The 70,204-nt window shown below is 45.5% G+C and overlaps 4 protein-coding genes across 9 annotated transcripts in view; all 4 read right to left on the reverse strand.

Annotated features, from left to right (window-relative positions):
• LOC107561281 (hyaluronan mediated motility receptor-like) overlaps positions 1-21,958 on the reverse strand; it is a 34,767-nt gene extending 12,809 nt beyond the window's left edge. For 2 of the 4 annotated variants that reach the window (XM_016245692.1, XM_016245693.1), the window contains exons 1-3: positions 21,777-21,958; positions 21,299-21,397; positions 21,132-21,205 (exon numbers count right to left, since the gene is read on the reverse strand). In XM_016245692.1, the coding sequence (XP_016101178.1) occupies positions 21,132-21,205; positions 21,299-21,397; positions 21,777-21,822 (219 nt within the window). In that variant the 5' untranslated portion in view covers positions 21,823-21,958. Of the gene's footprint in view, positions 1-21,131; positions 21,209-21,298; positions 21,398-21,776 lie in introns of all 4 variants that reach the window. The other 2 variants (XM_016245694.1, XM_016245691.1) reach the window with 1 other exon arrangement.
• A 1,927-nt stretch (positions 21,959-23,885) lies between these two features.
• LOC107561283 (cohesin subunit SA-2-like) lies at positions 23,886-51,691 on the reverse strand. Of its 2 annotated transcripts, XM_016245696.1 has the most exons (34): positions 51,469-51,691; positions 42,731-42,863; positions 42,549-42,627; positions 40,543-40,686; positions 40,285-40,381; positions 39,466-39,542; positions 39,140-39,344; positions 38,909-39,060; positions 36,735-36,808; positions 36,472-36,595; positions 36,248-36,346; positions 35,997-36,076; positions 35,418-35,525; positions 35,089-35,200; positions 33,437-33,554; positions 33,236-33,339; positions 33,037-33,129; positions 32,853-32,942; positions 32,537-32,740; positions 31,956-32,026; positions 31,752-31,839; positions 31,172-31,252; positions 30,987-31,079; positions 30,737-30,911; positions 30,221-30,360; positions 30,028-30,129; positions 29,791-29,939; positions 29,575-29,703; positions 29,255-29,460; positions 27,859-28,087; positions 27,504-27,617; positions 27,261-27,387; positions 25,263-25,340; positions 23,886-24,985 (listed from the first exon to the last, which is right to left on the reverse strand). In XM_016245696.1, exons 2-34 carry the CDS (start codon positions 42,772-42,774, stop codon positions 24,962-24,964), a joined length of 3,810 nt encoding a protein of 1,269 aa, XP_016101182.1. In that variant the 5' UTR covers positions 42,775-42,863; positions 51,469-51,691; the 3' UTR covers positions 23,886-24,961. The 2 variants fall into 2 exon arrangements, with proteins under 2 accessions (XP_016101182.1, XP_016101181.1); XM_016245695.1 differs by having other exon boundaries at positions 23,886-25,340.
• Positions 51,692-52,316: 625 nt separating this feature from the next.
• On the reverse strand, positions 52,317-59,665 carry LOC107561284 (E3 ubiquitin-protein ligase XIAP-like). Of its 2 annotated transcripts, none has more exons than XM_016245698.1 (7): positions 59,543-59,665; positions 56,581-57,351; positions 56,039-56,138; positions 54,966-55,044; positions 53,776-53,812; positions 53,459-53,641; positions 52,317-53,037 (listed from the first exon to the last, which is right to left on the reverse strand). In XM_016245698.1, the coding sequence occupies exons 2-7, from the start codon at positions 57,344-57,346 to the stop codon at positions 52,847-52,849; spliced, it is 1,356 nt and encodes a 451-aa protein (XP_016101184.1). In that variant the 5' UTR covers positions 57,347-57,351; positions 59,543-59,665; the 3' UTR covers positions 52,317-52,846. The 2 variants fall into 2 exon arrangements, with proteins under 2 accessions (XP_016101184.1, XP_016101183.1); XM_016245697.1 differs by having other exon boundaries at positions 53,459-53,644.
• Positions 59,666-64,313: 4,648 nt separating this feature from the next.
• LOC107561286 (26S proteasome non-ATPase regulatory subunit 10) overlaps positions 64,314-70,204 on the reverse strand; it is an 8,109-nt gene continuing 2,218 nt past the window's right edge. The window contains exons 4-5 of the mRNA XM_016245700.1: positions 64,988-65,154; positions 64,314-64,888 (exon numbers count right to left, since the gene is read on the reverse strand). Of these exons, the coding sequence (XP_016101186.1) occupies positions 64,735-64,888; positions 64,988-65,154 (321 nt within the window). The 3' untranslated portion in view covers positions 64,314-64,734. The remainder of the gene's footprint in view (positions 64,889-64,987; positions 65,155-70,204) is intronic.

Below are 70,204 nucleotides of genomic sequence, written 5' to 3' on the forward strand. Positions count from 1 at the left end.
TTTCACATATTTTCCATTACAACACCTCTCGCTTATGCAGGCCCACCTTCTGTAATACGAAATGTGCTGTGATTGGTCAGCTGGGCCAGTGTGTGCTGCGATCGGTCAGCTGGGCCAGTGTGTGCTGCGATCGGTCAGCTGGGCCAGTGTGTGCTGCGATCGGTCAGCTGGGCCAGTGTGTGCTGCGATCGGTCAGCTGGGCCAGTGTGTGCTGCGATCGGTCAGCTGGGCCAGTGTGTGCTGCGATCGGTCAGCTGGGCCAGTGTGTGCTGCGATCGGTCAGCTGGGCCAGTGTGTGCTGCGATCGGTCAGCTGGGCCAGTGTGTGCTGCGATCGGTCAGCTGGGCCAGTGTGTGCTGCGATCGGTCAGCTGGGCCAGTGTGTGCTGCGATCGGTCAGCTGGGCCAGTGTGTGCTGCGATCGGTCAGCTGGGCCAGTGTGTGCTGCGATCGGTCAGCTGGGCCAGTGTGTGCTGCGATCGGTCAGCTGGGCCAGTGTGTGCTGCGATCGGTCAGCTGGGCCAGTGTGTGCTGCGATCGGTCAGCTGGGCCAGTGTGTGCTGCGATCGGTCAGCTGGGCCAGTGTGTGCTGCGATCGGTCAGCTGGGCCAGTGTGTGCTGCGATCGGTCAGCTGGGCCAGTGTGTGCTGCGATCGGTCAGCTGGGCCAGTGTGTGCTGCGATCGGTCAGCTGGGCCAGTGTGTGCTGCGATCGGTCAGCTGGGCCAGTGTGTGCTGCGATCGGTCAGCTGGGCCAGTGTGTGCTGCGATCGGTCAGCTGGGCCAGTGTGTGCTGCGATCGGTCAGCTGGGCCAGTGTGTGCTGCGATCGGTCAGCTGGGCCAGTGTGTGCTGCGATCGGTCAGCTGGGCCAGTGTGTGCTGCGATCGGTCAGCTGGGCCAGTGTGTGCTGCGATCGGTCAGCTGGGCCAGTGTGTGCTGCGATCGGTCAGCTGGGCCAGTGTGTGCTGCGATCGGTCAGCTGGGCCAGTGTGTGCTGCGATCGGTCAGCTGGGCCAGTGTGTGCTGCGATCGGTCAGCTGGGCCAGTGTGTGCTGCGATCGGTCAGCTGGGCCAGTGTGTGCTGCGATCGGTCAGCTGGGCCAGTGTGTGCTGCGATCGGTCAGCTGGGCCAGTGTGTGCTGCGATCGGTCAGCTGGGCCAGTGTGTGCTGCGATCGGTCAGCTGGGCCAGTGTGTGCTGCGATCGGTCAGCTGGGCCAGTGTGTGCTGCGATCGGTCAGCTGGGCCAGTGTGTGCTGCGATCGGTCAGCTGGGCCAGTGTGTGCTGCGATCGGTCAGCTGGGCCAGTGTGTGCTGCGATCGGTCAGCTGGGCCAGTGTGTGCTGCGATCGGTCAGCTGGGCCAGTGTGTGCTGCGATCGGTCAGCTGGGCCAGTGTGTGCTGCGATCGGTCAGCTGGGCCAGTGTGTGCTGCGATCGGTCAGCTGGGCCAGTGTGTGCTGCGATCGGTCAGCTGGGCCAGTGTGTGCTGCGATCGGTCAGCTGGGCCAGTGTGTGCTGCGATCGGTCAGCTGGGCCAGTGTGTGCTGCGATCGGTCAGCTGGGCCAGTGTGTGCTGCGATCGGTCAGCTGGGCCAGTGTGTGCTGCGATCGGTCAGCTGGGCCAGTGTGTGCTGCGATCGGTCAGCTGGGCCAGTGTGTGCTGCGATCGGTCAGCTGGGCCAGTGTGTGCTGCGATCGGTCAGCTGGGCCAGTGTGTGCTGCGATCGGTCAGCTGGGCCAGTGTGTGCTGCGATCGGTCAGCTGGGCCAGTGTGTGCTGCGATCGGTCAGCTGGGCCAGTGTGTGCTGCGATCGGTCAGCTGGGCCAGTGTGTGCTGCGATCGGTCAGCTGGGCCAGTGTGTGCTGCGATCGGTCAGCTGGGCCAGTGTGTGCTGCGATCGGTCAGCTGGGCCAGTGTGTGCTGCGATCGGTCAGCTGGGCCAGTGTGTGCTGCGATCGGTCAGCTGGGCCAGTGTGTGCTGCGATCGGTCAGCTGGGCCAGTGTGTGCTGCGATCGGTCAGCTGGGCCAGTGTGTGCTGCGATCGGTCAGCTGGGCCAGTGTGTGCTGCGATCGGTCAGCTGGGCCAGTGTGTGCTGCGATCGGTCAGCTGGGCCAGTGTGTGCTGCGATCGGTCAGCTGGGCCAGTGTGTGCTGCGATCGGTCAGCTGGGCCAGTGTGTGCTGCGATCGGTCAGCTGGGCCAGTGTGTGCTGCGATCGGTCAGCTGGGCCAGTGTGTGCTGCGATCGGTCAGCTGGGCCAGTGTGTGCTGCGATCGGTCAGCTGGGCCAGTGTGTGCTGCGATCGGTCAGCTGGGCCAGTGTGTGCTGCGATCGGTCAGCTGGGCCAGTGTGTGCTGCGATCGGTCAGCTGGGCCAGTGTGTGCTGCGATCGGTCAGCTGGGCCAGTGTGTGCTGCGATCGGTCAGCTGGGCCAGTGTGTGCTGCGATCGGTCAGCTGGGCCAGTGTGTGCTGCGATCGGTCAGCTGGGCCAGTGTGTGCTGCGATCGGTCAGCTGGGCCAGTGTGTGCTGCGATCGGTCAGCTGGGCCAGTGTGTGCTGCGATCGGTCAGCTGGGCCAGTGTGTGCTGCGATCGGTCAGCTGGGCCAGTGTGTGCTGCGATCGGTCAGCTGGGCCAGTGTGTGCTGCGATCGGTCAGCTGGGCCAGTGTGTGCTGCGATCGGTCAGCTGGGCCAGTGTGTGCTGCGATCGGTCAGCTGGGCCAGTGTGTGCTGCGATCGGTCAGCTGGGCCAGTGTGTGCTGCGATCGGTCAGCTGGGCCAGTGTGTGCTGCGATCGGTCAGCTGGGCCAGTGTGTGCTGCGATCGGTCAGCTGGGCCAGTGTGTGCTGCGATCGGTCAGCTGGGCCAGTGTGTGCTGCGATCGGTCAGCTGGGCCAGTGTGTGCTGCGATCGGTCAGCTGGGCCAGTGTGTGCTGCGATCGGTCAGCTGGGCCAGTGTGTGCTGCGATCGGTCAGCTGGGCCAGTGTGTGCTGCGATCGGTCAGCTGGGCCAGTGTGTGCTGCGATCGGTCAGCTGGGCCAGTGTGTGCTGCGATCGGTCAGCTGGGCCAGTGTGTGCTGCGATCGGTCAGCTGGGCCAGTGTGTGCTGCGATCGGTCAGCTGGGCCAGTGTGTGCTGCGATCGGTCAGCTGGGCCAGTGTGTGCTGCGATCGGTCAGCTGGGCCAGTGTGTGCTGCGATCGGTCAGCTGGGCCAGTGTGTGCTGCGATCGGTCAGCTGGGCCAGTGTGTGCTGCGATCGGTCAGCTGGGCCAGTGTGTGCTGCGATCGGTCAGCTGGGCCAGTGTGTGCTGCGATCGGTCAGCTGGGCCAGTGTGTGCTGCGATCGGTCAGCTGGGCCAGTGTGTGCTGCGATCGGTCAGCTGGGCCAGTGTGTGCTGCGATCGGTCAGCTGGGCCAGTGTGTGCTGCGATCGGTCAGCTGGGCCAGTGTGTGCTGCGATCGGTCAGCTGGGCCAGTGTGTGCTGCGATCGGTCAGCTGGGCCAGTGTGTGCTGCGATCGGTCAGCTGGGCCAGTGTGTGCTGCGATCGGTCAGCTGGGCCAGTGTGTGCTGCGATCGGTCAGCTGGGCCAGTGTGTGCTGCGATCGGTCAGCTGGGCCAGTGTGTGCTGCGATCGGTCAGCTGGGCCAGTGTGTGCTGCGATCGGTCAGCTGGGCCAGTGTGTGCTGCGATCGGTCAGCTGGGCCAGTGTGTGCTGCGATCGGTCAGCTGGGCCAGTGTGTGCTGCGATCGGTCAGCTGGGCCAGTGTGTGCTGCGATCGGTCAGCTGGGCCAGTGTGTGCTGCGATCGGTCAGCTGGGCCAGTGTGTGCTGCGATCGGTCAGCTGGGCCAGTGTGTGCTGCGATCGGTCAGCTGGGCCAGTGTGTGCTGCGATCGGTCAGCTGGGCCAGTGTGTGCTGCGATCGGTCAGCTGGGCCAGTGTGTGCTGCGATCGGTCAGCTGGGCCAGTGTGTGCTGCGATCGGTCAGCTGGGCCAGTGTGTGCTGCGATCGGTCAGCTGGGCCAGTGTGTGCTGCGATCGGTCAGCTGGGCCAGTGTGTGCTGCGATCGGTCAGCTGGGCCAGTGTGTGCTGCGATCGGTCAGCTGGGCCAGTGTGTGCTGCGATCGGTCAGCTGGGCCAGTGTGTGCTGCGATCGGTCAGCTGGGCCAGTGTGTGCTGCGATCGGTCAGCTGGGCCAGTGTGTGCTGCGATCGGTCAGCTGGGCCAGTGTGTGCTGCGATCGGTCAGCTGGGCCAGTGTGTGCTGCGATCGGTCAGCTGGGCCAGTGTGTGCTGCGATCGGTCAGCTGGGCCAGTGTGTGCTGCGATCGGTCAGCTGGGCCAGTGTGTGCTGCGATCGGTCAGCTGGGCCAGTGTGTGCTGCGATCGGTCAGCTGGGCCAGTGTGTGCTGCGATCGGTCAGCTGGGCCAGTGTGTGCTGCGATCGGTCAGCTGGGCCAGTGTGTGCTGCGATCGGTCAGCTGGGCCAGTGTGTGCTGCGATCGGTCAGCTGGGCCAGTGTGTGCTGCGATCGGTCAGCTGGGCCAGTGTGTGCTGCGATCGGTCAGCTGGGCCAGTGTGTGCTGCGATCGGTCAGCTGGGCCAGTGTGTGCTGCGATCGGTCAGCTGGGCCAGTGTGTGCTGCGATCGGTCAGCTGGGCCAGTGTGTGCTGCGATCGGTCAGCTGGGCCAGTGTGTGCTGCGATCGGTCAGCTGGGCCAGTGTGTGCTGCGATCGGTCAGCTGGGCCAGTGTGTGCTGCGATCGGTCAGCTGGGCCAGTGTGTGCTGCGATCGGTCAGCTGGGCCAGTGTGTGCTGCGATCGGTCAGCTGGGCCAGTGTGTGCTGCGATCGGTCAGCTGGGCCAGTGTGTGCTGCGATCGGTCAGCTGGGCCAGTGTGTGCTGCGATCGGTCAGCTGGGCCAGTGTGTGCTGCGATCGGTCAGCTGGGCCAGTGTGTGCTGCGATCGGTCAGCTGGGCCAGTGTGTGCTGCGATCGGTCAGCTGGGCCAGTGTGTGCTGCGATCGGTCAGCTGGGCCAGTGTGTGCTGCGATCGGTCAGCTGGGCCAGTGTGTGCTGCGATCGGTCAGCTGGGCCAGTGTGTGCTGCGATCGGTCAGCTGGGCCAGTGTGTGCTGCGATCGGTCAGCTGGGCCAGTGTGTGCTGCGATCGGTCAGCTGGGCCAGTGTGTGCTGCGATCGGTCAGCTGGGCCAGTGTGTGCTGCGATCGGTCAGCTGGGCCAGTGTGTGCTGCGATCGGTCAGCTGGGCCAGTGTGTGCTGCGATCGGTCAGCTGGGCCAGTGTGTGCTGCGATCGGTCAGCTGGGCCAGTGTGTGCTGCGATCGGTCAGCTGGGCCAGTGTGTGCTGCGATCGGTCAGCTGGGCCAGTGTGTGCTGCGATCGGTCAGCTGGGCCAGTGTGTGCTGCGATCGGTCAGCTGGGCCAGTGTGTGCTGCGATCGGTCAGCTGGGCCAGTGTGTGCTGCGATCGGTCAGCTGGGCCAGTGTGTGCTGCGATCGGTCAGCTGGGCCAGTGTGTGCTGCGATCGGTCAGCTGGGCCAGTGTGTGCTGCGATCGGTCAGCTGGGCCAGTGTGTGCTGCGATCGGTCAGCTGGGCCAGTGTGTGCTGCGATCGGTCAGCTGGGCCAGTGTGTGCTGCGATCGGTCAGCTGGGCCAGTGTGTGCTGCGATCGGTCAGCTGGGCCAGTGTGTGCTGCGATCGGTCAGCTGGGCCAGTGTGTGCTGCGATCGGTCAGCTGGGCCAGTGTGTGCTGCGATCGGTCAGCTGGGCCAGTGTGTGCTGCGATCGGTCAGCTGGGCCAGTGTGTGCTGCGATCGGTCAGCTGGGCCAGTGTGTGCTGCGATCGGTCAGCTGGGCCAGTGTGTGCTGCGATCGGTCAGCTGGGCCAGTGTGTGCTGCGATCGGTCAGCTGGGCCAGTGTGTGCTGCGATCGGTCAGCTGGGCCAGTGTGTGCTGCGATCGGTCAGCTGGGCCAGTGTGTGCTGCGATCGGTCAGCTGGGCCAGTGTGTGCTGCGATCGGTCAGCTGGGCCAGTGTGTGCTGCGATCGGTCAGCTGGGCCAGTGTGTGCTGCGATCGGTCAGCTGGGCCAGTGTGTGCTGCGATCGGTCAGCTGGGCCAGTGTGTGCTGCGATCGGTCAGCTGGGCCAGTGTGTGCTGCGATCGGTCAGCTGGGCCAGTGTGTGCTGCGATCGGTCAGCTGGGCCAGTGTGTGCTGCGATCGGTCAGCTGGGCCAGTGTGTGCTGCGATCGGTCAGCTGGGCCAGTGTGTGCTGCGATCGGTCAGCTGGGCCAGTGTGTGCTGCGATCGGTCAGCTGGGCCAGTGTGTGCTGCGATCGGTCAGCTGGGCCAGTGTGTGCTGCGATCGGTCAGCTGGGCCAGTGTGTGCTGCGATCGGTCAGCTGGGCCAGTGTGTGCTGCGATCGGTCAGCTGGGCCAGTGTGTGCTGCGATCGGTCAGCTGGGCCAGTGTGTGCTGCGATCGGTCAGCTGGGCCAGTGTGTGCTGCGATCGGTCAGCTGGGCCAGTGTGTGCTGCGATCGGTCAGCTGGGCCAGTGTGTGCTGCGATCGGTCAGCTGGGCCAGTGTGTGCTGCGATCGGTCAGCTGGGCCAGTGTGTGCTGCGATCGGTCAGCTGGGCCAGTGTGTGCTGCGATCGGTCAGCTGGGCCAGTGTGTGCTGCGATCGGTCAGCTGGGCCAGTGTGTGCTGCGATCGGTCAGCTGGGCCAGTGTGTGCTGCGATCGGTCAGCTGGGCCAGTGTGTGCTGCGATCGGTCAGCTGGGCCAGTGTGTGCTGCGATCGGTCAGCTGGGCCAGTGTGTGCTGCGATCGGTCAGCTGGGCCAGTGTGTGCTGCGATCGGTCAGCTGGGCCAGTGTGTGCTGCGATCGGTCAGCTGGGCCAGTGTGTGCTGCGATCGGTCAGCTGGGCCAGTGTGTGCTGCGATCGGTCAGCTGGGCCAGTGTGTGCTGCGATCGGTCAGCTGGGCCAGTGTGTGCTGCGATCGGTCAGCTGGGCCAGTGTGTGCTGCGATCGGTCAGCTGGGCCAGTGTGTGCTGCGATCGGTCAGCTGGGCCAGTGTGTGCTGCGATCGGTCAGCTGGGCCAGTGTGTGCTGCGATCGGTCAGCTGGGCCAGTGTGTGCTGCGATCGGTCAGCTGGGCCAGTGTGTGCTGCGATCGGTCAGCTGGGCCAGTGTGTGCTGCGATCGGTCAGCTGGGCCAGTGTGTGCTGCGATCGGTCAGCTGGGCCAGTGTGTGCTGCGATCGGTCAGCTGGGCCAGTGTGTGCTGCGATCGGTCAGCTGGGCCAGTGTGTGCTGCGATCGGTCAGCTGGGCCAGTGTGTGCTGCGATCGGTCAGCTGGGCCAGTGTGTGCTGCGATCGGTCAGCTGGGCCAGTGTGTGCTGCGATCGGTCAGCTGGGCCAGTGTGTGCTGCGATCGGTCAGCTGGGCCAGTGTGTGCTGCGATCGGTCAGCTGGGCCAGTGTGTGCTGCGATCGGTCAGCTGGGCCAGTGTGTGCTGCGATCGGTCAGCTGGGCCAGTGTGTGCTGCGATCGGTCAGCTGGGCCAGTGTGTGCTGCGATCGGTCAGCTGGGCCAGTGTGTGCTGCGATCGGTCAGCTGGGCCAGTGTGTGCTGCGATCGGTCAGCTGGGCCAGTGTGTGCTGCGATCGGTCAGCTGGGCCAGTGTGTGCTGCGATCGGTCAGCTGGGCCAGTGTGTGCTGCGATCGGTCAGCTGGGCCAGTGTGTGCTGCGATCGGTCAGCTGGGCCAGTGTGTGCTGCGATCGGTCAGCTGGGCCAGTGTGTGCTGCGATCGGTCAGCTGGGCCAGTGTGTGCTGCGATCGGTCAGCTGGGCCAGTGTGTGCTGCGATCGGTCAGCTGGGCCAGTGTGTGCTGCGATCGGTCAGCTGGGCCAGTGTGTGCTGCGATCGGTCAGCTGGGCCAGTGTGTGCTGCGATCGGTCAGCTGGGCCAGTGTGTGCTGCGATCGGTCAGCTGGGCCAGTGTGTGCTGCGATCGGTCAGCTGGGCCAGTGTGTGCTGCGATCGGTCAGCTGGGCCAGTGTGTGCTGCGATCGGTCAGCTGGGCCAGTGTGTGCTGCGATCGGTCAGCTGGGCCAGTGTGTGCTGCGATCGGTCAGCTGGGCCAGTGTGTGCTGCGATCGGTCAGCTGGGCCAGTGTGTGCTGCGATCGGTCAGCTGGGCCAGTGTGTGCTGCGATCGGTCAGCTGGGCCAGTGTGTGCTGCGATCGGTCAGCTGGGCCAGTGTGTGCTGCGATCGGTCAGCTGGGCCAGTGTGTGCTGCGATCGGTCAGCTGGGCCAGTGTGTGCTGCGATCGGTCAGCTGGGCCAGTGTGTGCTGCGATCGGTCAGCTGGGCCAGTGTGTGCTGCGATCGGTCAGCTGGGCCAGTGTGTGCTGCGATCGGTCAGCTGGGCCAGTGTGTGCTGCGATCGGTCAGCTGGGCCAGTGTGTGCTGCGATCGGTCAGCTGGGCCAGTGTGTGCTGCGATCGGTCAGCTGGGCCAGTGTGTGCTGCGATCGGTCAGCTGGGCCAGTGTGTGCTGCGATCGGTCAGCTGGGCCAGTGTGTGCTGCGATCGGTCAGCTGGGCCAGTGTGTGCTGCGATCGGTCAGCTGGGCCAGTGTGTGCTGCGATCGGTCAGCTGGGCCAGTGTGTGCTGCGATCGGTCAGCTGGGCCAGTGTGTGCTGCGATCGGTCAGCTGGGCCAGTGTGTGCTGCGATCGGTCAGCTGGGCCAGTGTGTGCTGCGATCGGTCAGCTGGGCCAGTGTGTGCTGCGATCGGTCAGCTGGGCCAGTGTGTGCTGCGATCGGTCAGCTGGGCCAGTGTGTGCTGCGATCGGTCAGCTGGGCCAGTGTGTGCTGCGATCGGTCAGCTGGGCCAGTGTGTGCTGCGATCGGTCAGCTGGGCCAGTGTGTGCTGCGATCGGTCAGCTGGGCCAGTGTGTGCTGCGATCGGTCAGCTGGGCCAGTGTGTGCTGCGATCGGTCAGCTGGGCCAGTGTGTGCTGCGATCGGTCAGCTGGGCCAGTGTGTGCTGCGATCGGTCAGCTGGGCCAGTGTGTGCTGCGATCGGTCAGCTGGGCCAGTGTGTGCTGCGATCGGTCAGCTGGGCCAGTGTGTGCTGCGATCGGTCAGCTGGGCCAGTGTGTGCTGCGATCGGTCAGCTGGGCCAGTGTGTGCTGCGATCGGTCAGCTGGGCCAGTGTGTGCTGCGATCGGTCAGCTGGGCCAGTGTGTGCTGCGATCGGTCAGCTGGGCCAGTGTGTGCTGCGATCGGTCAGCTGGGCCAGTGTGTGCTGCGATCGGTCAGCTGGGCCAGTGTGTGCTGCGATCGGTCAGCTGGGCCAGTGTGTGCTGCGATCGGTCAGCTGGGCCAGTGTGTGCTGCGATCGGTCAGCTGGGCCAGTGTGTGCTGCGATCGGTCAGCTGGGCCAGTGTGTGCTGCGATCGGTCAGCTGGGCCAGTGTGTGCTGCGATCGGTCAGCTGGGCCAGTGTGTGCTGCGATCGGTCAGCTGGGCCAGTGTGTGCTGCGATCGGTCAGCTGGGCCAGTGTGTGCTGCGATCGGTCAGCTGGGCCAGTGTGTGCTGCGATCGGTCAGCTGGGCCAGTGTGTGCTGCGATCGGTCAGCTGGGCCAGTGTGTGCTGCGATCGGTCAGCTGGGCCAGTGTGTGCTGCGATCGGTCAGCTGGGCCAGTGTGTGCTGCGATCGGTCAGCTGGGCCAGTGTGTGCTGCGATCGGTCAGCTGGGCCAGTGTGTGCTGCGATCGGTCAGCTGGGCCAGTGTGTGCTGCGATCGGTCAGCTGGGCCAGTGTGTGCTGCGATCGGTCAGCTGGGCCAGTGTGTGCTGCGATCGGTCAGCTGGGCCAGTGTGTGCTGCGATCGGTCAGCTGGGCCAGTGTGTGCTGCGATCGGTCAGCTGGGCCAGTGTGTGCTGCGATCGGTCAGCTGGGCCAGTGTGTGCTGCGATCGGTCAGCTGGGCCAGTGTGTGCTGCGATCGGTCAGCTGGGCCAGTGTGTGCTGCGATCGGTCAGCTGGGCCAGTGTGTGCTGCGATCGGTCAGCTGGGCCAGTGTGTGCTGCGATCGGTCAGCTGGGCCAGTGTGTGCTGCGATCGGTCAGCTGGGCCAGTGTGTGCTGCGATCGGTCAGCTGGGCCAGTGTGTGCTGCGATCGGTCAGCTGGGCCAGTGTGTGCTGCGATCGGTCAGCTGGGCCAGTGTGTGCTGCGATCGGTCAGCTGGGCCAGTGTGTGCTGCGATCGGTCAGCTGGGCCAGTGTGTGCTGCGATCGGTCAGCTGGGCCAGTGTGTGCTGCGATCGGTCAGCTGGGCCAGTGTGTGCTGCGATCGGTCAGCTGGGCCAGTGTGTGCTGCGATCGGTCAGCTGGGCCAGTGTGTGCTGCGATCGGTCAGCTGGGCCAGTGTGTGCTGCGATCGGTCAGCTGGGCCAGTGTGTGCTGCGATCGGTCAGCTGGGCCAGTGTGTGCTGCGATCGGTCAGCTGGGCCAGTGTGTGCTGCGATCGGTCAGCTGGGCCAGTGTGTGCTGCGATCGGTCAGCTGGGCCAGTGTGTGCTGCGATCGGTCAGCTGGGCCAGTGTGTGCTGCGATCGGTCAGCTGGGCCAGTGTGTGCTGCGATCGGTCAGCTGGGCCAGTGTGTGCTGCGATCGGTCAGCTGGGCCAGTGTGTGCTGCGATCGGTCAGCTGGGCCAGTGTGTGCTGCGATCGGTCAGCTGGGCCAGTGTGTGCTGCGATCGGTCAGCTGGGCCAGTGTGTGCTGCGATCGGTCAGCTGGGCCAGTGTGTGCTGCGATCGGTCAGCTGGGCCAGTGTGTGCTGCGATCGGTCAGCTGGGCCAGTGTGTGCTGCGATCGGTCAGCTGGGCCAGTGTGTGCTGCGATCGGTCAGCTGGGCCAGTGTGTGCTGCGATCGGTCAGCTGGGCCAGTGTGTGCTGCGATCGGTCAGCTGGGCCAGTGTGTGCTGCGATCGGTCAGCTGGGCCAGTGTGTGCTGCGATCGGTCAGCTGGGCCAGTGTGTGCTGCGATCGGTCAGCTGGGCCAGTGTGTGCTGCGATCGGTCAGCTGGGCCAGTGTGTGCTGCGATCGGTCAGCTGGGCCAGTGTGTGCTGCGATCGGTCAGCTGGGCCAGTGTGTGCTGCGATCGGTCAGCTGGGCCAGTGTGTGCTGCGATCGGTCAGCTGGGCCAGTGTGTGCTGCGATCGGTCAGCTGGGCCAGTGTGTGCTGCGATCGGTCAGCTGGGCCAGTGTGTGCTGCGATCGGTCAGCTGGGCCAGTGTGTGCTGCGATCGGTCAGCTGGGCCAGTGTGTGCTGCGATCGGTCAGCTGGGCCAGTGTGTGCTGCGATCGGTCAGCTGGGCCAGTGTGTGCTGCGATCGGTCAGCTGGGCCAGTGTGTGCTGCGATCGGTCAGCTGGGCCAGTGTGTGCTGCGATCGGTCAGCTGGGCCAGTGTGTGCTGCGATCGGTCAGCTGGGCCAGTGTGTGCTGCGATCGGTCAGCTGGGCCAGTGTGTGCTGCGATCGGTCAGCTGGGCCAGTGTGTGCTGCGATCGGTCAGCTGGGCCAGTGTGTGCTGCGATCGGTCAGCTGGGCCAGTGTGTGCTGCGATCGGTCAGCTGGGCCAGTGTGTGCTGCGATCGGTCAGCTGGGCCAGTGTGTGCTGCGATCGGTCAGCTGGGCCAGTGTGTGCTGCGATCGGTCAGCTGGGCCAGTGTGTGCTGCGATCGGTCAGCTGGGCCAGTGTGTGCTGCGATCGGTCAGCTGGGCCAGTGTGTGCTGCGATCGGTCAGCTGGGCCAGTGTGTGCTGCGATCGGTCAGCTGGGCCAGTGTGTGCTGCGATCGGTCAGCTGGGCCAGTGTGTGCTGCGATCGGTCAGCTGGGCCAGTGTGTGCTGCGATCGGTCAGCTGGGCCAGTGTGTGCTGCGATCGGTCAGCTGGGCCAGTGTGTGCTGCGATCGGTCAGCTGGGCCAGTGTGTGCTGCGATCGGTCAGCTGGGCCAGTGTGTGCTGCGATCGGTCAGCTGGGCCAGTGTGTGCTGCGATCGGTCAGCTGGGCCAGTGTGTGCTGCGATCGGTCAGCTGGGCCAGTGTGTGCTGCGATCGGTCAGCTGGGCCAGTGTGTGCTGCGATCGGTCAGCTGGGCCAGTGTGTGCTGCGATCGGTCAGCTGGGCCAGTGTGTGCTGCGATCGGTCAGCTGGGCCAGTGTGTGCTGCGATCGGTCAGCTGGGCCAGTGTGTGCTGCGATCGGTCAGCTGGGCCAGTGTGTGCTGCGATCGGTCAGCTGGGCCAGTGTGTGCTGCGATCGGTCAGCTGGGCCAGTGTGTGCTGCGATCGGTCAGCTGGGCCAGTGTGTGCTGCGATCGGTCAGCTGGGCCAGTGTGTGCTGCGATCGGTCAGCTGGGCCAGTGTGTGCTGCGATCGGTCAGCTGGGCCAGTGTGTGCTGCGATCGGTCAGCTGGGCCAGTGTGTGCTGCGATCGGTCAGCTGGGCCAGTGTGTGCTGCGATCGGTCAGCTGGGCCAGTGTGTGCTGCGATCGGTCAGCTGGGCCAGTGTGTGCTGCGATCGGTCAGCTGGGCCAGTGTGTGCTGCGATCGGTCAGCTGGGCCAGTGTGTGCTGCGATCGGTCAGCTGGGCCAGTGTGTGCTGCGATCGGTCAGCTGGGCCAGTGTGTGCTGCGATCGGTCAGCTGGGCCAGTGTGTGCTGCGATCGGTCAGCTGGGCCAGTGTGTGCTGCGATCGGTCAGCTGGGCCAGTGTGTGCTGCGATCGGTCAGCTGGGCCAGTGTGTGCTGCGATCGGTCAGCTGGGCCAGTGTGTGCTGCGATCGGTCAGCTGGGCCAGTGTGTGCTGCGATCGGTCAGCTGGGCCAGTGTGTGCTGCGATCGGTCAGCTGGGCCAGTGTGTGCTGCGATCGGTCAGCTGGGCCAGTGTGTGCTGCGATCGGTCAGCTGGGCCAGTGTGTGCTGCGATCGGTCAGCTGGGCCAGTGTGTGCTGCGATCGGTCAGCTGGGCCAGTGTGTGCTGCGATCGGTCAGCTGGGCCAGTGTGTGCTGCGATCGGTCAGCTGGGCCAGTGTGTGCTGCGATCGGTCAGCTGGGCCAGTGTGTGCTGCGATCGGTCAGCTGGGCCAGTGTGTGCTGCGATCGGTCAGCTGGGCCAGTGTGTGCTGCGATCGGTCAGCTGGGCCAGTGTGTGCTGCGATCGGTCAGCTGGGCCAGTGTGTGCTGCGATCGGTCAGCTGGGCCAGTGTGTGCTGCGATCGGTCAGCTGGGCCAGTGTGTGCTGCGATCGGTCAGCTGGGCCAGTGTGTGCTGCGATCGGTCAGCTGGGCCAGTGTGTGCTGCGATCGGTCAGCTGGGCCAGTGTGTGCTGCGATCGGTCAGCTGGGCCAGTGTGTGCTGCGATCGGTCAGCTGGGCCAGTGTGTGCTGCGATCGGTCAGCTGGGCCAGTGTGTGCTGCGATCGGTCAGCTGGGCCAGTGTGTGCTGCGATCGGTCAGCTGGGCCAGTGTGTGCTGCGATCGGTCAGCTGGGCCAGTGTGTGCTGCGATCGGTCAGCTGGGCCAGTGTGTGCTGCGATCGGTCAGCTGGGCCAGTGTGTGCTGCGATCGGTCAGCTGGGCCAGTGTGTGCTGCGATCGGTCAGCTGGGCCAGTGTGTGCTGCGATCGGTCAGCTGGGCCAGTGTGTGCTGCGATCGGTCAGCTGGGCCAGTGTGTGCTGCGATCGGTCAGCTGGGCCAGTGTGTGCTGCGATCGGTCAGCTGGGCCAGTGTGTGCTGCGATCGGTCAGCTGGGCCAGTGTGTGCTGCGATCGGTCAGCTGGGCCAGTGTGTGCTGCGATCGGTCAGCTGGGCCAGTGTGTGCTGCGATCGGTCAGCTGGGCCAGTGTGTGCTGCGATCGGTCAGCTGGGCCAGTGTGTGCTGCGATCGGTCAGCTGGGCCAGTGTGTGCTGCGATCGGTCAGCTGGGCCAGTGTGTGCTGCGATCGGTCAGCTGGGCCAGTGTGTGCTGCGATCGGTCAGCTGGGCCAGTGTGTGCTGCGATCGGTCAGCTGGGCCAGTGTGTGCTGCGATCGGTCAGCTGGGCCAGTGTGTGCTGCGATCGGTCAGCTGGGCCAGTGTGTGCTGCGATCGGTCAGCTGGGCCAGTGTGTGCTGCGATCGGTCAGCTGGGCCAGTGTGTGCTGCGATCGGTCAGCTGGGCCAGTGTGTGCTGCGATCGGTCAGCTGGGCCAGTGTGTGCTGCGATCGGTCAGCTGGGCCAGTGTGTGCTGCGATCGGTCAGCTGGGCCAGTGTGTGCTGCGATCGGTCAGCTGGGCCAGTGTGTGCTGCGATCGGTCAGCTGGGCCAGTGTGTGCTGCGATCGGTCAGCTGGGCCAGTGTGTGCTGCGATCGGTCAGCTGGGCCAGTGTGTGCTGCGATCGGTCAGCTGGGCCAGTGTGTGCTGCGATCGGTCAGCTGGGCCAGTGTGTGCTGCGATCGGTCAGCTGGGCCAGTGTGTGCTGCGATCGGTCAGCTGGGCCAGTGTGTGCTGCGATCGGTCAGCTGGGCCAGTGTGTGCTGCGATCGGTCAGCTGGGCCAGTGTGTGCTGCGATCGGTCAGCTGGGCCAGTGTGTGCTGCGATCGGTCAGCTGGGCCAGTGTGTGCTGCGATCGGTCAGCTGGGCCAGTGTGTGCTGCGATCGGTCAGCTGGGCCAGTGTGTGCTGCGATCGGTCAGCTGGGCCAGTGTGTGCTGCGATCGGTCAGCTGGGCCAGTGTGTGCTGCGATCGGTCAGCTGGGCCAGTGTGTGCTGCGATCGGTCAGCTGGGCCAGTGTGTGCTGCGATCGGTCAGCTGGGCCAGTGTGTGCTGCGATCGGTCAGCTGGGCCAGTGTGTGCTGCGATCGGTCAGCTGGGCCAGTGTGTGCTGCGATCGGTCAGCTGGGCCAGTGTGTGCTGCGATCGGTCAGCTGGGCCAGTGTGTGCTGCGATCGGTCAGCTGGGCCAGTGTGTGCTGCGATCGGTCAGCTGGGCCAGTGTGTGCTGCGATCGGTCAGCTGGGCCAGTGTGTGCTGCGATCGGTCAGCTGGGCCAGTGTGTGCTGCGATCGGTCAGCTGGGCCAGTGTGTGCTGCGATCGGTCAGCTGGGCCAGTGTGTGCTGCGATCGGTCAGCTGGGCCAGTGTGTGCTGCGATCGGTCAGCTGGGCCAGTGTGTGCTGCGATCGGTCAGCTGGGCCAGTGTGTGCTGCGATCGGTCAGCTGGGCCAGTGTGTGCTGCGATCGGTCAGCTGGGCCAGTGTGTGCTGCGATCGGTCAGCTGGGCCAGTGTGTGCTGCGATCGGTCAGCTGGGCCAGTGTGTGCTGCGATCGGTCAGCTGGGCCAGTGTGTGCTGCGATCGGTCAGCTGGGCCAGTGTGTGCTGCGATCGGTCAGCTGGGCCAGTGTGTGCTGCGATCGGTCAGCTGGGCCAGTGTGTGCTGCGATCGGTCAGCTGGGCCAGTGTGTGCTGCGATCGGTCAGCTGGGCCAGTGTGTGCTGCGATCGGTCAGCTGGGCCAGTGTGTGCTGCGATCGGTCAGCTGGGCCAGTGTGTGCTGCGATCGGTCAGCTGGGCCAGTGTGTGCTGCGATCGGTCAGCTGGGCCAGTGTGTGCTGCGATCGGTCAGCTGGGCCAGTGTGTGCTGCGATCGGTCAGCTGGGCCAGTGTGTGCTGCGATCGGTCAGCTGGGCCAGTGTGTGCTGCGATCGGTCAGCTGGGCCAGTGTGTGCTGCGATCGGTCAGCTGGGCCAGTGTGTGCTGCGATCGGTCAGCTGGGCCAGTGTGTGCTGCGATCGGTCAGCTGGGCCAGTGTGTGCTGCGATCGGTCAGCTGGGCCAGTGTGTGCTGCGATCGGTCAGCTGGGCCAGTGTGTGCTGCGATCGGTCAGCTGGGCCAGTGTGTGCTGCGATCGGTCAGCTGGGCCAGTGTGTGCTGCGATCGGTCAGCTGGGCCAGTGTGTGCTGCGATCGGTCAGCTGGGCCAGTGTGTGCTGCGATCGGTCAGCTGGGCCAGTGTGTGCTGCGATCGGTCAGCTGGGCCAGTGTGTGCTGCGATCGGTCAGCTGGGCCAGTGTGTGCTGCGATCGGTCAGCTGGGCCAGTGTGTGCTGCGATCGGTCAGCTGGGCCAGTGTGTGCTGCGATCGGTCAGCTGGGCCAGTGTGTGCTGCGATCGGTCAGCTGGGCCAGTGTGTGCTGCGATCGGTCAGCTGGGCCAGTGTGTGCTGCGATCGGTCAGCTGGGCCAGTGTGTGCTGCGATCGGTCAGCTGGGCCAGTGTGTGCTGCGATCGGTCAGCTGGGCCAGTGTGTGCTGCGATCGGTCAGCTGGGCCAGTGTGTGCTGCGATCGGTCAGCTGGGCCAGTGTGTGCTGCGATCGGTCAGCTGGGCCAGTGTGTGCTGCGATCGGTCAGCTGGGCCAGTGTGTGCTGCGATCGGTCAGCTGGGCCAGTGTGTGCTGCGATCGGTCAGCTGGGCCAGTGTGTGCTGCGATCGGTCAGCTGGGCCAGTGTGTGCTGCGATCGGTCAGCTGGGCCAGTGTGTGCTGCGATCGGTCAGCTGGGCCAGTGTGTGCTGCGATCGGTCAGCTGGGCCAGTGTGTGCTGCGATCGGTCAGCTGGGCCAGTGTGTGCTGCGATCGGTCAGCTGGGCCAGTGTGTGCTGCGATCGGTCAGCTGGGCCAGTGTGTGCTGCGATCGGTCAGCTGGGCCAGTGTGTGCTGCGATCGGTCAGCTGGGCCAGTGTGTGCTGCGATCGGTCAGCTGGGCCAGTGTGTGCTGCGATCGGTCAGCTGGGCCAGTGTGTGCTGCGATCGGTCAGCTGGGCCAGTGTGTGCTGCGATCGGTCAGCTGGGCCAGTGTGTGCTGCGATCGGTCAGCTGGGCCAGTGTGTGCTGCGATCGGTCAGCTGGGCCAGTGTGTGCTGCGATCGGTCAGCTGGGCCAGTGTGTGCTGCGATCGGTCAGCTGGGCCAGTGTGTGCTGCGATCGGTCAGCTGGGCCAGTGTGTGCTGCGATCGGTCAGCTGGGCCAGTGTGTGCTGCGATCGGTCAGCTGGGCCAGTGTGTGCTGCGATCGGTCAGCTGGGCCAGTGTGTGCTGCGATCGGTCAGCTGGGCCAGTGTGTGCTGCGATCGGTCAGCTGGGCCAGTGTGTGCTGCGATCGGTCAGCTGGGCCAGTGTGTGCTGCGATCGGTCAGCTGGGCCAGTGTGTGCTGCGATCGGTCAGCTGGGCCAGTGTGTGCTGCGATCGGTCAGCTGGGCCAGTGTGTGCTGCGATCGGTCAGCTGGGCCAGTGTGTGCTGCGATCGGTCAGCTGGGCCAGTGTGTGCTGCGATCGGTCAGCTGGGCCAGTGTGTGCTGCGATCGGTCAGCTGGGCCAGTGTGTGCTGCGATCGGTCAGCTGGGCCAGTGTGTGCTGCGATCGGTCAGCTGGGCCAGTGTGTGCTGCGATCGGTCAGCTGGGCCAGTGTGTGCTGCGATCGGTCAGCTGGGCCAGTGTGTGCTGCGATCGGTCAGCTGGGCCAGTGTGTGCTGCGATCGGTCAGCTGGGCCAGTGTGTGCTGCGATCGGTCAGCTGGGCCAGTGTGTGCTGCGATCGGTCAGCTGGGCCAGTGTGTGCTGCGATCGGTCAGCTGGGCCAGTGTGTGCTGCGATCGGTCAGCTGGGCCAGTGTGTGCTGCGATCGGTCAGCTGGGCCAGTGTGTGCTGCGATCGGTCAGCTGGGCCAGTGTGTGCTGCGATCGGTCAGCTGGGCCAGTGTGTGCTGCGATCGGTCAGCTGGGCCAGTGTGTGCTGCGATCGGTCAGCTGGGCCAGTGTGTGCTGCGATCGGTCAGCTGGGCCAGTGTGTGCTGCGATCGGTCAGCTGGGCCAGTGTGTGCTGCGATCGGTCAGCTGGGCCAGTGTGTGCTGCGATCGGTCAGCTGGGCCAGTGTGTGCTGCGATCGGTCAGCTGGGCCAGTGTGTGCTGCGATCGGTCAGCTGGGCCAGTGTGTGCTGCGATCGGTCAGCTGGGCCAGTGTGTGCTGCGATCGGTCAGCTGGGCCAGTGTGTGCTGCGATCGGTCAGCTGGGCCAGTGTGTGCTGCGATCGGTCAGCTGGGCCAGTGTGTGCTGCGATCGGTCAGCTGGGCCAGTGTGTGCTGCGATCGGTCAGCTGGGCCAGTGTGTGCTGCGATCGGTCAGCTGGGCCAGTGTGTGCTGCGATCGGTCAGCTGGGCCAGTGTGTGCTGCGATCGGTCAGCTGGGCCAGTGTGTGCTGCGATCGGTCAGCTGGGCCAGTGTGTGCTGCGATCGGTCAGCTGGGCCAGTGTGTGCTGCGATCGGTCAGCTGGGCCAGTGTGTGCTGCGATCGGTCAGCTGGGCCAGTGTGTGCTGCGATCGGTCAGCTGGGCCAGTGTGTGCTGCGATCGGTCAGCTGGGCCAGTGTGTGCTGCGATCGGTCAGCTGGGCCAGTGTGTGCTGCGATCGGTCAGCTGGGCCAGTGTGTGCTGCGATCGGTCAGCTGGGCCAGTGTGTGCTGCGATCGGTCAGCTGGGCCAGTGTGTGCTGCGATCGGTCAGCTGGGCCAGTGTGTGCTGCGATCGGTCAGCTGGGCCAGTGTGTGCTGCGATCGGTCAGCTGGGCCAGTGTGTGCTGCGATCGGTCAGCTGGGCCAGTGTGTGCTGCGATCGGTCAGCTGGGCCAGTGTGTGCTGCGATCGGTCAGCTGGGCCAGTGTGTGCTGCGATCGGTCAGCTGGGCCAGTGTGTGCTGCGATCGGTCAGCTGGGCCAGTGTGTGCTGCGATCGGTCAGCTGGGCCAGTGTGTGCTGCGATCGGTCAGCTGGGCCAGTGTGTGCTGCGATCGGTCAGCTGGGCCAGTGTGTGCTGCGATCGGTCAGCTGGGCCAGTGTGTGCTGCGATCGGTCAGCTGGGCCAGTGTGTGCTGCGATCGGTCAGCTGGGCCAGTGTGTGCTGCGATCGGTCAGCTGGGCCAGTGTGTGCTGCGATCGGTCAGCTGGGCCAGTGTGTGCTGCGATCGGTCAGCTGGGCCAGTGTGTGCTGCGATCGGTCAGCTGGGCCAGTGTGTGCTGCGATCGGTCAGCTGGGCCAGTGTGTGCTGCGATCGGTCAGCTGGGCCAGTGTGTGCTGCGATCGGTCAGCTGGGCCAGTGTGTGCTGCGATCGGTCAGCTGGGCCAGTGTGTGCTGCGATCGGTCAGCTGGGCCAGTGTGTGCTGCGATCGGTCAGCTGGGCCAGTGTGTGCTGCGATCGGTCAGCTGGGCCAGTGTGTGCTGCGATCGGTCAGCTGGGCCAGTGTGTGCTGCGATCGGTCAGCTGGGCCAGTGTGTGCTGCGATCGGTCAGCTGGGCCAGTGTGTGCTGCGATCGGTCAGCTGGGCCAGTGTGTGCTGCGATCGGTCAGCTGGGCCAGTGTGTGCTGCGATCGGTCAGCTGGGCCAGTGTGTGCTGCGATCGGTCAGCTGGGCCAGTGTGTGCTGCGATCGGTCAGCTGGGCCAGTGTGTGCTGCGATCGGTCAGCTGGGCCAGTGTGTGCTGCGATCGGTCAGCTGGGCCAGTGTGTGCTGCGATCGGTCAGCTGGGCCAGTGTGACAGGCTCTCTTGTTGATACTCGGTTGTTCGAAAAACACATTTTTCACATATTTTACATTACAACACCTCTCGCTTATGAAGGCCCACCTTCTGTAATACGAAATGTGCTGTGATTGGTCAGCTGGGCCAGTGTGTGCTGCGATTGGTCAGCTGGGCCAGTGTGTGCTGCGATCGGTCAGCTGGGCCAGTGTGTGCTGCGATCGGTCAGCTGGGCCAGAGTGTGCTGTGATTGGCAGCACTTGGCGCCTGGTCGGGAAATGTCATTCCCCTCACCATAGCCGCCAGCCAGCTTCAGTGTAAACATTGTGTCAATAGCAAATCAATTTGAGCGTGATTTAAACCCGGATGATTGTAACCACTAAGTTCGTCTGCCTTGGGAAAGCTAGCCTGTCTCAGACATAGTGATAACACTCGTTGCCTTCTCTAGTGCCGCTCAACCAGGTCTCGTCGATATTTGTGATATCACAAATCCCGGAAAATATGCGTTGTAGTCCAAACGAGCCGTTCGTTGTAGTTTTTGAAAAGTGATTTCTGTTAAATAAAATATCTCCCTTTGGAGTGGACTTTGAGCTTTGTGACTTTGCAGATCTTTTTTTATTCACAAACAGCAACACTACAGACTAACTAAAGTCGAAAAAGTGAAAGAGCATAATAGCACCCCTTTAACGCTACGATCAACACCGGCGAGAACTTCCAGTGCGTCACGTCATCAACCGCTGAATTTAAATCTGCTCTCGCGCTTTGACCGGCTCGAGCCAGCTCGGACGCGCTTGTCATTATCACAACTATTCAGTGTTTTCAACCATATAATGCTTATTTTAGGTTTCAGACACTTACACACAAGTACTAGCAAAACCATACATTTACAGTTTGTAAAATACACGCTGATGTCTAAGGAAACGGCAATAATGATCCTCACAAATATAATCTGACGATATGTTTTTATTGATGTCATATACAGATTGTGCAGGTAACTATAAAGTTTACTCTGCTCTTCTCCCAGTTTACCGGAGACCTTCTTTAACGTGTTTCGGGAGGAGAGGATGAATTTGCGTGCTCGGAGTCAGCGCGAACTAACATGGCGGCGCCCATCACCCGGTATAGATCAACTAACACGGTCGATATAAAAAGCGTTTAAACCACCAAATAGATTTACTTGCACATATTTCAGAATCGGAATATCAGACATCTCATAATATAGTGAGCATGTTTGTGAATATTTGGACTAAAACAGGAAAAACGAAATTCCGTGTTCCGTACAGATCTATTGTGGCTGCGTTGTGTCACATGACAAGCATGACGCGTCACCATGGAAACAATAAGGCGATACATTCTAAAATAACGGTCGCCTAAAAAAAAAAAACTCACGCTGCGGGCGCCGCTAGAATATTTTAAACGCACGTGCGAAAGGGTTAACGTTAAGGTCTGGTCGACCACAAGCAAATAATTATACAGCTCTCACCAAACCATCAACAGACATGGTCCTCCGGACTGGAGACATGGCTACTTCTTTTGAGGGGGACGGCAGGGGTACCTCTGCTGATCAGCACAAGGAAGTAGATATCAGCATTAATAACCTACAGATGACATTTTGAACTCAAATGGCAGTCAAAACAAATATGCTCTCACGTTTTGGAGCTGTTCTGAAGCGCTCTGCTTTATGAAATGATGCAGCTCCTTTCAGCTCGCCAGACTTCACCTCATATGTACCAGGTGGAGGAGCACAGCCTAAAGATATAAATAAATATCAAAAACAAAGACTATGAATATGAACCTCTCATTAATCAGGAAACAGCTGACATGTCTTCGCATTTCTGCTCAACTTCATGAATGTTCATGTCTTTCAGTCTCCATTGTGTCAACTACGGATGTGTATTTGATAACTTAGATGTTTTGATAGCTGCAAGAAAACAGCCGTTTATGAGGAAACTATGAAATTATGAAGTCGAGCATGAAATAGGTTCCGACGGTGAGAACTAAGCAGATACCCTCAGTAACATCACTTTAATAATTTGTCTTTTATAACTCAACTGTTTAAAGCGCATTCAAACAGGTCCTCTCAGATTCATTCACATCGCAGAACAGCGAACAAACGACTGAAACTTACCGACATGCTCGTTAAATCTCTTTAAAGGAGCTCTTGAGAAAGACATGACCGACAAAAGAGGTCAATACCACAAAGACTGTGAAAAAAATAAATATTAAAAGAGCTAAAATGATTAAATTTGAGTGTTTAAAATCTTCAATACGCTCGAGCGTCACACCCCGTGAAAACACCCGCTGAAATTTTGAAATAGTAAGCCCGCCCAAAAGCACCGACGCAACGGCTTTAGCCAATGATATTGAAGAATATGTGACGAGCAGAAATGTAAACCAATCAGAAACGAAATCTTGCTGTGCGTCACAGCAGGTTTCGCAGCGTTCGTTCTCCCCGAATTCAAACTGCACTGCATGCAGTGCGGTCAGACATACTTGAATACAGCTACATTAATGAGTTAACAAGTGGTGCCAACTTAGCAATTTTGTTGCAAAATTTAGCAACTTTTTCTTCCAATGTTTAACATTTGGCAACGTTTGATTAGTGACGGAGTTAGCTGCTATTTGCAATGGTTCGGTTTAATAATAATAATTGAATAATTGTTCATTTATGATACACTTTGTTAGTAGCCTGTACCTTTGATTGTTGATCAGTTAGTACACTGTAAGAAAAATGGAAAAGATACTAGTAATTTTCCAGGACATTATCCAATATAATCCTGTAACCCAAAAACACCTGATAGATAATAGATAATAAGCTGATAGATGTTTTTTTTAATTGCATTAAGAGTAGTAACTATGTGAAATATTCACGCATGCAATTAGTCAAGTTACTTCATAATAGAAAAGTGTATCATTTGAACAATGCAGCCAAGTTTATTTTTAAAGTTTGATTTAAAAAACACTAAATTACTAACAGTATATTTGCCTGACTTCTCATTTATGACTGAATAAAAGCGTCTGCATTAAATTAACGTTAATCAATTATAATTCTGACTTCAGATTAACAAAAGCAAAAAAGACCTCCAACACTAGCTTGCTCTATTCTTTTCTGTTTTCTTTTTATCATATGATTTAAAAAAACAACAACGTGGTACGTGTACTGCATTAAGCTAACTGAGACTTGTTATAGCACTTGCATCATTGCTCTTTTGTTGATTTTGATTGCTTCCATTGTCCTCATTTGGAAGTCGCTTTGGATAAAAGCGTCTGTTCGTAATGTAAACGTAATCATGTAAAATCACACAAGAAAGATTTGTTTACTTTTATTCAAAAAAACTTACTGTCTCCAGACAGATACAAATCAGAAACATTACAGTGGATAACAGAGGACAGGTAACAGTTATGTATGAGTTTATATCTCTCTCTGAACAGGGAAACGTGATAATATGTTTGAAAAGTTAACAGAAAAAAGCACTAGAAAATTAAGCTTTACGTTTAAATGCATGTATATTTACACAATCTATTCAGCAGTTTAATTACTGTAGTGGTGAGGAACAGAAGACAGTTGAAGCCGAAGGGCATTTACTTTCATAAATTCATCTGTCTGCACACCTTCTTTTAAATAATTACACTCGTGCCATTTTAGAAATCCACTGTTCCTTTTCTGATGTGAAAGGAATCCAATGTACCTCACATAAAAGTTTCAACATGGAAGATTTATGTTTGACAACCACCTTCTTTCCCTTTTTAAAACAAGGATGTTATAAGGCCAAGGCATGGAATGATTAAAAAGTATACCCCAGACAAAATGCACACGTCTGCAATATAAGTTAATGTATTAGTCAAGCTTCATAGAACTGCCGAATGCAATGCTGTAACATTAAAGGATCTCATAGGATGTTACTGTTACACTATTTCATATCGGGAAAAACAAACTTAGAGCTGAATGAAACAGTTCTGTCCATGATTTGCAACCAAACTAATTTACAATTAGGACAAAGGTGAAACCTAAAAACCTCTTAAGACGGAGCAAAAAAAAAAAAAGAAGAAGATCCAAACAATACTCACACAAACAAAAACAAAAAATATATATAAAAAATCTCAAAACTTGACTTGCTGCATGGCTACACACTTTCATGTTTAGACATGTTCGTATACATTTCAAAACCTTTTAACTCCAAGTTGGAGTTTTAAAAATAAAAGAGAAAAAAAAAACTAAAGCACAATTATAAAATCAGCACCAATTTATATATTTATATATATATATATACCTTTATTTAAATGTAGACGTCTACATAGCTCTAATCAGGGAGAAGAAAATCTCCACCAGACATACTACACTAAGTTTTGTTTTATTAGAGACAACACAATGGCACTACTGGAGAGATTTCCTCTTCTTTGCTTGATCTTAGATTTTAGAGGGACAAGCGAGCAGATCTGATCTTTGGATAAGCCTTGTGACTCGGCGGAAGAAATACAGTCCTTTCTGTGCATCTCCACGGACCGACTGGGATTCTACGCGCCTGATTTACTAGAGCAGTTGGCACATGAAAACAGTTCTGTTGGTGCAAAGACAGCAACAGGCCCACTGAATGGTTGAGGTATTTAACATACACACCATCACTGATCGTGTCAATGAAATTGCCCCAAACCTAAAAAATGCACCAAAGGCAGTAATAAATCGGGGTGCTCAGAGTGTTTTGATTTAGGTTTCGTGTTGTATGTCATGAGTTTTAAGGGTGGAATAAAAGGAAACTAAATACTAGATATAAAGACCTGGAGATTTTCCTCCATTTCACATATTAGATAAGAAGAATAAAATATATCAATACTCACACTATGATGAGCAAAAACCTGCTTATAAATTACTACTTTACACCAGATTACTCACTATTACAAAAGGGCTATACATAACAAAGTTGTCTTTTAAGTTAAAAAAAGATGCATTCACCCCCGGTCTCAAGAAATACCACAACTCTAAGAGATCTCACATATGTTTCTTCAAACATGATGACGTTCAACTGTGAAATATTTATATATATATATTTTATCAGAAACTCATTTATGGCTAAGGACAGTCTGAGATTCCATGGCGTTCAGTATCTACTCTCACTGTTTTGCACGATCAGGGAAAGCCCACACAATGATTGCAAAGACTTTGAATTGCTCCTTTATCCTTCCTGCGTTTTAGTAAGTGTCAATGGTACGAGCTGATTTGGATGCCAATCACTCCATTGAATTTAATTCTCTTTAGAGAAACAATGTGAATTCACGCAAAACGTCTCTTCTCTTCACACGCCTCCAATTATAATCTTAAAACATGGGCACTCCCAGGACCTACAAGAGAAAATGTTCAAATTCAGTTCAGTGTTTAGAGTTACCAAACAAATGTTTCATTCAATCATCAGTCCAGATGGGTCTGGTTAGTATTTATAATAGTGAGATGCTCTCCTCCCTCTCTGTCTTTTTGCACAAGGGCAATTCAAACTATCTGAAATCACTCCTGCTAGTGCCATCTAGTGATGATCTCTCTTTCACGTCCTTAGTGTCGGAGTGAACGAGTCCCCCATTACCGCTGAAAAGCATCATAACCCAGGAAATGAGTGCTTCTTACAGACTCATCCATGATAGAGGCAGGGTCGAAAAAGTCGGGCTTCAGTTCCGATCTCTCTCGTCGATTCTTCGATGGGGGCTACAAGATAGGAAAGAGCAGGCAGTAAAGATGAGATGTATTAATTTACAAAATGCGACACTAAATTGCGTTACATTGAAATATACATACTAGTGTTGTAGGTCTTAAGACCATTTTTGGAAGGTCTTGGTCTGGACCACATTTGTACTTGGTCTCGTCTTGGTGTCAGACTAAAAGGACTTGGGATTTTGTTTCAAGACCACAACTGCGGGGATATCACTAAATTGCCAGTGCATTGTCTGATTTATTTGTTAACATCATTAATGTGACTGGATATAAAATGTCCTGCTTTAAATGCAATCAATAACTAAATAACAATAATAGTTTGATTTATACAAGTGGATCTCAATTTTTGACTTCAAGATCCCCTATTGTCCACAACAATATTTAAAGGACTCCTCCACTCACCCAAAATATTTTAGAGCTTAGCATGACTAGAAAGATGTATATTCATAAAAACAAACAACAACCAAATACTGAGAAATATCTTGAATTTTTAGCTGTTTTAGTTTATTTTAAAGCTAGTTTTGTCTTATTTTAAAGACATCTTGAGGCTCCCTTGGAAGTTCGTTGGGGCCCCCTGGCTGAGAACCACTGATTTATACTGTAATGCTGGGTCAGAAATTAATGAGGGGTTGTGTCAAAAATGTCACCCAAATGAATACAAATACCCACAAAATTCAATATATTGATGCAAAAAAGTACTTGTATGAGATCTGTATTTTTATATTATAACACATGATATAATTAAAGGTCCCCTGAAATGCTTAGAAACACGCAGCTTTACTCTATGATTCTAGAGAGCATTTGATTGGACAGAAAGTTTGATGAGAAGCTGAAGTACGATGTGACGTCAAAAAAAACGTTGAGCCGTTTTGGCGGAAGTGACGAACTGCAAGCTTTGAATGCTTATATCTTCTAAATGCGAATTTTGTCACTGTTTTGGAGCACACTGCCTTATAGATGACCTTAAGACTAACATATTGATACTAACACCCAAAAAACACCCTTTAATTTTGATTTCATGGGGACTTTAAGCAATATCAAAAGAGCAAGAGCAATTCTCAACATTATTTATGCAATTCAGATGCAGTTTCTGTGCCACCACTGCAGAGACAAAGATGAATTTTGTTGTTAGTGATTTAATTTGATTGGAAACAGCTCTATATAGCGTCTAACTATTCTAATAGTATTTAATGATTTAAAATAAGACATTTCTCGGGCAGTAAATGTGGATCTTTCAGAAGAATTTGAGTAGTGGTGGTCTGGTCTTGATCTTGTCTTGGTCTCAACACACACTGGTCTTGTCTCGGATTAGGTGGTCTTGGCTACAACACTAATACATACACAGAACTGTTCAAAAGCAGGGGTAAGAACGAATTTAATACTTTATTAACCTTCATTCAGCAATGATGCCATAAATTGATCACAAGTGACAGTAAAGATTGTTTCATTTTTTTTTTTTTCATAAAGATGCTGAAAATAATCCTTTTTTCACCAAAAAATATTTAGCAGCCCAACTGCTTTCAACATTAATAAGATAATAAAAATGAATGTTTCTTGAGCAGCAAATCAGCATATTAGACTGGTATCTGAAGGAGCATGCGACACTGAAGACTGGAGTAATGATGCTTTAAATCACAGAAATAAATTACATTTTGAAATATATCAAAATAGAAAACAGCTATTTTAAATTGCAATAATATTTCACAATATTACTGTTTTTACTATATTTTTGATAAAACCAACACAGTCTTGGTGATCATTACAGACTTCTTCCAAAAATTACAGACTTCTTAAAAAAAAAAAATCGTGCATACCCCAAACTTTTGAACAGTAATATAAATGGTCATTTACACAAAAGTCTACTCCTAGAGACCAAAATCATAAAGACATTTGGTATTAGCATAAGCTTATTACCAGATCGATATCCATGGTGTCAAAGTCCATGCCTTCATTGAGATCCTCAATTCGGCCTTCTGATGACATCATCACATCTTCCACAATGGGTTCCTCATCATCCTCCATAAGGCCTGTTCCTCGACGACTGCAAGCATTGAAAGACCAAAGGCACCATATTTGTAAAAAAAACAAACATGTTTTTGTGTGCATTCAAACTGCATTTACCCACTGAACATGAAGTGCACTGTAAAGTTCCCTTACATGGCATGCTGAAGGTTGCTCCTTAATTTGGCGTAGTTCATAGCTCTCTCCTGCTGCTGTCTGGCCACCTCCTCTTGCTGCTGTCTCTGTGCTAGCATCCAGGTGACTTGTGTGCTGTTAAACAATAACATCACACCTCACTATATTTCTTCAGTCCCAAACTGCACTAAGCAGCACACATGCTTTGACTAGAACGGAAACGGTGGTGTAGAATAAAGGTAAAATGTGCGAAAATAATGTTGTTTTTTAAAAACTAAGCATGAACACATGCTACTCTGCACCCCATATATACAATCAAGCCTTTCGAAAAAAGCTGATCAGCCACCCCTTTAAGTTTGAGTATCAGTGCTCTTACTTGTAGTCCATGGGTGTTTGGTGGTGTTGTGGCTGAGGGGTCTGAGGGTGTGTGTGCTGCTGTTGCTGATCGGGGGTCATGGTGTACACCCCCATGTAGCTCTCCTCAGGACGCAGGCGTTTGGGCTCTCTCATGATGGTGGAGGTGAGGTGGGGTGAAGGCATCATGATGGGCGTCTGCATGCTCTGCTCACGGTTCATCCATACTTCACTGCTGCTGCTGCTCTCCTCTGGACACGCAACAGAGAGCAGGACAAGCATTAAAGTCACAATAAATTGGAAACAGTGGCAGATCTCTTCTTATGTATTGTGATGTACATTTGATTGTAATGGATTATAGAGAAAGAAAAAACGCAAGGCAGGGACTTTGTTCGGTGCATCAACTGTTGATTGGATTTTTGTGACGTGTCCACTATTAAAAATGCAGATGGACATGAGTTTGCAGGGGTGGGATTAAAGCGATAGTTCACCCAAAAATTTGTATTCTGTCATTTACAGTTTCTGGTCCCTATTTTTCTGGTATCTTTGTCTATACTAGTGCCGTGTTCGATACATCGATACGACGATGTATCGTCACAGAGATTTGACGATACGAGTATCGATACAGCTGTCCCTGTATCAATATTGTGGCACGTGTGCAGCAGTGGACCGCGCTTAATTTAAATACAAGAACAACGTTTAAAACGGAGTAGAAAAGTACAAGGTTTCTAAAAAATAATGAATGGAGCATAATATATAAGCTACAACAAGTTTTAATCTGGCCGCAGAGGAACACAACCGGGGTTGCCTGATATAAAGAGCCGTAATCCTCAAAACAGAGCTTCCCACTTGCGCAATACGGAAATATCTGCTAAGTGTGCTAATTATCTTTGTCAACCTGGCAACCTTGTACACGCGCGCGCTCTCTCCACTGGATAAACGCGCTTGCCTTCTGAAAACACTGGTTAGCTTGCAGTTTAGCTATCTCCACTTCAATATTCTATTATCAGAAAAGTGTAATTCATCAAGTGTTCATTTATGAGAGAGAGAGGCTGTGCATGTATGAATTACCACCGTTTTGCCGCGTTTCTCTATTAACAGTGAAGCTGTGGCTTTAATTCCTTTAGAAACAATGTTTCCAGCTCCTTGTTGAGAAAGATAATGTAGCTCTTGAGCGATTAAGCTATTTAGTTGATAAAATTGCGGGGCAGCGCTAAAAAGTTTGTTCTTGAATGTCTGAGTGATCACGTGATCTGTGAGAGTGACTGAGCGTGTGTGTGAGTTAGATACAGAAGACTAGCATTAGTTTAGAACTCTTCAAATTTGTAGTTTTTTTTAAATGTAGAGAGTGTGTTAAAACACATTACATTACATTAAACACATTATTTATCTGATTTCTTGAATTCAAACTGTTTTACCTTCTGGTAATTTCCTCTTGCCAGTGGCAGGCTTAGCTTTTTTACTCCTGACGGAGGAGCCTCGGCTACTGATGCCACTGACCACAGACATAGTGTCATCGTCACCCCCTGCCTGCAATGAGTTCCTGTAAGAGATGAGTGGCAGCCAGCAGTCTTCTCTCTGCAGGGCCATCTGAAATGTCATGAAGCGCTCCAAATACATGTGCCTTTGGGAAAAGAGAGAGAGGACCAACATTAGATCCAACCGCTAATGAATGATCCACAAAGTGCCCTTACACAACTATAAACACCCATGCTGAGATCAATAAATGGTTGCTTACACAGTCCGCTTGTCCTGACGCATGAGTTTGGATGAGAACTCGCTGAGAATGTCAAGAAAAGCCAGGTTGAGAGGAGGATGTCCCTCCCCCTGAGGATTGGGCTCTTTGAAGGCAAACTCAATACCGTCCCTTTAAAGAGAAAGCAACATGGGGTGTAAACATGCAACTCCACACACAACTGGTTTTTCTGCAAAGAAGAAATGAATGGAAGCTTACTTGTGTAACATAGCGATGGCCTCTCTGGTTTTGAGCTGATCCAGACCAAAAGTCAGAGAGAAGCGTCGAGCGAGCTCTTTAATGCCGCAGAAAGCTGAGGATGAGCGGTCAAAGCTGGGTCCCAGATCTGACAGCATCTCATTGAATAGCTGCTCTCAGCACAGGAAGAAAGACATATCAAGGACCTGAGAGTAAAACCCATTTTGATGGCAGATATAAAACCTTATAGTCACTGACCTGCTGTAAGCTCAGAATGAGTGTCTTTGCACACTGGATTTTGTCGATCTGTCTTGTCTTGCTCATAGTTTCCTTGATGATGTCACCGTAGTCATTGTAATACTGGACAGGAAACAGAAAAACTTGCATTTAAGTGCATAATAAAGTGAAGTAATGATCTGAAAATGCATATTCAAAGAATAAACAGACTCACCCTCATGTATTGCTTGAAAATATCTGCACCAGTGTTTATCTCAACAACATTGTAGATAATGAGTTTGCAGTATGCGGCCAGCAGGTTTCGCCTCTTGTGCAAAGCTTCGATTTTACCGGCTTCATCATCCTGCTGCCCATCTGTTTGAAAATAAAGGAAAACAGACGTTCAAATACTGCTCATGAATCAGCTTGCACTAGAAGGAAAACTGCTGCCCTCTAGTGGTCACCTTTTAAACGCTGCTTCTTGACAACAAATGAATCAAGGCAAGTTGATATTTGTCCAACAACTCTCCTTTTAAACTAGTCAGTCTACTTCAGCTAAAGCTCTGTGCACAACAGGATTAAGTGTTGCTAGAGTCTCTAATCTCTAAATCAATTAAACGCTTCTAAAGCCAATTTCCTTTGTGTTGTCTTAGTGTTAGCATTCAACATTAAACAGCCAGGGGCACTAAATCCATTCAGCAAAGCCTGTTAGCTCCAACTGAAAGTCATTATGCCATTAGCAGTGAAAGACCTGTGCTGTTGCTGTCTTCATCCTGGTCAATGAAGACGTGGTCGAGGATGAAATTGAGAAGATCGGACTGCAGGGACGCCTCAGGTGTGTATACTAGGGGCTCGAGAGCCTCCCTCCCACCTGAGATGATCTGATGGCTGAAGATCAGCAGCAGGTCACAGAGGATGGTGAAGGCCTGAGGGAGAACATACAGTCAGGTACAGGCTTGTGGCATGAGGGATAGTGACATATTGCGACCATTGATACAAACCTGCTCTTTGACGGCGGTGTTGACGCTGGTTAGGTAACGCTGGCACATTAGACAAAACGCCCTCATCTGCTTCCTCAGAATCAACATGTCCTCCTACAGAGACCAAACGCGTTGTTGACATCCAACAAACCACAGCAAATAAGGGGAGAGGATGAATGCATACAAATCATATGAATGGGAGCTACCTTTTTAGAAGTGCCCTCAGAGACCTTGGCTAAACTCCAAAGAATGACGTAATGTGTGCACTGCAGTGCGTGAATGACAATCTGAAACGTCCAGAGAGACAGTAATGTTACCCAACAATCATGAGGCAAAAGCAAAGTTTCAGCTGATTTCGAGGGGTTATATCTATAAATGCCTGGTTTTGTCTCAGAGTAAAAAGAAAAGAAAAACAGGTAATTGTGAGATAAAGTTTAAAATAAGAAACAAAATCAATTGTGAGACTTCAAGATGCAATTCTGAGAAATATAGTTCTAAAAAAGCCATAATCATATAAATTAGTCACAATTATATAAATTGATCACAATTATGAGAATGGTGAATCTTAAGTTGCAACTATGAGAAATAATCACAATTGTGAAAGATGAAGCCTCACAATTGTGAGATATGAAGTCACAATTAAGAAGAAAAAAAAGTGGCAATTGCGAAAGATAAAGTCACTATTAAATGAAAAAAGTCATAATTAATATAAAGTAACAATTGTGAAAATTGTCATTAAGTCTGGCCCAGTCAAACCTCAACAATTCTTCATATGCACATGAATACCTGCTCAGGCATGTCTCCATTTTCAATACCAGTGTTCAGTAACTTGTAATTGCTGGTGAAGAGGTCCCATTTGGAAAGGTCATGAGCACTAAACACAAAAAAAGGTGTGGAATACGTGTTAGAAAAGTAAATTACAGCCTTCACCTAAAGTGATAAAGAGAAACACTTGATAATACTCAGGGAGGTGAGACAGGGAAGCCTTACTTGTGGAAAGCTGTGATCCTCTTCAGTGTGGACAGAACTTGATAAGCATCATCTTCATCTGGGTCTTCACCCTGTGGAAGAAACAAGCTATAAATGACAACTGCAACTTTCTGAGCTTCTGATACATGGTGGCAGCATTCAGAAAGGAATAGTTTGAATTGAGTACAAGGGATGAGTCAAATTTACTAATTCCTTAACTCACTAGTAAGACTAGTCTACTGGCCTGTCTTAAGGATGCTCTGAATAATAAAGGCTATATTAGAGTCTATATTATATATTAGTCTTGTGTTTAAAAACAGCTGGATGTAGATTTTTTTTTTTTTAAACTGAATCTGAAATATTTTAACATTGCCTATACATATACACACACACACATACACATATATATATATATATATATAGAGAGAGAGAGAGAGAGAGAGAGAGAGGGAGAGAGAGCTAATCAGACTCATCCATACAGAGAAACCTCCAAAACAAAAAGACACAGTGTGTCACGCACAAATACTCTCGCCAAACTGCTGTTCCTATGCAAACATCAAAGTGCTCCTGATGCTCCACCCTGAGCCGCCCGCTGTCCTCACCTCCTGCAAGAAGTCCTCTAGTAGCCTGTTAAATTTGTCCACTTGCTCATCCAAGAGCTGGCTACGGGCGATATCCACCCGGTTAAAGATAGTGAACTCCTCGTTGCACAGGGAGTGGTAGGTTTTAGAGCAAGCCTCGAGCACATCTGTGTCTGTGTGCTTCTCCACAATCTCTCTGATTTGTCTTAACAATGAATCCAGGTGCTGTGAGAGAAAAAAAAATAGCTTTCATTCATATGCTGCACAATCAGCCTATTGTGAATAATCTGTGTTCATTCAGCGCATTTATTCTGTTTAAACGATATGCAATTCAGACCTTTTCCAAACGCCCTGTGGTATAGATCTCCAGATCAAAAAACTGGGGCACCTGCAGCAGATTTGTCACTTTCTCTGCATCCACAGAGTACTGTAAGAAAGAAAGAAAAAATAAAACATATCGATCAGTTTCAATGGTCTGTAAATACCATTTCATGTTGCCTTAGATTTCAATAGGCTTTAACCTTTGCAAGTAAAGCTGGCAGTGATATAGCAAAGAGCTCCGTCATTCTCGTCCGGTCATCAAGCTGAGTCTTCTTCTCCTTCGCTGTCAGAACCTGAAACAAGATCAAGTGAGAATTGAGAACAGCATGTAACAGGTAATGTGTGAAAGCAGGGATCCGTCTTCAAGGGCTGGTCGATGCGTGTGGCATCAGGTCTTACCCTCTTGCCTGTGCCTCTGCCCACAGGAGGATGGCACTCTGCAGCCTGACGGATGGTGCACAGCATGATCTCTATCAGAGCAGTCTCCTGTCTGTCCGTCAGAGCTGGAAAACACACACAAAAGGTAATTAATCTCTCACTCCCTTTGGAGCAAGTAAAAGTCAACCCTGTATGATCCGGTGGTGTGTCACTGGGTCGGACCTTCCTCTCCAGGCAGTGGCTCATCTAATAGTAGGCTGATCATGCACTCCCAGTCCTTCAGGATCTCTCCTGCACAGTCCCACATGCTGTCCACTAGGTAGGCTGCATGCTCGTGAAGCTGAGGATCAAAACATAACACCTTATAACATCTTAGAATTATTATTCAAATTATATATAGGTAGGTAGTAAAAAATGTTTATGACATGTCAGTAGCTGAAGCTATTTTCATGGCAAAATCAGTTTGTTTAAAGGGGTCATATGATGCGATTTCAATTTTTCCTTTCTCTTTGGAGTGTTACAAGATCTTGGTGCATAAAGAAGATCTGTAAAGTTGCAAAGACTAAAGTCTCAAATCCAAAGAGATATTCTTTATAAAAGTTAAGAGTTAACCACGCCTACCTAAAACGACTCGTTCTAACACGCCCCCACATATCTATGTCACGATCTGGGAAGGTTTGCATAACGCCGCCCAAATGTGCACGCAAAGAAAGGCGGCGTAACTTTTAGTCTCACTGTAGTTTTGTTGTCGCTGCAGCCATGTCCTGAAGACGCTGTGTGCTTGGTTGTGAAAGCGAAACTACTTTGTTTGGTCTTCCAAAAGAGGACGATATCCGCCTCGTCATGCCTGGAGCTTATCCGTGCTGGTCGCTGAGGGAATACTTCAAATTTCACCGTGGACAAAACGGAGTCCAGCCCGCCTCAGCTCACTCTATCCTGGCCTCAGCACACGCTAAGCCGGGGCTTCCCCTCACGCTAGGCCGCTGTGTTTTTCATTGCCACTGATGATTCAAACGTGAGTTTTGGGCAGTGAAGAGTAGCACTTGTTGTTTGTCATTTCTCCGATCACAAATGCAGACAGAGTTTTATGTTTACGCGGCGCGATGCAATGCAACGCAACACGTAAAAAGACAGTATAAGTCATTATAATCAGTAATTGTGTCCCCACTGGATGCAACAAATGCCTCGTTTGTAATGGGTTTTAATGTTTATGTCTCGTCGCTCTGGCCGGACACGGCATCAACAGTATGTGAGGGGCGTAACATTTCCATCTCACGCTTGAGGTATTCGGCCAATCACAACGCATTGGATAGCTGGCCAATCACAGCACACCTCGCTTTTTCAGACCGATGAGCTTTGTAAAAATCGACGCGTTTCAGAAAGGCAGGGCATAGAGGAGAAACAATAATGTACAGTATGTGGAAAATAATGTGGTTTTTTTTACTTTAAACCGCACAAACATTTCATTACACCACATACACAAAATAATGTTCTTTTTAGCAGCATCATATGATCCCTTTAAATAAAGTTTGGAATAACTGAAGCTTTGCCATCACAGGAATAAGTTACATTTTTGAATTTATATTCAAATAGAAAACAAATAAAATTAGAGCATAATTATTCAGAGCTTCCATGACTGCCATGCTTCAATATTAAATTGTATTTCTCTTAAACGGTCTACAATGGAAGAAAACTGAAACACCACAGCACACAGAAGGCGTGTTTGCGAAAACTGTTTGAAAATCATAATTTTTGCAATTCTGTTTAATGGCACTGGTTGCACTGAAGTTGCACCCTTCAACTTCATCATACAAACAGCACTGACTTGATTGATTGACACTTGATTCGCAATGATGTTGTTGATGTTAGCTCACCTCACTCTCCAGGAAGAAAAAGACAGTGGTTTTGATGAGGTTGGCGTTCACACTCTGTCTGCCTCGTCTCTTGGGCATGCTGTCATCTTCAGGGTCTCGATGACTGAACAGTCTGCGAACAAAGATGAAAATGTAAAGCTATTCAGTTTACCTCAAGCTATTGTTGTCTCATCACCATGTCTATTCATACACATCTCCACTCAGTGTAGATGCAGACTATTATAACTTTTAGTAGGTCAGAGACAGGGTTTATAGAAAAGCAGAAATGTGAAGCTTCCTGTACAGCTTCATGGTATATGAATGAGTGAGTGAGGATGAGTGAAACTCACTTCTTAAAGAGGAACTCTCCTGCTGCCACAGCGACGGGTCGGTGGGCTGAATACACAAGGTGGTACACGCTCTCACAGTCTTCTGCAGTCAGAACCTCATCACTGCTACTGTAATACCAAACAACAACAACATATGAGCATCCTGTCATGCTGATTATCACAGCTGGCTGTGTCTACAGTGTTGCCTACACATTTCACTTTTTTTGTACTGAGAGCACACTTATTTCACTTAGTGAACGGTGGTTTATTTTGATTCAATAACCACTCTGAAAGATTCAGCTGATTTGCTGCAACATTTCCTATTATTATCAATGCTAAAAAAATTAATGAATAATAAAGAAATGTATAATGTTACAAAACTTTCTACCACTATTAATCAGTTTAATGCTTCATTGCTGAAAAAAGTATTAATTTCTTTCAACAAAAAATTGAAAGAAGTGTTGTCTTGACAATTGTTTTGTGGTACACATTATTTTGTGTTCTCATATTCAATTCAATTGACCAACTTATAAGTCAAATAAAATATAATTATTTTTGCATGAAGCAAGAAACTGCTATAGCAGTATGTTTTACACGTACTGTAACACCAGTGTGAGCAGTTTTATTGCTTGCACTGCAACGTCATACTCCTTGTCCAACGTCATGGACACAATGCGGTCCTGGTGGAGACAAACAGACAACCCATTTTATTTTAAAATATTGAAAAGATACATAAAATCGACAAAATCATTTAATTAATCTCTTAACACTTTCACAGAGGAGTATTCTGATGACTAATTACTGTGTTTGCTCTATTTTGGATGAGAAGCTTCCCCAGATGGTTCTCTCACCTTGAAGCGGCTGGTGAAGAGCTCCAACTTGGCATTGAGCTCGCGGTTATAGTACAGCCCCTGCAGAGCCGTGAGACACTTCAGACGCACCTCACCTTGCTGAGAGGGAGAAAGGAAGAGTGTTACGGTTTCGTTCCAACTCCAGGATTGTGTCGTGACTAACTCCATCTGACTCTATATTTAGGGATTAAAGAAATAGGAGAGAAAAACGATTGAATCCTCACCTTGTCGTGCATGGTCCAGCCCACGTACTTCAGATAGCTGTCGTTAAGAAATGCATCACTGTACATTTTCATCCACACGCCAATCTCCTCGATGCAGATCGCCCGGATCTCTGCTATTGCATCACTGAGGAGGAATAACAGAAGCACTTAAGCCCACAGACACCCACAGGAACATATCAGAGTATTATTGAGTAATCACTGAAGTAGTAATTGGTGATTCAAGCTTGAGCTGGTAGAAAATCAATGCTTATGAGTGTGCATACCGATATCGGTGAACAAATACACCCTTGAAAATGGCATTCATCATGTTCTCAATCTCATCTTGATTTTCTTGCAACTGCAAAGAAAATAATTCATTATAATCATTGCTGTAGGCATTAAATGATAGCAACCTGCATTATTAATCAAAAGTTTGTATCTAAAAATCAAAAGTATATCTTATATTTGAGCTTCTTTAACATCACTGCCTTTTCTCTTAATTGCAGCTCTGCTCACTTCTGCCTCTTGGTTTTCTTTCTAGTTTCTATTTATTATTAGTTTCTCTCAATTGGAATAACAGCTCTCTCCCTCTTTTCAGGTCAAGGGCTCACAAATATGTGATTCATTTAGTGTTATCCATGCTTATTATATGGCCCATATGTGACCATATCTATCTTTGATGTGATCCTTTAAGAAATGTGCAGGCTGCTGCTCCAACCTCAAACCCTCAAGCATTAAAAGGTAGTTCACCCAAAAATGAAAATTACCCCATTATTTACCCACCCTCAAGCCATCATAGGTGTATATGACTTTCACATTTACATCTCTGCATGTTTGCGGTGTAAAAACACGGGCCGATTTTTGCTTTGGTCTGAACAAAAATGGCAGACGGGCTTCTTGAAAATGCAAATTCATTCTCTGCCAGCAGGTGGCCCTTTCGGAATGGCAAAAATAAAATGGTTTCCCCGGTAACAGCAGCACACAAAACAGTGCAGCACCTAACTTAAATGTGCAGCGCTCATGTTTATTCAATGAAATCATAGCCTTTTGAGGTTTAATCATCACATTCAGCCATATCACAATTCTGGTCTTTCCATCCCCAAACTTAAGACCTCTTGAAATCATAATTAAGACTTTTTATGGCCTTAAATTTGATTCAACTGATACAACCTGGACAAATGATAGGTTCTTAAAGTGTGTTATTTTTAGATTTTTATATATATATATATATGCACACACACACACACACACACACACACACACGCATACACCCATGGTGTTAAAGGTTTCATTAAAAAAATTATATACATTTTAATTGATTATCTATAATATTTTATTGCGTTCTAAATGTTTGTAAAAAATATTTGTTAAAATCCTTATTCAGTAAATCACAAATGACTAGATGTAAATCCATTGTTTATAAAGAGTGGATTCCCTGAAGAAATTCAGCTCTTCAAACTTCACTTTAGAATTCAGAATTTTAATTATAATGAAAATGAAATTAATACAACAACTATTCTTATTATTTTAATAAACATTTTTATCTGGAGAGGTGTGTTAACATCTATGAACACTCCTAATTGCTATGAAACAAAAAAATGTTTGGGAAAAAACAACTCATTACAGCTGTTATACCGAGGAAACCTACTATCCTACATGGGGAAGGGTTTGATTATTGTTGTGGTGTTGGAGTCAGATAAGTTCACAACCAGTGTGGTAGGACATACAATCTGCTACTACACAAAAAATAATTTCATACCTCAGTTTTTAAAAACAAACAAGCAAAAAATACGATCTGTGGGGCGAGTGCTGTATGCTTGCTCCACTGACTTGACCTATAAGTGTTTTTCTGTACATATATAAATCGAGAGCATGCCACAGATGTTGTCACATTCCTCTAAACTAACAATATTACAACTCAGCTTCTCTGTGTGTCCACGTGGTTTAATGCAATACTATCAAGACATCAATAAAACCTCTCACTCACAAATGCAGATGGCTTAACAGCAGGGGCTGTTATTACATAACCCAGTTAATTTACAGCGCCAGTTAAACAGCTTTCGTACTCAGGCGAGCTCTAACCCCATGGGTGCTGACAGAACGAGCTCTGTGGTTGACCCGAGACCCCACAATAACACAGTTTTCATTAGAATAGGATTCTTTTTTTAATTACTTTATCCATGTTTACTCAGCTTTAAAGTAGGGGGAAAGAGTACAGATGAAATGTGCTGAGTGCTTGGTTGGTCGTGTGTTTTTGTGGCTGTTGGCCAAGAGAGGCGTAGGTGTTTGGAAGGAAAGCAGCAAACGCTGCTGTGACCTGGCTGCCTCACGCAATGTTCCTCTGAAAGCTTCACTTATTCACTCTTCCCTTTTCAGCTTTCACGGTTGTTCAAAGACAACGCCAACATGCAGAATTTATTCAGACATATGCAGCATCTCTGTCTCAGACAACACTCACCTCCTTGCGTTTCTGAAGCAGAAGCTCTAGTCTGTCATTGGCCCTCTTGCCAATCATCTTGTTCCTCTCTGCTTCGTACTGCCGCTGAGTGTTGTCCATGTTGATGCTGAGGTTCAGAGCTACATTCACGAGGGCCGTCATCAACTTCATAGCTATGGGAAAAAAATCATTGCATCTTGTTTGAACTAATCAAAACAAAGTTTAGATTTACAAAGCAGCAGAGATACTGACCTGCCAGTGTGCTGGTGTGTCTGAAGGCTCGGACTTGAGAGTCAGAGAGGCCGGTGAGCAGTGAGATGACCGTGTCCATCATGTACTCGTCATAGATGATGCTGTACTGACACTGCCGTACCAACACGCCAATAAACTCACAGAAACTAGACTTGAACTTCTTCCACTGCGGCCCGGCCATGGTGAGCGGGTAATCACCACTGTCCTGCAATAACATCAACTCTCACTGGTTAGCGTGTGCAAAAAATAATACATAGAAAACATTAGTGGGTGATGAAACATGTTCTTCAAGAAAGCCATTTTCAGGGTTGAAGAGTGAAGTTTACCTCATCAAACTCTTCTGTCATCTTCCTGATGATCTCAGAGTTTTGCATGTTGCGGAACATCTCACCCGTGACAACACCTGTAAAGATAACACTTAAAATAAGACTTAAAATTTGGTACGTTTTAAAAAGTAATAACATTAAGAAACAAAACTGATATGACCATTAGTTTATACTTAGCACAGGACTTAAAGGTGTACCAAGTTTATGTTGCACCAGCCAATTCAATTATTAGTAGCTTTTTTAATGAGGAAAAAAGTACTACAATGCACTACTAAAAGAGTCTTTCATGATGGAACACAGAAATATTTAGCAGAAATCAAAATTATTTTTTTTTCTCCATATAATGAAACTACAGGCCCGTTCACAACGAGAGCGATAACTATTCTGACAACTATGATATCTACAATAACTATATTAGAATCCACACCAAAAATGATCAAATTGTTTTTTAACAGAATTTTGGTAATGATTTGGGCTTAAATTTTAGTCTGTTCCTCACACAAAGCTATCACATGAATTAAAACAGCTTTGAATATAACACGAGAAGAACCACTTTTATCATGGTTTAATGTCCTTTTAGGAGCTTGATAACCCCAGTCATGTTCATTATATGAAAGGCAGCAGTGGAAACATTCTTCAAAATATCTTCTTAATTGTTCCACAAAAAAGTTATGCAGACTGGAATGAAGTAATTATGAATAAACAATGAAAGAATTTTAATTTTGGGTGAACTATCCCTTTAACTATCATGATTATGTCTGTCATGTAGCATTTATTATCTACGAGCTCAAACCAGATCACATGAAAAATGACTCAAACCTTTGCAGCCAGAGCACTGGATGAAGAAATTGATCAAGTCGAGAAGTGCGACGTCTCTGTCATATTTGTAGGACTCAATCCAGTCATCAACGACTGACTGCAAAAGAGGAGAGCAGAAATCTTGCAAAGGTCAAAATCTGCTCGACTACACAGTGGTACATCCGTCTGCATATTCTCCTGCCAACACTCAAATCCCTCCAGAAGCCACAAACCCACATGAGGGCAGTGTAAAAGCCATAAGGTCATATGCTTACTGACCTGCATGGCACTCTTTCCCAGCCTGACCACTTCAAAAAGCATGACATTTTCCATGCCGTTTTCCTGGTGGTGACCGTTCATGCGTCCAGCTCCTTTCCCCACTCCTTTCCCTTTCTCTCCAGGGCCCTTCTTTCCTTTCTTCGCCTGAAGCATAATGACATCACAGGTCAACAATGACGAACTGGATCAAACTCTCCACAAGTGAAAAATTATTAAAATCAGCAACTAGTCAGCACACCGTTAGTGTTCCCAAATATCATGTGCAAATTGGTTGCAAAGAGTTTTATTTATTTAAATAATATTGTTCACAAGCAGATTGTACTTGTACAAATATGCTGATTTAAATTAATTTGTTAAAATTTTTTATATAAACTCATTTGTTTGATGGCAAGTTATACAGAAACATGGTTACCTCATCATTCGTATCGTTATAAATTGGCTGAAAATATACTCACACTCAGGCCATTCAAGATATGGATGAATTTGTTTCTTCATCAGAACAGATTTGGAGAAATTTAACATTACATCACTTGCTCACCAATGAATCCTCTGCAGTGAATGGGTGTCCACTGAATGTGTGTCAATAATTCAAAATATCACTTCCTCCAATGAAAAAGTCCATCTCCTGTTGTGCTCTCACATCAAAAATCCACTGACATATTTGTTCAGAAATGTTTTGGACTGTTTTCTCTTTTAAACTGTGCTCAATCTGTACATATTTCTCTCCTAATTCATAGGGTTGGGTACCGTTCACACTTTAACCGGAACGGTACCGGTATCGGTACCTGAATTTCGGTGCTGGTACCCAATGGTACCTTTTTTCGGTACTTTAATCTCTGCGTAATTACAAAAACATTTATTTCAGTGAAAAAAATAAGTCCAAAAGTCTCAATTTCAACATTTTGAACAACAGGGCCCTACAAACTTTTTCTTTCATTCTTCTTTTTTTTTTTCTCCAGAAATTCTTGTTTGAATTTTTCTGAAAATCAAATGAAGGCATTAAACATTTATTTGAAATCAAATGAAAATTAAACCCTTTTATTTTTTGCCAAACAGACTGAGGTTTACTGTTGAAATTAATACATGGAAGACAAATTGTGTGAATATTCCTTTAAAACATTTTTTAATAGGCTAATAATTGTATTATTATTGTAAAAGTGATTAATTAGTTGTAATATTTATTTTTATCATTTAATTGTTTTATTTAAATTTGATAGAAAATTTAATATTTAAAGATGTACATTATACTTTACAAAAGTAATACAAGAGTAATATATTTCTGTTTCATGTTAAACCGTACTTTTATTTTGACAGGTTGCAATGAAGTTTCTGTGAAGGCTCGCCCTGCGTGTTGTTTGAAGGAGTTGCAGGGGTGACATCATGCCACAGGGTCTCTCTTTCTCTCTCTGTAGCGTATGCCCCCAGATGCGTTCTCAGGTATCGAAATTTGGCACCGATTGATTTAACGTGAATCGGTACTCGGTAGTACCGACGCAATTCGGTCAGTATCCTTAAAAGTACAGAGTTTGGTACCCAACCCTACTAATTCATGACTTTTTCACTGGAGAAAGCAATATTATGGATAGAGGACTCATATTTTAGCCGGAAGGAACAGTTTGAAGTCAAAAACTTCTTGATGTATGCTTTACAAACTGTGATGTTTTCATCAGCTGCTTGGACTCTCTCTTTGACGGCACCCATTCACCGCAGAGGATCCATTGGTGAGCAAGTGATGCAATGCTGCCTTTCTCCAAATCTTTTCAGATGAAGAAACAAACTCTACATCTTGGACGGCCTGAGGGTGAGTACATTTTCAGCAAATTTTCATTTTTAAGTGAACTATTCCTTTAAGTCACAATCTTAAGTCATGAAAGGTTCACGATCTCTGGCCAATAATTAGCTCCAGAACCATTTCCATGGAAAAGGGGTAAAAAGCCATTTAAAGGAACCTTGTGAAATCTTATAAAGTCTTTCTGATAATCAAAAATGTCAGAGTCCACTCATACCTTCCCTTTCCCGATGATGGCATTCCTCCCATCAGGATCATCGAAATCAGTTTCTGATGAGAATCGGGTGTCAGTGTCCCTGTTCACACAAACAGATCAATATTATCAGAGTGCAGGAGAATGTGTGAACGCATGCATACACACAATCTGTATTCATTACATCTGTGTGTCTGTGCACTCACTGAGTGTAATGAAACTCTGTTTGTAATTCCGGTGCAGCTATCATTTCTTTAACATCTTCTGGTCCACTTCAACTTATCAAGGGTTTTGTCTTCATACACACAGGGCAACAGCAGGTACTTTTGTCTCATAAACCTAAAACATTCACACACAAAATGGGAAAAAACATGATGTCCTTATGTATTAAGAGGTTAAAAACAAGCACACATACATCAGCAATCTATGAATTCTTGCCAGCTTAATATTATAAATCAACTCTGGCTTTTTTTTATTCATTTTTTAATTGCTGGCTTATATTCATATGTGTCAGCTGGCTGTCGCATCGCATCTCAGTTTTTCATGTTCTCAAGCTACGAGAGGTGCATTTTAATACAGTCTGAATGTCACGGTGTACAGTGTTGACACAACCTCCTGAGAGACAAACAGTTTGCAAGGTCTCATCAAAAGTTAAATGGTAACCAGTCACAAAATTAAAAACCTCTCGGACACACTTGTGTATACTCGTTGTTCCTGAATTCTAATAGTCAAAGCCATGTTATTATTGTGTTTTCACGTTCATGCTTATTTATACAAAAATTATACAACAAACATAATCATAAGTGCAGCAGTATATGTTTGCTATTAAAATTAAAATGCCTCCAAAACAATTACAGTTTGGTCGTTTTATGTCTGCAACTTAACTCAGTCTGTCATCATGGATAGGTGAATAAACACAGTTATATTGTAGCCACAGTGGGGCAGTATGGCTCCATTTCACCGCTCCTGAGCAGATCACTCAGACAGAGACTCTTTCAGTCAAGAGTGAAGGAACTCCAGTGAAAGCTGCAGGTGCACCTCTTATTTCTAGTAAAAGCACCATTTCAAAACAACGATAATATTAATAAATACATAAAAGCACATCATTTTGCCTTCAGAATTATTTCTTCATTTCTTAAGTTAAGGATATTTAAAAGCATACTTTCACAAAAAAATTATAGACCATATTTTACACACAAGACTACCCTCCAACAAAGGGGTTCAGACCAGAACATGACAAAGAACACCTTTTCTGACAATGCTGTTAAAGGGATAGTTCACCCAAAATGACAAATCAGACATCATTCGATCTCCCTTGTGCATTTTATTTTTGGGTGAAGCATCTCTTTAAATGTGCTTATGAATAAAAGGACAGAAATTATCATTTCTCTGTGAACTAAAACTGTTTTCTACACCAGTTAGTTCAGACTTAAAAAGACAAGCCAAAAGACAAAAGACTTTAACATGTACAGCCGAGGAGGAAGATATTAGAGCAATGTGATAATATCAGCCTATGAGTGGACCACAGTTCTGCTGTGAAACATGCCTAAAGTCACAACCGCCTGTTCATGACAGGTACACAACAACACACTGTAATAAATAATATCATGTAACGCTCACTGAATGAAAGACTACCATGATTCACACTGAAACAGGACATTGGGCCGGCACATATCAAATTGCATACTTGTGAACTAAATGCCGTTGGCTATTTACATCAGTCACAAACAAGAACTGCTGTTGCTAGTCAAAGACAGGTGGTATTAAAGAAAGGAGAATTAACATTTTAGAGATCATTTCAGTGAACAAAAACCTGGATACAGCATCAGCACAGAATGAGCTCACATTCACTGTACAGTGCTGTTCATCTGCCACCACTCAGACAAACACACAGTCCCACACCTTTGACTGAGATGTTTCAGAGTCACTGCGCTTTATGCACTTTCAGGCAATCAAACCAACAATCAATTAATTTATATTTGCCTCTTAAGCTGGGTCAGGAGCAAATTGGGTTTTTTTTCTCTTGAAATTTTTTTTTAATAGCAAACCTGTAAGAAAGCATAAAATGTGTACACATTATACTCATCATATTTAGTGAAATAATGAGTATAAATAATTTCACTAAAGAAAGATTAGACATAAGTTATATAAAATATATTTTTTTATTTTCCCCAAAAAGGCAGATGTGGGGTAAACTGTGTCAGGGACCACGAATAAAATGGCTAATACAGATACACTATTTGCTGCATATGCTATTATGAGTTATAAAATTAAGATTCTGTAGACACGGTTTTTTAATGTCGTTGGTGAGGAGGAAAGCCTGTGTGTGTCCTATGCCTTAGCGGACAGCATGAAACTCACAAAAAATAAATAAATAACAGTGAGAGAATAATAATAATAATAATAATAATAATAATAATAATAATAAGTTATTCTCTCTATGCTATTTTTCAACGTTTCAAGTGATGCAGGTGTTTTTTCCCCTGTAGGTTTTTTAAATTAAAAAAACATTAATTTTTCATAATGTTTAGTGAAATTATTTGGTAGTCTGAGGGGAGCGCAACCAAAAAAGTTTGAGAACCACTGGTCTAAAGTGAACAGACAGCGTTTAAAAATGTGCAGTGCACATGTTTATTACAGTGACTGTGAATTACCTAAAGTAGTGTGGTAAAGCAATAGATTTGTTTTGATATTTCTGCAATCTACTTTACTTTGTGTGATTTGTTACTGACTTTCATATTAATGTTTACACCAGGCTTATTTTTTGCTTTATGTCGTCATAATTATTACATGTTTACAAGGTTGGAAGTTCAACAAATCAGTCAATATACTGTGATTGTAGTTGTTAAACATGGAAATGACTCACTGCTCTTGTTTTAATAACTTTTGTATCTTTAACAAGCATTCATTTTTAATTTATACAGTCAAATATGAAATGTAGTTTTACATTTGATTACTTTATTTAATTTCTGTACCTAAAAACGGTTAGACCTACCTAAAAAACCTGAAAAGCACTGTTTATTTTATTTGTATCTTTGCTCTATTACATTTATTTGTGCTGTTGCTTGTATTTAGATTATTTGTTCTTATTTTCACAATATAGTTTTTTCCCTAAACATAGCACATACCGAACCGTACTGAAACCGTGACTCTTAAACCGTGATACAAACCGAACCGTGAGTAAGTTGAACCGTTGCACCCCTAAATACTATACAAATGTTGATTTTTGTTTGTCTGCTGCATTTCAATATTGAGAATATAAAATCATTTTTGTTTGTTTTATGTTTGTTAAACGTGAATGTTTACAATAAAATACAACAAGAATACGATTTATTATTTCATTAATATGTGGTAGCAGGAATCCTAAAATAAATACATAATTAGAAGTATGAGTTTTCCCTCTCATAGAGGACCTGAATGAATGAATGAATAAATAAAGCTTACCCCTCACTGAATTTAAAAATATAACTAAGGGAAAATATTGTATTGGGGCGTTACTGAGATACTACTTCCCCTCTTACGAGATCAAGGCAGTGCAACAGAACACTAAAGAGCAGATGGCATCTGTGCCGTCACAACAAAAGTATTTTCATCAATGATTTAGCAGGTTTAACCTTTATTTCCTCCCAGCATTGTGGAAATACCACGCATTGCAAAATGACTCAATTAAAAACACCACTAAACAACAGCACGAGTGTGGAGAATAGGTCTTTATCACACTTCCGCATTCGAAAAGCGCAAGTTTCAGATAGCAGCGTAAACAAACATCTGCTGCAGCCTGTCTCAATGGCTGTGCCCATAGCACGGGATTGTTGTGATTTATTTATGTAAAATTCAACACCGCTACGTCTTCTAAAGACACCAAACTCAGTTTACAATCCTGAAGATGGTTTCATGATATTCCAACGTATATTTTGTGACTTAAAGGGGAGCGCGCAATTATTTTATTACAGAACTGCACGATCACGCAAAAATACATTTCAATTAGCCAAAGCTTAAAATGTTAATTACGACTGTTTTGGATGATTAAATTAAAGGTTTGGGGGAAACTTATTGTATTAAACAATAATGCTCACATTTTTCATGCATTTACTTTACGACGCAATCTTCAATAATTACATCAAGCTAAAGTTGTTCAAAAACAACTAGACTGACCATCATAAACGAGTCATATCCTGCAATAATATCCTGCGATTGAGTGCAATGATTGAATAGCATTATACAAAAACGGCAGGTTAATCACAATATATATAATGCAAGAATAAGCAAAATAATATTAAAAATAAGTTTAAATCAGTTTGATTCTTCCTCTGCACCATTTTGGAGATCTCCGGTCTGCAGTTATACCTACTTGGGCTGTTCTGGGCTGTGCGCTGAAGATGTGCCCGCGGTTGAGAATGAAAACAAGTGGGCGTGGCTCGCTGAGTCCGCCATATCGCGTGGCTTCCTTGCTGATTGGCTATCAAGATTCCACCATTTCCACGAAACATCTCCGAGAGCCAGAGCTTCAGGTCTACCTCTGTGCCCATATAAGGAAGTAACACGTCCGCCCTTTTTTACACCGCATCCAATCAGAGCCCGCCAGTAACATTTGTGGACGTAAACATGAACAGAGAGAGAAGGAAGGAACCGGGCCACCGCTGTAAAAATGACGCATTTAGACACTGCCCATTATTTCAAACGGATCATTTAGTTTGTTCAATGAATATTCTGAATTAATGCTCTGTTAAAAATATTCCAAAGAAAACAAGTTTTCTATATTAGCCGCAACACTTTGAATTCGACCATATACGTGCATAAAGAGGTGTGGCTTTCAGCACCTCAATGTGTGCAAATTAAATAAGATTTAAATAGCATAATCACAGAATACATTATCATTCACGAAAAAAAAAATAGATATGTCGAATACGATGTTCCTCGCTGCACCAAATGCACGGCAAAGCGTGTGCTGAGAATGTGAGATAACAGTTATGTAATACCCAGCAAGTAACAATAAGCAGCATTTATATGCAGTGCACAGACGCACTATAGCTCAATGTTATATAGTTGGCGATAAGGCGGGAATTCAAAAGCCACGGCATCATCTTCGACAATGCGTTTGAAGAAAAAGTGGCACCAAATGACGCTTCTATCCACAGCCATTGTGACACATGGCAATGCATGGCAATGACAGCTTAGCCCAAAACTAACACTGCACCATTAATCATCCCTTCTTTCCAGTTCCGGTTCGCTACCAATGTGTGGACGGATCACTTGTGTTTATAATCTGTCAAATACATAGTAATTGTAAACCGGACTTGGTTTCTATATATTAAAAATTCTGTCTAGACTATAGAGTATCCGCTTCCTCTTATATAATAATAGCATGTTAGTTTCTTGTCCTGTTATCCCATCAGTGTTGCCAACTAATTTTCAGGGGAAGTTGCTAAAGGAAGGTCTATTTGTTGCTAAATGACGTTGTGATGTCATTGCGCGATGACGTCATTACGTAATCACGACGCAAAATTGTGTCACTACATCAAATCAGCAAAAATCTATTTTATGTTAATTTAGATTTGTTCGTAAAATAATATAAATGCATAATATAATGTTAAAATATAAATAACTATTTTTATATACAACATTGAACACTTTTGAACGATTACAAGTTTTTTTATTAGCTAGTAGGGATGTAACGATTAACTGCGAGCCGGTTGAAAATCGATCCAAATATGTGACTATTCAAATCGGTTGAGATGCTAAACAAATCGCGATTGATTTAGGTGTAGGAGTTTATATGAATGCATGTCTGAGGTAGAGGTCTGCTACCCGACCCGAGCCCGACGGGTCCCGAAATACTTTCGGGTTGGGTTCGGGTTAATGTTTAATGAATATCTTCGGGTTCGGGTCGGGCTCGTGTTTATAGCTAAACTAAAACTATATGCAGTAGCCTAGGCTACTCTGCTTTCATAGACGCACGCACACACATTAGTGCACATGACAACTCAGCACAGAAACTTTTATTAGTAAAATAGCTTCAACAGGCTACTGACTCAACTTTATATTTCTCTGCAATGAGGGGGTAAAATCGCTGTTTTTGAAGGAACTAAGCCTCATTGCTTGTAGAGAGAGGCACGCAGATGCAGGTTCACACACGCAACTTTCATCCCTCTCTCTCCCTCTCACTAATTCAAATAAATGATATAAATAATTCAAATAAATGCGATCTTACCGCACTACATCTATGTGTCTGATTTAAAGCAGGCCGAATGCTAAGAAGCCTAAACTGACGAAAATGACCATAATTTGCACGATGGAAGAATTATCATCTTGTCGTATACAACCATTCAAAAACTCGGCAGTATTTATGTGACCGAGCCACCTGATGTTCATAAACTTTCATAACTGGTAAGTGTTTTTTCTTTTACCTTGTGAACTGGCCGAGCCTTAATGATTCCGTTTCTTTACATGTATTTGTTTACTGACCGTTGCATGCAATCGTGAAATACAGCATTTTTTTTTTTTTAAATTGGCTATTCGTTGTGTGAAGAAAAAAAAAACAATTTCGGGTTCGGGCTCTAAACTGAACTGTGCCACTTTTCATCTTGCGTCTGTATAACGCATATTAAAGTTCATAAGTTCAGCGCTGCTTTGTTTACAGTGGAAACCAAGGAAATTCTTTAAGCGCCACCTACTGGCAGAGAGTGAATCTGCATCTTATTCAGCTCATCCGCTGTTTCATGCAGATATTGTTATGTATAGTTTCACAAAACTGAAGTCAAACCATTCTATTTTTACTTCAAATTTCGAAATTATACAATCTAATTTAGATTAAAAACTGCTAATGTTACATGTATGCAGCATCTTTGTTTGGATCATGACTCAAATGCAGTGTTTTTTTAAATGGAAATTTTAAATGGAAAGAGCACAGACAAAGCCTTAGTTTGTTTATATGAAGAGATTTATTTTATTTGTGTTACTTAATTATTTGATTTGGGGCTTGTTTTAAAATTTCAATGTAGTTTTGTTATTTACATTTACATTATATTTAAATTTTGATATTTAGCGGACACTTTTATCCAAAGCGACTTACAAATGAGGACAATAGAAGTAATCAAAACAATCAAAAGAGCAATAATATGCAAGTGCTATATTAGTATATTATTATAGTGCTATATTTCAATTTCACAAAGAAATGTGCAGCATTTTGTCCAAGCAATAATAAAAGGACACATTTAATTTATAATTTGTCTTAAATCACATTTTGTTAAAAAAAAATTATAATCGTGAACCGAATCGTGAGTTGAGTGAATCGTTACACCCCTATTAGCTAGTAAACTAGTAAAACGACACATTCTGAACAACTATAGTTTTAAGCAGTGTATTAGTAGTCAGTATGCTACACTCTAAGAAAATAAACCACAGGTTTTTACCTGCATTTTAAATTACGCATTGTATTTTGTGTTTTCGGGTTACAACGGATAGTGGATAATTGATAATGGATAACGTCCTGGAAAATTATTAGTACCTTTGCAATTTTTCTAGATATTTTTCTTACAGTGTACTAACTGATCAACAATCACATGTACAAGCTACTAACAAGGTGTATCATAAATGAACAGTTATTAAATTATTACTGTTATTAATCAAATCGAACAACTGCAAATAGCAATAACTTAATTCACGTGATGCATGTACTTCTAGGCATCTTTGGTTTCCTCTTTTCGGGAAATTTAGATGGAGAATGTGTGCCTTTTTATTGTTTGAGTCACTTATCAAAAGCTGCTAAAAGTAGCCAAATAAAATGTGAAAATAGCTAAATTTGTTGCTAGGTGCTTTTGGAAGAAAAAGTTGCTAGGGTAGTCTAAATTTAGCAACACAATTGCTAAGATCCCATCCCAACTTAATAACATACAGCAAATAGTGCATCAGTATTAACCGTTTTATCAAGTGACAGATGAATTTGCCCCAAAATATCATAAAGTTTGATTGGACGCACGTCCTCTGCCGTCAACAACAAAAGACATGGGAAGTGTCTCTTCCACCTTTTAAAAGTTGATCGGCACATTTATTGTGCTGCCCTACAGAAGTACCATTACAGTTTCATTAAGCATTGTCTTAGCCCCCTGTCAAAACAGAAGCGAGACCCATTTTTGGGTCACGACCCACTGGTCCAGAGAAGCGAGAAATAATGGGATCAGCTAACGCATGGAGCTAGTATGTGAAGTGGAGTGCTGAGATCAGGCGGACGCTCGCAAACTCCTCCTCGTCGCACTTCTTACCACGGTATTACTTCATTACTCGCGGTGTTTTACTTCCAACGCACAGTTATCAACGTTAAACGACGAGCTCGTTAGCGCAAATGCAGGCTACAGGCGCGAAATCGCGCTACAATTTGACGGAGCGATTTAAAAACACGATCAGAATGGGAAGAAGAAAAAAAATCTCCATCTTGAAGTCAGTCCAGCACAGCTGTTTTCGGGATTCTCCATTTTGGCTCCGCTCGTTTCCAGTCATTATGCACACGCACCGACCACATGCGTACATATAACGAGTAAAAATAGGCAGCGAGTGTGTTTAAAATTGACAATGTGATTAAATTAGCATAATAGGTGCGACATCAGCTTTTCCGTCTCGGAGAAGGGGGGGAAAACATCGCGTCCTCGTCCTCCATCTTGCCTCTCAATTTGTGTTCCTGACTGTGCAGGCTAAGGTTAGCCCGCTAGCTAACTGTTTACCAATGAAACGCCACAAAACTACATTCGTTCGTGAAACCATAATACGCTTGTTTAAATTCCCAATGAGCACGGCGAGGTGGTTTATATGATTTAAACACGGCAACGGAAGCACGGCGGCTCGTTTCGTATCCTGTCCCTCGCTTACCAGGCTAGCGCGGCTAACACATCATCCAAATAACCCTAAAGCCACTAATTTCTATAAATCTCTCCGCCATTTTATCACTTACCCGATCGTCAGGGCCGGTTCCGGGTTGTTTATAAGGACTTCTCCAAGAGCTAGATGGACTCCAGTGGCTTTAAAGTGCGCATTCGCGGCTATTTCATGGATGTAGTTTGAAAGTGGCGGTCAGAGGCGGTTTTGGACACGCTCTTACCCCGCTTGCTCCGTTCGGTTTGTTGTTCCGATCACTCAGAGAGAAACTGCCGGTGTAGAGCTGCCACCTGGTGCTCAGCGGAGGGATTGCAGTGAGCTCGAGACCGACGTTTAGTGGTCGAGGCCCTTACGTGCAAAATGCTCAGTGCAGTAGACGCTAGTGTCAGAAATGAACTATTCATTCAAACTCTAGGTTTGCTTTTCTGGGGCATTTCATAAGGTTATATAGATAAGGTTATTATATCTATATATACACAGTACATCTGTGCATTTGTCAAATTCATTTTAGTTGCTTTCTTATCAGAACACTTGGAGCTGTTAATTGTAAACAATTAAAATACAAAAGTATTTTTAATAAATACACAAACTATTATAACTGATAAATTTACATAATTTTTTAATAATTAAAAAATAATAATCTGACTGCTATGTGCCACTTAAAGTGTTTGGAGAAGCACTTACTAAATCCATAGAATATATAACATGTATAAAGTGAACTACACAATTGGTAAACAGGTGGAATTTATGGTGAGAATTGTGTTCTACTGTTCTAAGCATAACTGTTTTTACCTTCACTTTCCAGTTCATGAATTTAAAAACTGAGAAGAGAAGAGAAAAGATCCACCTGAATTCCGCTTTTATTGTCATTATAATGGATGATAAAGTCATTATTAAAGGAATTATGACAACAGAAAAGTATCAGAAGACAAAGGAGTTTGGACTGGTGAAGTTTAATCAAACTTGAACATGATTAAAAGTGTCAAGCAATTATTATTTTATAATAAATAAAATATCAAATATAAGGTACACTGTAAAACATGATTGCTAAATTACAATGGTAATGTTTATAAAAAGTAGTCTACATAAAGGCACTAGAGTAATTAACATCAATCGGAGGCTGTGTATTTGAGGGAAGCAGCTATTTGAGGGGTATGAAAAAGTATATATAAAAATGATGTCTTTCCTGCAATATATTCCAAGTTAAATTATGTAGCGTGTCCCTGCCTTCATCAAAAGCAAACACATGAGAATGTACAGCTTGTTATTTTGAGTTCTTAATGAAAAAATACAATTTTATACAAGTTAGCACATCTACATATGTATGCCTACATATACATATATATATAAACACAGCTTATTTTACACATCTATGTGCAATTTTGGAAATGATTACATTCTGAAACTTTCAATAAACATCAGTGTTTCTTTTGGAGTGCTGGTTTCTTTGTCTTTTAGGCATTGTATGTCTTTATCTTCTGTGTGATTGCGGCACAGCAGATGGGACACTTGTTCAGGGATTCTGAACATTTCTGACAAGTGACCAGGTGTCCACAGGGAATGAAGACCATGTTAATGTCACTGTCCATGCAGACTTTACAGAGTTTCTCCCTCTGGAGTTTCTCAAGTTTCGTCATGGGGTCCTCTATAGAAAACATGTAAGAAACGAACGCATCGTTAAAACAACAATAACAGAATGAAAGAACTCACCGTAATAAATATTAACAATAACAAGTGGTTCTCTGCTATCTTATTTTGGGATGTTCAAAAGCGGTCAATCTGCACAATGTGTGGTATGTTATTTTTAAGTGTATGATTAAACTACATTTTATTCTGCAATATACTTGAAGCATTTAGAATTATAAATGGATTTTTACTAAATGTATTTAAAAATTTAAAGGAATAAAGTAAATACACTTTTTTTTTTAGCAAAACCTAAAGCAAAGCATGGCCTTATTTTTGGAAAAACTAAGTTGGAATTCACTTGATGCACTTCGTTTAAAAATCCTTTGCATACAAAACAGACTTTCAAAGAAATTAATAAAAAAAAGAAAACAAGCACTTGCCAGCTTTCTCGGGCATGGTACTAGCACTCTCCTGTGCACTGATGTCTTCAATAAGGGCTTCTACTGAAGCATAGCCCTCTGTGTTCTGACGTAATTTCTGCAGAATGGTGCGCTCCACTTTGATGTGGTCAAAACCCATATCTACAGCCTTTTGTGCAATCTCTGACTGCAAGACTTTCGGTGTTGCTGAACACAAAGTAGAGATCAAATAAATATCTGGTGAAGACAGGATGTTTACATCGATATTGCAGACAGCAGTTATAAAAATGGTTATGGCTTCATTGGATTTGAAAAGTAAAAAACTCAGAAATACTTACCATGCTCATGACTTGTAAAGCCATTCTGACTTGATCTCTGTGAGGGAAAATTACAAGCATGTAAGACTACACAGTGCACACTAATATATACACACACACAAATAAAAGGACTGTTTTCATTCATTCAACTAGGGCTGTCACGATTCCTCAGTTAAATCGGAGTACTCGATTTAAAAAAAATAATAAATCCACGATTGCATTTTGCCCACGTGGAAGTGGCGCATTCCACGGATGAGAATCCACGCAAAGCATTATTAGACCATTTTCCAAGGCTGCACGAATTATTAAAACAATTTAAAAGTCATAATAAAGCATAGTGCTATTGTGAATTCACAAAGGCTGCGTTTCAGTTAAATAAATAGATGCGCTGGGGGTTTAATACGCGCTTTATTTATATGCGTGTAGGTTACGGGCATCTCAAAGCAACACCGTTCACAGTAAATGCTGCTCCACACAAACAGTCATCATTTACATACGCGGACCGTCTCAAACTTTGCATATGCTGCGAGTCTGACTTGCTTTATGTGCACCATTCTATATGATTTATAAGGTAAATCAATTATAAACCTACGCAAACGCAGGAGAATACATCATTACCTTTCTAAATATGCAAACTGTTCATTGCCACTTCAAAATAAAAAAAAAGTTTAAACCCTCGCTCGGAGTTCGCATGTTTTGATGTCCACATGTTCTTGTTCAAGAAATGACAGTGGCTGTAGCATTTCTATCATAAAGAAGTGGTCAAATATGAAAGATTATATGGACATTTGATGTCATTAAATGTTGTTTAGTCAATATTAAAAGGATTAGATCGCGCTGTAACGTGTAAAAACTATTTACAATTTACACAGGCCGTTGGCACCCTCTGCAGGCATTTGAGTTAATACATAACGTACATAAGCTGTGATTACAAGCTATTATTGCATTATATATTTTAACTGTTTTGTTCAATAAAACCATGATTACTTGCTTTTGACATTTTATTTGTACCAATTATTATTGCCTCATTGCTATTATATAGGTATTTTAAGTCATTTTAAAGTCTATTGTTCACTTAGGTCTATTTTTATTACCACAAAAAATTATCCGATTACTCGATTCAGGCGTCAAAATAATCATTAGTGACAGCCCTACATTCAACACAATCACTTAAGTACACATGACTGTGTAAAGTAAAGTTAATGACTCACTGAATGGTCTCCTTTTGGATTTCTCAGCTGCACGCTGTTGACATATTCTTCTCCTTTTTCTGCCAGAAGGAAACTGCAGCTGGGGGTCAATTAGAAAAATTTCACAATTAGACGCCACATTTTTCACCATGGTTTATGCTTACCTCAACATGATATACATCTAAAATATACTGATAAATATTATATACTTTAAGTGTGTTTTTAGAATTAAATATCAGAAAGGATTAAGAACAGTTCAATCAACATAAAATATCATATGGACTAATTTTCTTCAGGGATACACAATATATCAGTACCATATCAGATAATATAAGAGACTATAATTTGTCTGTTTAGGTTAATATTGGATATATTTATGCCTTTAGCCATCGTATGATGTACACTTATTTAAACAAAAAAAACGTAACACTTAAAATGTTATCTCTAGTGAATGTTGAAATCAATAACGTACAGTATGAAAATGGATGTTATCGTTAACTAAAGATAAAAACAAAACAAAATGTTACTTGACAAACATGAAACTTAAATTAAATTATATATAAAAAAAAACAACATGAAGTACTAAACTAATTAAAACAAATGAATTTTAAAATAAAGCACACACACATATACATACATACCACAAACACAACAACATTCCTAAAAATGCTTAACTAAAATGAAAGTGAAAACAGAAAATATAAATTTAAAACATTAACAAAAACTATTAATTGTATATAAATTATACTAAAATAATACTGGTACATTATAATATTGTGACTCCCAAATTCACATTTAAACGACAGATTTCAGTTTTTAATGTTTTATCTAAAACAACATTTTTTTAATATGAAATACTATAGAACTATTATATTCTACTTATTCAGCCTATAGTTTCAACAAAACCATTTTTGCCATCAGCCAGAATTTTAATAGTGGCGCATTCCTACTTCTCTTGTTGCTTTTAGAGCTTGACAGCAGCAGTTACCATATACATTCATTGTATGCAAAAGAACAGCCTGGACGTCAAGTAAAATTTTGTGGTGAACATGCAAATGCACCTCAGTGTCTCAATATGTGAAAAAGCAATTCACCCCGGATAGTCCCTGGCATGCTCCTCCCAAGGGTCTTCATCAGGCCTACAGAGCTTCAGTCCTCCTCCACATCTAAAGCAGAGCACATGGTCCTGTTCTCCTATATGATCAAACACCACAGTTTGTTCACTGTCTTCCAACAGAGTGCTGCAAGGATGACACATTTTTAAAGGCCCAAACCCAGAAACCTAGAAAGTTGGGTTCATTTGTGAAGACCATCATGATGAACAAAACTTTTAAGAAACATGAACTTTTGTTGGTGCCAGAGGGTTTTTTTTTTTTTTGCAATAATCCAAAAGTGGAAAATCCTATGGGGTTTTTGTTATGGGAACTAGGGTGATGCTAACTTCCAGGTTGGCCTAATACACACACACACACACACACACACACACATATATAAAAAGAAAAAGAAAAAAAAAGTATCACTGTGCTCTATTCTCCATATATATCTCAAACAAAGCTATTTCTCAAAGCTATTTGAGAGGATTAGTTTATTCAGTATAAATAACTGAATAAGCTTAGAGAGTCATAACAGTAGTTACCTGTGCTGTGGAAACCAGCTCTGGCCAGTCTCTCGGGGTCTATGGGATGTTGTCTGCCTCTGAAACTTTCAAGACGCCCCTCAAAAGTCTCCACAGAGGCTCTTTGCCCATTCACCCTGGGTCTACGTGTTGGCAGCGGCACATTGCCCACATCGTGTCCCAAGATGAAGAAGCAGTTTGGGTAGACCTTTGCATGTTCACCCCAGGCATCATCGCCTGGCTCCCATCCTGTCAGCTGCACCCCACAACAGAAGCACTGCACCATGTCATCTGTCCTTAAGTAATACATCCCTGCTTCTGCCAGGTCTTCGGGTTGAACTGGAGCATCTGCCGGCCAGTCACTAAAAGTATTCAGCCGAGCTTCCTCGCTCTTCATGTGTGGCACCTTGGGATAAATAGTCTGATCCACCACTTCTCCCGTGCGGAGCTGGAACTCCCTGGATTCGGCCTCTTCGTCGTAAACAGGGCTTTGAATTAAGTCGGAGGTTTTCAAGCCGTGAGCATAGTTGAGGAACGTGCAGTCGGGAGACGCTTGCTGATGTCTATTCAGTGGGGTGTCCCCTTTGTTCCAGTCCTCCACTGTCGCATGGCAGCTGAAACAGTGCACCTTGTCCGCCTGACCTGTAAAATAAAAGCCTGCCCGGGCCAGTCGCTCGGCTGGAAATTCTTCAGAACGGGGGAAGTGCTGGAAGGAATTCACACGATTATGCATGGATGACCATCCATCATCAGGTACAATTTCGCCATCTTGATTTGAGTGGGCCATTATTGCTGTAACCAAAAAAAATAAATCGGTCAAAATTAAATACAAATATGTATACATTAGCAAGCAAACGTTTGGAATAATTAAGAAAGGGGTCTCTTATGCCCAACAAGGCTATATTTATTTGAAGAGAAATACAGTAAAACAGTAATATTGTGAAATTTTATAACAGTGTTATATAACTATCCTTCCCAAATCATTTTAATATACAGATTTGTTGCTCAATTATTATTGGTGCTCAATTATTAATAATTATCATCATCAACATTAAAATGTCTGCTTAATATTTTTTCGTGAAAAGCATGATACCTTTTTTCAGGATTCCTGAAGAATATAAAGTTCAATGAACCATTTATTTGCAATCTTGCGTAACATTATAAATGTCTTCTTCTACCGTCACTACTTTTGATCAATTGAATCCATCCTCTCTAAATAAAATTATTATTATTAAATCTCACCCCAAACGTTTGAATGGCAGTGTATCGTGGTTTCCGCTAAAATATGAAGCAGCACAACTGTTTTCAATATTGATAATATAAGATATGTTTCTTGAGGAGCAAATCAGCATATTAGAATGATTTCTGAAGGATCATGTGACGCTGAAGACTGGAGTAATGATGCTGAAAATTCAGCTTTTCGTCACTTTTTTTATTAATAATATATAGTAATTATTAATAATATTATTTCACAACATTACTGCAATTCATCAAATAAATGCATTGCATAAGAGACTTTTTATAAAAAGAAAAAATATATATTACAAAGCTTTGACTCGGGCTCTGCAGAAAACAGAACGCCAACAACAAAATATCAACAATTTAATTAGTACATTTTGACATTTTCTAAAGCAATGTTTGTAAATTGTTAAGTCTGGTTGTTAGGGTGCTGATATGTGGTTGCTCAGGTCAATAAAGATCAGGCAAGATTGAGCAATAATGGTTATACTCACTTTTGTGTAATTATTGCAAAGTTTTTAAAACCATTATCTTGTTCAGAAATGCTGTTAGGAAGGAGGTCAGGTGTCATTTCCACGACAACGGTCCGATATCAAACTGAGTCACCAAGACATAATAGTGAACCTGAAGGGCTGATCAGAACATAGTTTCCATGAAACCTCCTGTGTGTTGGGTTTATATTGTTTGTGCATGACTCACATCCACCAATGACACACACTGAACGGATTTCTACAGTCTCTGAACCAGGATTGCAAAGCTAGGAATGTTTAAAAATATATATATATATTTTTTTTTTTTACAGTTTCTGTCACTTTAAGAGACAGAGGCGTTCGTCAGTCATGTGTGAACAGCGCCTCCAGCATATGTGTAGGTTCCCTGATCCTCACTGCTCAAGAACTGCTTCATCTGTCCCGACTACACTGACATGGACAGAACTTAATCATCATCTTTGCATCATGTGGTTGTACATCATGGACATTACACTTCAAATGTCTTATGTAACATCTTTTTTTGTAATCAAGTGGAATGACTGCGCCTTAATGTCATCACCTCTTGACATGAGCATGACCATCATCACACATCACAGCATGCCACTCCAAGAGTCAAAAGATGTCCTGCCCAAAACTTAAGTATGTGTAGGTTCCCTGATCCTCACTGCTCAAGAACTGCCTCATCTGTCCCGACTACACTGACATGGACAGAACTTAATCATCATCTTTGCATCATGTGGTTGTACATCATGGACATTACACTTCAAATGTCTTATGTAACATCTTTTTTGTAATCAAGTGGAATGACTGCGCCTTAATGTCATCACCTCTTGACATGAGCATGACCATCATCACACATCACAGCATGCCACTCCAAGAGTCAAAAGATGTCCTGCCCAAAACTTAAGTATTACAAAATTCCTAGAAACTTGCAGGACTTTTTTTCTGCTACACTTGTATAGCTTAGCATTTGAACTGAATGAAAACAAATGCATTTTATGCATGTAACGTTATGTATGCATCAACATCCATACACACACGCATGCATGCATATATATATATCCATCTAGTTTCACGTTCCAGCTGGTTCCAAAGCACAATCAAGGCAGGGAACACATTCAAAAGGAGTCCGCATCGAAGAGCACGGTCAGTCTTTGACCTTAACTGGACAATCAGGCTAAGATTAAACACAGCGCACTAGCGTTAGCATGAGCTAACATTCCGCGATGCCACAAACCTTATCGTCTGCTTACCTTCGCTCAATTAACTCGGCGTCAACTTCAGTACTTGAAAGAAGTCAGTCTTCACTTCTGCTCTTTGACGAAGCAAATCGATGTGTTGTAGGCGACGCAGAGGGTGGAAACCATTTAAATATGTCAATTTACAGTGGGGGAGGACCTGATGTATGAATTGATTGATGATTGTCTGCTGCTTGTCTCATGAATATTAATCAAAGGGGACTCGCCAGTACAAGTTCCAAGCAATTTAATATTCATGAGCTAAACCTTTGCATTAGTAAGATTCGTAGTTTGATGTCATTTGAAAAGTCGGTCGAAATTTTGGCAAACATTTTTTTAATTTCGCCTCCGTTACAAGAAGGCCAACCACAACATTTTTCATTATACCCTAAATATCACATATGAGAAATTGACTACTGGACAATAAGAGTGGTGCAGTGAATACTGGTCATGCATTACACACAGGGTTCCTACGCAGTATGAAAGATATGGAATTTGATTTGAGTATTTTCCAGGCCTAGAAAAGTATGGAAAAAAGAAAACAGACTATCGAAAATGTTTGTGTTTCCAGAATATTATTGACCCTATTTTGTTTTTGTAGACAAATACATTCCTACAAGCAGTGTTTTTTTTGTCAGTGTTCAAACATATTCCTATATTTTCAGCTGAGTAGAATTATGAATGTTTTTATTCAGGTGTCACCAATGCCATGTGCTTGTCTCATTCCATTCCCGATTAATCATTTTGCAATGAAAAATACTTTTTTATATACAATTGAAGAAACAAAAGTGGGCCTATGTCTTATAAGCAGTGCTTAATTTGTAAATTGCGAGGTCCCGGAACAAAGTTGGGTGAGGGATCCGGCATGATTAGAGGAGGGAGAGGTACACTGTAAAAAATGACCGTGAATTTAACAGTAAAATACTGTAAAAATGCTACAGTAAAAACCTGTTAAATGGTTAACGGTACATTCCCCTACTATATACGGTGAAAACCTGTATTGGACATTACATGTAATTTTATGGTAGTATGCCGTTTTTGGAAGTGAAAAAGACCTTATAATTTACAGTGAATAACCGTAAATTGACATTCCCAGAATTCCCTGCGTTACATTTCAAATTTGATGTTTTTTTATTGAAATAACTATGTTTCTTATTTTTTTCTTATCAGTTTTGTATATTAGGGTTGTGTGTTACACCTAATGTTGTTAAATGAATGTTTATTGCATTATTTCAGTTTCATGTGTGTTACCGTGATGGTGTTTAGTGTTTGTGTGAATGACACTGTGCACCTTCTATATATGTTATTATTTAAAGCTGCTTGTGATGGGCTTTGGTTCACCATGTGACTTTCTCATCTCCTGCATTTGGTGGTTATCAGTTTATTACAAAGGTACAAAACAGATTTCAGTACTTCAATAGGTTGGTATATTAACATTATATCAGTTAATCAAATTACGGTATTTAACTGTAAATTTAAGTTAAAACCGTAAAACCTCAAATGTTGCTACCGTATTTTTTACGGTAAAATTCCGGCAACCACAGCTGCCAGATTTTTACTGTAAATTTTATGGGTTTTTTTTTTTACAGTGTAACAGAGCATTCGCGCAATGGAGGACCAGCTTACATGATTTACAGCGTGCATCTTCTTACGGTCATGCCATTTTAAAACAGCCATTTCCAGGCCTGGAAAAGTAATGGATTTTTTTCTGTATAACAGAATTATGTTTAATCTGCTTTCGAGTTTATGAGGGAAATTCCTGCAAATATATTCAATAGAGCATGTAGGTTAGATGAGTAAATAAATCCACACATACTATCAGATTAAACCAGTCATTTGAAAACAGCGTGAGTGATTCAGCTGTACCGTGTCTTCTCTCACTCTCAAAGCGGCTTCACAACAGCGCATCTCGTCTGCACTACTGCACGCTGCGATACAAGACTTTTGCTCGGGTTTCGGGACAGTCGACAGAATTGTCACTTGCCTAATCGAGCCATTGTTGCATCGTCACAAAACTGTATAATTTGCACATCTTTTTAAGTTTAAGCCATTCGATATGCGCGAGCTCTAAAGGGGATTTCCTATGCGCTCAGTCACATCCATAGTTATTTTTCGCAGCTTGTTGCGCTTACGCAGCAAAACACACACATAAAAAGGTCCTGGGGATTATCCTCGTAAGCACAGTCGGTTTTGTCTTAACTAAATGTAAACATCTGAGAAAGAAAACACATGTGTATCAGTATTGGATCCGTGCATTCTGGTTTGTGAGAGCAGCCACGTCGCATCTCTTTGCGCGCTCAAGTTTGTTGTTTTAAATGTAGATGCTAGGCAAGCCTGCTCATAATAGACGTTTTTTCATGAAATATATGCACGCTATAGGTCAACACAAACGTCTTTCATTGGTGCGTGAGGAGGGGGATCTGTCAAATGAGGTGCCGGATCAGATTTCAGACAAATTCGGAGGTGCTTGTTCCGGCACAAATTAAGCCCTGCTTAGTTGTAATTCAGTTCAATTAAAACAAACATTCAAAATTGAACTTTTCTTCATTCAGACTTCTTTGTAATAGTGTTGTCAAAAGTACCAGTACTTCGGTACCAAGTCAGCACTGAAATTTAAAATATATAATGATAGCCATTTATTATCGGTTTCGATTATCGGATCGATTCAGTTTTTCAACAGCTCTATACTGCTAGAAACTCTAGAGACTGTCACAGTGATAACCATTGCAAAGGATGGGACAACGAAAAAAAGAAGAAAAAAAATCTGATCTCAAAATAGATCATGGACTGTAAATGCAGAATGATAGACCTGCCACTTTTTCCATATAAGTTTCTTTGTTTTCATTTTATTACTAATCTTTTTAAGCAATGTTTACCTAATTGAAAAATACATGCGGTTTAATGTGTTATTTACGTAATTATTATTAGCATTAATAATTAACAAATGTAATATTTTTCAAATATCTAAAATAGTTCCAATAGTTTTTGCTATGGTACCAAGAACGGTGTAATTTTCCTGTTATTGGTACCAACTACTGAAATATTGGTACTGTGACAACACTAATTTAGTATGAATCAATATAACCTTTAATTGTTACTACCTTAATCATTTTCACTAAGAAATATGGTCTGAAAAAATTTTGAAATGGAAAATGTGTAGCAATGTACAGTGTGTGCTCTATATAGCCTATGGCACTATTTGCATTCACTAAAATCAGAATGAATACATGTAAGCTGATAACAAGAGACCCTATTTTTGTCAGAGCCATTCACATTTCACTTTTGTGGTTCACGTCCTCTTTCGGTTACGTAACTAGAAACTTGCACCCAGCTACATTTCCACATTCAAACACTTTATTATACATTTACCTTGATTGAGTAAAATTATAGTCCGGGCATTAGTGCAACTTGAAACCAGGTAAACTAATGGTTCCCCATATCTGGGTTACGCCTGTGAAGGGCCACATATATTCATATGTGGCGCATACACTTTATGTGCTTCTTCAAAACTGACTGAACCAGTTCCGAGTATAAGCAGCTATATGTAACGAATGTGACTGCAAGTGAGATTCTCGAAATACTACTAGAAAAACTCAAAATTTAGGGATGGTCACACGTGGGAGTGAAATTCATGAGAATGGAAATGTTGGATCCTCACTATCAATCACCGGTGTTCCTCATTTGTGAGATTTTTAATGAAGTGTCTGTTATATTAATAAATACAATCTAAATAGTTGAGAACACCGGTTCCTTATAACTACACCATGAGACTGGTTGATACAGGATTTGGAACTAGAATGCAGGGCTGTAACCACCATTAAATTTCAGCTTACCACTCCCCAAAATGTAAGAACGGCACGAGAAGGGGGTTTTCATGTTCACTGTTATAAGATATCGTCATGGGGAATTGTGGCAAACAGTAGATTAGTGTCTGAGGAAGTTATCTTTACCACTACCCTAACTTTTGCTGACAAGCTGGCGGCACTGCATGACATACATTCATAAGAGTTTTTTTTTTTAAATGTGTGTGGTCAGCAGTTCGTAGTAGAACTATTGTTAGTAGAACTATAATATTTAACAGCAGTTGTTGTAAGAGGAAGTCTGCCTAAATACATATCCAATATTTCCTTGAAAAGAAATCGAATGGCCAGAAGCTTGAGTATATTGAGCATGAAAAAGTGAGAACTACTAGCTGAATGACAAAGAACAAAAGTACATCTTATAATTGTATAATATAGGCTACACTACAGTTCAAAAGTTATGGTCAGTTTTTAAAAGAAGCCTCTTAAATGCTCACCAAGGCTACATTGATTTGATCAAAAACACAGTGAAAAAAAAAACACACTAAAATTGAAATAACGTTTAAATAATAATTTAATTTTTTTTTGTATTTTAATATATTTTAAAACGTAATTTATTTGGCAAAGCTGTATTTTTTCTGTAGCCATTGTCACGTGATCCTTCAGAAATCATTCTAACATACTGATTTGCTACTGCTGCTCAATAATTTTGTGGAAACCATGATTCATTTTTCTGATTTTTTGATAAATAGAAAGTTCAAAAAACAGCATCTATTTGAAATAGAAATCTTTTGTAAACATTATAAATGTATTTACTGTCACTTTTCAATTTCAATTGATCAATTTAATGCATCCTTGCAGATTAACATTCTTAATTTCTTTTAAAAATCTTTGTGACTCCAAACTTTTGGATGATGGTGTACATGATGGGCATGTCTCTGTATTCATTTGAGTCTACATTTACCTTTTAAGACAACACTTAGATATGACTAGATATAACAGTACATTATATTCAATTACAATTTATTTTCATTATCAAAAAACAAGCATCAAGATGGAAGAATAGACTATGGTATTGTGATTTTCACGCAGGGATACAAGACTAGAAATTAAATTTTAAGTGACTAACTAATATCAAAATAAGCTTTAGGTTTAACTGAAATAAAGCATCCATAGCTGAAGTAGACAAAGAATAATCAGAATGTTATATGCAAGTCTAAAACTCAAGTACTCAATAAAATGCAAGAAAAGTGACCAACATATCAAGTCATGAGCTTTTAAACTGTCAAAACGTGAACGTTGACCACATCATCAATCTCCTCATCTTTAAAAACGTATTTCTTTCAAATACTCTCACAAACAGGCATTCATCATACTTGAACAGCAGCTTAATTAAAAGCTTCTGTTTCAACCCTCTACGATCCGTTTCAACATTGATCCCAAGCCACCTTTAGCCACTTGTAGAGGCGTCATCTTTTCCTTGTTCTCAATGTAGATGCTGGCACCATGTTCCACAAGGAGTTTTGCAGCCTCTGTTCGCTCCTCGTCACATGCAAGATGACTGGCAAAAACAATGAAACGCTCATGCAGAACTGCTCTGAGGAAGCATTTATACATAATTATGAGAACAATAACACTGCTACACAGTGGTTCTACTTACAGTGGTGTGTTTCCTTCCGAGTCCTGAATGTTGGTAGAAGCACTCTCTTTTAAAAGAAGCTGAATGAGTCTGTAGTTGCCCTTGGCAGATGCTCTGTGTAGAGGTGTGGATTCCAGTTTATCCATTGCATTAGGATCTGCACCATTTTCCAGCAAAATCTGGGCTATCTGTTACAAGAAAATTCATTATAATTATTTTATTTAAAAAAAAAACGTATTGAATATAATGATTATAAAAATTTTATATATTAATATAAAAACAAAAGCTACCAGAAAAAAACAAACTCACTTTCGTTGAAACTTAGGGGCAGTCACACGTGAAGAGTGTTATTCATGAGAATGGAAATGTTCAATCATCACATTTGAATGAAGTGTCTGTTATATTAATCAATATAATCTAAATGGCTCAGAATACTGGCCCCTTAACTTAACTTGGAAAAAAGTTCTGGCAAAATAAAGGTGAAAATATTTATTTGATCTCCAGCTGATTTTGTAAGTTTGCCCACTTACAAAGAAATTAATGGTTTATAATTTTTATCATAGCTTTATTTTAACAGAAAGTGAAAGAAAAGCACATTACATAAAAGGTTATAAATTGATTAGCATTTGATCAAGTGAAAAACCTATTTTATTAGTCAGTTCATTGATGATTCAGTGATGTCATCATCCAGTTCAGCTCTCTTTCAATAGTGTCTGTGCAATCAGTCAAGCGTCGCCAACTAAGCAAGCCAAAGGCGACAGTGACAAGGAACCAAAACTCTATTGGTGGCAGAAATGGAGAAAAAACCTTGGGAGAAACCAGGGTCAGTCGGGGGGCCAGTTCTCCTCTGGCCAGACGAAACCAGCATGAGGTGGTTTAATTCCAGGCTGCAACACAGATCAGATTGTGCAGAGGACTCGTCTGGTTCCCATGGTCGTTGAAGTGACGAGGTCTTCGCAAGTTCGCAGGGGATTGGTCTCTGGGGTGCATCTAGTTGACATGGTCACCGCTGACATTCAGGGCTGTAGAGGTCATCTCCAACTGCCTTGAGATCATTGTTAATGATCTCAAGGAAGTTGGGACCACAGTCATCATGCAAACCATTGGTAACACACAACGCCGCAATGGATTGAAATCCTGCAGCGCCCACAAGGCACATGTACAGGCCCATCTGAAGTTTGCCAATGAACAACTAAATGATTCCGAGAAGGCTTGGGAGAAAGTGCTGTGGTCACATGAAACCAAAATTGGACACTCTGGCATCAACTCGACTCGCCGTATTTGGAGAGAAAGAAATCCTTGCTATGACCCCAAGAACACCATCCCTACAGTCAAGCACTGAGGTGGAAACATTATGCATTGAGGCTGTTCTCTGCTAAGGGTACAGAATGACTTCACCGCATTGAGGGGCAAATAGACGGGGCCATGTACTGTAAAATCTTGGACGAGAACCTCCTTGACTCAGCCCGAACACCCGAAGATGGGTCTTCCAGCATGACAATGACCTGAAACATACCGCCAAGGCAACAAAGGAGTGGCTCAAGAAGCAGCACATTAAGGTCATGGAGTGGCCTAGCCAGTCTCCAGACCTCAATCCTATAGAAAATCTGTGGAGGGAGCTGAAACTTTGAGTTGCCAAGCAACAGCCAAGAAACTTAGAGAGGATTTAGAGAGGATCTGTAAAAAGCAGTACACCAAAATCCCTCCTGAGATGTGTGCAAACATGGTGACCAACTACAAAAAACATCTTACCTCTGTGCTTGCCAATAAGGGTTTCTGCACCAAGTACTAAGTCATGCATTACTTGGGGATCAAATACTTATTTCACTCATTGAAATGCAAATCAATTTATAAACTTTATTCTGCCTCTATGTGTTAAAATAAACCTACCATAAAAATTATAGACCCTTCATTTCTTTGTAAGTGGGAAAACTTACAAAATCAGCAGGGGATCAAATAATTGTTTTACCCACTGTATTAATAGGGCTGCAACAAATCATTATTTTGATAAATTAATCTAACAATTATTAGAATGATTAATAGACTAATAATTGATTATTTCACTGATTTATCAGTAGGCTTTGATCGATTATTCAGCATTTTGCAATTTATTAAAATATTGATATACATATTCTATACATTCATATACATATGGCTTCTCTATAGCAGAAAATGAAGTTGCAATTCTTACTGAAAGTGACACTGACAATGTTTTTCAGAGCCTGAATTTCGTTTTGAAAAATGGGGGAAATTCCCCCTTTAGGTGGCTCTTAAAGGGGGAATTTTTTTTTATTTGAGAGGAGAGTTAGGGTATTTTTAAACTACAATCATCCAACCTTGTTGATTCATTTATATTGTGAGGAAACTTAAAAATAACTTTGATTTCAAACTGAATTGAAACAATCCAACCCTCTCCATTGACTTTGTATCGTGCGAAGCTGCCTCATTGTAATTTCTGACTCGTAACAAAAAACAGAACAATGTCTAAAAGCTGCTATGTGACAAGGTGTACAGTCATGGCCAAAAGTTTTGGCAGTGACATAAATGCTGTGTTTTGCAAAGTTTGCTGCTTAAGCTGTTGTGGTGTACATTCACATTGTTTCTAGATTATTGTGTAGAGTGATCAGATGCATTTTAAATCATTACTAAAAGTTGGCCAAAAAAAATTAACTACAAAAACACACATTTCACTGTTTTTTGATCTTGACACAAAATGACCAGCTAACATTAATTGACTTATCATATCAGCAGCACATGTGAAAGTCTGAATGAGTACTAGTACTAGGTAAAATCACTATCATACTATTTAGATTGTAAGAGCAGACTGATTGCTATAAAAGGAGGGAAGAAGTGCTTCTAATCATGGTATTCTTTTTAGCAGTGGTTACCTCCAAAGAAACACGTGCAGCCATCATCACTTTGCATCAAAATGGCCTCACATGCAAGGAAATTGCTACAAAGCATATCACACCTGAAGGAGCCATTTACCGGATCATCAAGAACTTCAAGCAGAGAGGTTCGACTGCAGTGAAGAAGTCTTCAGGACGTCCCAGAGTGTCCAGCAAGCGCCAGGACCATCTCCTCCTGAGGAGTCAGCTACGGAATCGTGTCACCAGCAGTGCAGAGTTTGAAAATCGATTGTTCAGTGAAGAAAAGGTGAACGCTACCATGAGTCCTGTGACGTGTCAACAGTGAAGCATCCTGAGACCATCCATGCGTGGGGTTGCTTTTCAACCAAGGGAGTAGGCTCTCTCATAATTCTGCCCAAAAACACTGCCATGAATAAAGCATGGTGTCAAAACGTCCTGCAAGAGCGACTTCTTCCAACGATCCAGGAGCAATTTGGTGATGATCCGTGCATTTTCCAGCATGATGGAGCGCCATGTCACAAAGCAAGAGTGATAAAGTGGCTCGAAGATCATTACATTGAAATTTTGGATCCGTGGTCAGGCAACTCCCCAGATCTCAATCCCATAGAGAACCCGTGGTCGGTCTTCAAAAGGCGAGTGGACAAGCAGAAGCCCACAAATTGTGATCAACTCCGAGAACTAATAAGGCAAGAATGGATCGCCATCGGTCAGGATTTGGCCCAGAAGCTGATATCCAGCATGCCAGAGCGAATTGCAGAGGTTATGAAGAACAAGGGTCAACACTGTAAAGATTGATTCATTATATTTTTTTTGCCAATAAAAACCTTTAAAACTTATATGCTTATCATTGTTTTTCAGTATACCATAGAAACATGTGGAAAAATAAACAAATACTGAAGCAGCAAACTTTGCAAAACACAATTTGTCACTGCCAAATCTTTTGGCCATGACTGTTCAGTAAACAAGCTAGAAAATCCAGAACTACTTTTTTTATAAGCTGTCAACCCAAAAAAATTGTGTTTAAGGACACTGAAGTAGAGTGCAACATGTCATATTACTCTGAGAACTAAGCCCACTGGAGGGAAACATAATCGGCAACAGGAAACATTCATTATTTGATTAAAAACAAATACTTGTAAATATCAAAATTTTATCAAATACTTCATATTAAGTAGTAAATACCAAAGACGACGAATACCAATTGGCCCAAGCTACAGCTTGCTAACACACATAGCTAAATTAGGGTGACCATACGACTTCTTTTTCCCGGACATGTCTTTTTTTCGGACCTAAAAAAATGCATCCAGCCGGGATTTCTAAATTGCCCCAAATGTCCGGGATTTGGCTTCTGCTTTCTACAGTCGCCATTCATTGTGTGCGTTTTTGTATTAGAGCCCTGCGCGGGACTGTTTTCTTTATCCCGCTCCCGCTGAATTTCTGACCATTATCGCCCGCTCCTGTGATTTTTGTGTCCAGTGTTCCCGCAAACGTTCTAATATTGCATATAATTTTCGCACATCAGGGAGCCGATATCAATATGCAGAGTATAGAAATCTCTTTTAAATGAGCGCTCGCTGTTCACTTTCACTTTCGTGATCACGCATGCTCTGTGTAAAGGAAGATCAGATAGTTGTCAATGAGCTCATGATCTGATGAGCAGCAAATCCTTCAGAATGGTCAGCTATCTCTCCTCTCAACACCTGATCAGTCAAATCTGACTCTTGCAGCTCGTGCTGGATGTAGGATTGTGAAGTCCACTTTGTTTTTTCCAATGGAATTGGGCTACTTTTAAACTGTTGCCACGGGTTGATTTTCCCCTGTGGGTTATAGGTTTGAAATGTTGCATAAATTAATTTTGCATTCTACCTATGATAAAACTGTGCTGTTAAGTTTTGTGAAGGAGGGCCACTGGTAGGAAGCTTTTTAGCTGTGTTTATGATCAATATGCATAACAGTTACTGTAAAATATGTATTTTAGGTATGGAAATGACATTTTGAGTTTTAATATTTGGGCTATGGCCATTGTGCTACTTTTGGCACTACTTTAACCACCAACCAACCACACCACAGCCCCCCGTCCCGCCCCACCCGCACCCACTGTCCACTTTTTGGAAAACTAAAATATGGTCACCCTAATTAAATGATACTGTTACCAATACCTGGTGATTCGATCAAATAGTTGTAGATGTCAGGGTATTTCACGTTGGGCCATTCAGTTGGATCATTTCTTCAACAAAAGGAAGATAAGGAAAAGGGGCACTGACATAGACCAATAAAATGTAGTTTCTCAATATATCTCCTCCTCTCAGGTTCACACAGGTGGTGAAATAATCTTTTGACATGGATAAAAATAATTTATGTTATTTGT

Source organism: Sinocyclocheilus grahami, unplaced genomic scaffold, assembly GCF_001515645.1.
Source record: "Sinocyclocheilus grahami isolate Dianchi unplaced genomic scaffold, SAMN03320097.WGS_v1.1 scaffold764.1, whole genome shotgun sequence".
Classification (NCBI taxonomy): domain Eukaryota; kingdom Metazoa; phylum Chordata; class Actinopteri; order Cypriniformes; family Cyprinidae; genus Sinocyclocheilus; species Sinocyclocheilus grahami.

Coding starts and splice junctions, on each gene's coding strand:
- LOC107561283 (XM_016245695.1), bottom strand. CDS start 42,774: ATGATAGCTGCACCGGAATTACAAACAGAGTTTCATTACACTCA. Junction 42,628..42,730: donor ACAGAGTTTCATTACACTCA/GTGAGTGCACAG, acceptor TTGTGTGAACAG/GGACACTGACACCCGATTCT. Junction 33,130..33,235: donor GCAGAGGCACAGGCAAGAGG/GTAAGACCTGAT, acceptor ATCTTGTTTCAG/GTTCTGACAGCGAAGGAGAA.
- LOC107561284 (XM_016245697.1), bottom strand. CDS start 57,346: ATGGCCCACTCAAATCAAGATGGCGAAATTGTACCTGATGATGGATGG. Junction 53,645..53,775: donor CTTTACAAGTCATGAGCATG/GTAAGTATTTCT, acceptor CTTTGTGTTCAG/CAACACCGAAAGTCTTGCAG. Junction 53,038..53,458: donor TACCATGCCCGAGAAAGCTG/GCAAGTGCTTGT, acceptor TGTTTTCTATAG/AGGACCCCATGACGAAACTT.